This window comes from Apodemus sylvaticus, chromosome 6, assembly GCF_947179515.1.
Source record: "Apodemus sylvaticus chromosome 6, mApoSyl1.1, whole genome shotgun sequence".
Lineage (NCBI taxonomy): Eukaryota > Metazoa > Chordata > Mammalia > Rodentia > Muridae > Apodemus > Apodemus sylvaticus.
This window is the reverse complement of record NC_067477.1, coordinates 13,274,799-13,345,341: the sequence shown is the minus strand read 5'-3', so window position 1 is coordinate 13,345,341 and position 70,543 is coordinate 13,274,799. Positions and strand designations below refer to the sequence as shown.

At 51.8% G+C, this 70,543-nt stretch overlaps 1 protein-coding gene across 3 annotated transcripts; it reads left to right on the top strand.

The window, feature by feature from the left end:
• Positions 1-43,488: 43,488 nt before the first annotated feature.
• Dlk1 (delta like non-canonical Notch ligand 1) lies at positions 43,489-52,675 on the top strand. 3 transcript variants are annotated; one of them, XM_052185029.1, is made up of 6 exons: positions 43,489-43,747; positions 44,996-45,059; positions 45,510-45,640; positions 48,302-48,443; positions 49,859-50,138; positions 50,367-52,675. In XM_052185029.1, exons 1-6 carry the CDS (start codon positions 43,681-43,683, stop codon positions 50,607-50,609), a joined length of 927 nt encoding a protein of 308 aa, XP_052040989.1. In that variant the 5' UTR covers positions 43,489-43,680; the 3' UTR covers positions 50,610-52,675. The 3 variants fall into 3 exon arrangements, with proteins under 3 accessions (XP_052040989.1, XP_052040988.1, XP_052040987.1); XM_052185028.1 differs by having other exon boundaries at positions 50,361-52,675; XM_052185027.1 differs by having other exon boundaries at positions 49,859-52,675.
• Positions 52,676-70,543: the final 17,868 nt, after the last annotated feature.

The window sequence follows — 70,543 nt, the reverse complement described above, 5'->3', positions numbered from 1 at the left end:
CTGAGGATATCACCAGAGGCCTATCTGAAATCCAAGCACATCATGAAAGACAGGAAGGTACCTGACACGGGCAGCTATGGGAGAACTCTGGTAGTGGGGTAACAGCACGTGCAAAGGCCCTGACGTAGAGACAATGGGGAACGCCAATGTGCTCATTCCATGCTATCCACAGCAACACTCCTGAACTACTAAGGTAGTATTTGTTCCCGAGCCAATGTGTAGCAAGCAGGGCTGAGTGCTGCTTCCCCAACAGGGCCGCTTAGATATGCTACCAGCCTTCATCTCTTCATCACTGTCTGACTAAGCCAGTGACCATCTTGCTGTTGATGGACAGCAAAATCCTGCCTTTGACTGGAGGTTGTTATTTACCTTGCCTTCCCTGGTGAGGCCTTCCCAGGGTGGCCCAGAACCCCTGCTCCTGTCTGTCTGGATGGCTCAGACACCATGTAGGCTCTGAGGCGAACCTCTACAGAATTCCACGACAGGTTCTTGTGAGCCCCTCCTAGCCACCTCTCACCAACCACCTCAGCCTCCCTTGCTCCCTCCCTGGCATTCAGCCTGTCTGTCACGCAGCCTGGCTCAAGGCTCGGTCTGTCTGTCCTCCCAGCCCTCACCACCGGAGCTGTTCTAGGGCAGGAGACCCATTTAGAAAGCACAAGCAGTCCTCAGTTCACAGATGAACAGACAGGGACTGATCGGATGCCACTTGGTCACATCTGCTTCAGAAGGATCCTCACATGGGATTCAGTGAAAAACCACCACAATACCAGATAGGGAACATGAGGTCCAGACCCGAGGTACCCCCAGACCTGAGGTACGCCCAGGCGTTTGGAGATGCGAGGCTGCTGAAGGCCTACTGGCTGCTGCCCTGGGCCCTGGATACAGAGGTTTCCAGGCCAGACAGGATTAATAAGGCTGTTCTTTGAGCATCCCATCCATCACTCCCAGCTCTGCAGCGCCCACACCACTCCCTGTCTCACACCAGGCTAAGCGGGGAGCCGGCAGGCTGGGAGGGGGTTGGGCGAGTGGGCTAGGTGGGTGGGTAGGAGATTGAGGGAGTGGGAGGAGGCAGCCTTAGCCCCCATGATGAGGGAGAGCTGCCTGGCGCTTGCACAAGCGAATGAAGCCGAAGACCCTGGGCAGAAATCTTTGCACAGAGGCAGCCACCCAAGGAGCCAGCCACTTACCCTGTGGGGACCAGAGGGAATTGGGGTGGGGAGTTTCTGAAAAATCAAAACTGTAATTAGTAATATCGATGCATTGTTCTTTTATTAAAAATGCTATCTTTGTTCCTGATCATAAAAAGATGCTGTTGACAGAGTAAGCTGGAGTCAGCGGAAAGAAGAAAATTAAAACCCCTTCGGAGCCCCCCCTTCAGGACTCTAGGGGCGGCTGGCAGTCCCTCCCGGGGGTGGGGAGAACGCATATGCCGGGGCTGCTTTTATATTGTGGAGGTGGCTGACTGTATTTTAAAGATTTGTTTGTCAGTAAAGGAAGCATCCCAGGGGTGGGGGTGCCTGAGGATGCATGCATTTCATTAATTTGACCAGTAAATCCAATTTTTGAATTCCCTTTGTGGGGGTCGGCGAGGAGGGGGTGGGGATGGGAAATATCTCCCCTCACTTAAAATGGTGATTGACATACCCCCAAACCCCGCGCTGTGCAGCACCCCAAGGGGTGTGGGTGGAGCCTGGCTTCCTCGGTCCAGCTTGCAGCACCTCTGGGTGCTAGCTGATGGTATCCAGGGGCGGCGGGGGGGGGGACACATAGTAGGTAGAAAGACAAGCTCTTCTATTTGTCTGCAAAGGCTGCTCTGGAAAGGCATTCTGGGTACAACAGTGGGAGTCCCGAAAATGAAGAGGAACCAACAGGGGCCAGCAGTCAGCAGCTGGGGAGCCTGTCCTCAGAGAGAATAAGACTTCTTGCTGACCACTACCTGTCTGTGCTCTACGCTCAGGGCCATTTCTTCCAGGAAGCCTTCCGTGATTTCTCTGACTGGCTTAACTCCCCACTTTAGACAGAGCTCATGTCGTAGGATACCAGAATCAAGTGACATCTCTTTTTCTCTTTCCATCCACTAGTCTTTAAGCCCCTTGGGAGCAGAGCCATTTTGTTTAGTGTACATATATCTGGGTAACAGAGGTACTGGGTGCCTGGGTTACAGAAGGGCTGTGCTGAGTAGCAGGAGTACTGAGGTGCCGGGTGGCTGGCTTGCAGGAAGGCTTTGTCATTCTGCAAACCTGTTACTCTACTCTGCAGCTGGGGAAACTGAGGCACTAGCCCCTGAGCGCTTATCTGACTTCCTACACAATCCCCCTCACCCCCCCCAGCTCTGCCCCTCAGCTATTTAGTTTTAACATTCTTAGCCCTGGGAGGAAGAATAAGAAGACACAGACTTCTCGCTTCTTTTTTTCCCGGTGACCTTTCCATGTAATTAAAAAGCAGCTATTCCCGGAGACGAGGCAGCCGGAAGCAGAGCTGTGGCTCTCTGGGTACGTGTACGGAAATTGATTGTCTAGAGAACAGAACAGCGCTTAGGCTCTGGCGTCAAAAACACCCCCAGCTCACCCTGGGGTCCAGAGACGTCAGTCTTCCTGCGGTCCTACCGTGCATAGCATTTTCCTGTACCTCTCACCAACCCTACGCCAACACTGGGGAGGGTAGCAAGCAGGACTTCCAGGTCCCCTGAGCCTCTAAGCTACCATTAGAAGTACCTTTTACTGTCCCTAGATCAGGGCTGTGAGCTGAGGGGGCCAGCTTTTGAGAGGACATTTATAGCATCCCTGCCCAGAAGAACTGAGTTCAACCTAGGACCCCCAACATTGCTTGCCCAGGAAATGTGGGTGCACAGCCCCTGCTGGCACTTTGCTGTAGAGGCTTCTGGGAGATCCATGGCTGGCTCTTCCCTAAATGGTACCATGAACCAGATTTCCCAGATCCAGGCTGAATATCATGTTCTTGCTTGGCTGGAACAGTGGCTCTAGGCTTAGCACCCCCAAAAGCACTGGGCCCCAGGATGGAGGGTGGGGAAGCCCCAGCTAGGCCTCCGCCCTTTGGCTCTCTGCAGCCTGCAGCTGCAGAGGATAATGCATGTTCTGGCTAAGACCCAGCTCCCCTAAGCCACAGAGAATTGCAATTTAGCAAGTTTATCAAATCCGCCCGAGCTGGAGCCCAGAGGCGCATCTGTGCATGGAAGCGTCCTGGTGAATCAAGACTCCTCTGGCCAGCAAGGAAGCCCCCGCCCTGTGCTTCCCACAGGCCTGGATTAGCCCAGGCAGCTGGGCAGGGGTGGGGGCCGGGACAGCAGGGGACATTGGACTGAGGGCTGGGGACTGGGGCTTGGCTGTTCATGTGGACTTGGCTAAGACAGTGCCCTGTTCCTCAATAGATGTGGTCTTCTTGCCCATGTATGAAACCGGGGGCGGGGGGGGGGGGGGAAGAGGGTCTACCAAGCACCCAGTGCAGGAGAAGACAGGCCAGATGGCTTATTTATATGTACCCCTTAGACCGTAGGTGTTTGGGATTGTTTTGACAGCCTGGGCAGACCCTTGTGAATAGAGAGAGCATCTGGCTCTTCCAAGCACGAAAGCCGTGTGCAGGCCATAGATGTGGCCCCGAGGCTCCCTGTGGGAGTGTGGGCTGGTGGGTCTCCATCCACTAGCTAAATCAGGATGCGGGAAGGGCCCAGGTCTCCTCTGGCCGTGGGAAGCTTCCTCCTTCAGTCTCTGGTGTGTTCAGAATCCAAGAGAATGAGGTACTGCTAGGCTTGTCTGGTTCAGGCTGCTGAGAGCCCCAGACCTCACAGAGCTTGTGAAGTCATTTAGCCCTCCAGCGCACACCCGGGCTGCAGAGGCACCCACAGAACTCAAGTATTAGACTTAGTTAACTCCTTCTGGCACGAGGGAGCTCACTGACCACCTGGAAGCCCAGCCCTCTGAGGAGGCATGCTCTTACTAGGAAAACTGAATTTCGACCCCAGCATATCTAGAGCTGGTAATCATGGCTCCCCTAGCTTTTCTTCTCCAAAGTTTCAGGGTTTCTTGAAAGCATTGGTGTCCCCTTTGAGAGCTGTGTCTGAGTTGCCACCTACAGCTGACTCCTGCCACACACAGTGCTCCTCGCACCAGAGCACAGTGCTCCTCTTAACTGAACCCAAGACCACCGATAGTTTTTTTTTTTCCTTTCCTGAAGAAATGGTTGCACTGTTGAGCCCTAGCATTAGTGATCTTTCTGAAATAGGAAAAGATGCCTAATTTGGGGAAACAGGTTGAGGGGAGCTGGTAGTGTTCAGAGTCCTGCAAACGTTGATTGCTTCAGGGAGGAGTGGGCCTCTTCGACCCCTGCTAGCTCCCCATCTCCTCAGCACAATTCTTCCAGCTGGACGGCCAGGCACAGCTCCCCCCCCCCCTTCCCTCCACACTTCCTGAGAGTCTCTCTGCTAAGCCTGGAAGGCGGAGGGAGCCCGCAGCCCTCACATGGTCTTCATTACTGGCTAGGCTCACAGAACAAGGGGCCCTGAGCCCCAAGTATTGCTGCTCCAGAGATGCTCAAGGCCTGGCGTGGCCGACCTTCTTCTCTGGGGCTCTGGGGCTCTGGGGCTCTGGGGCTGTGCATTCCTTTCCACTGAGCGAGTGCAGCTGGGGAGGGTCTACGATGGGAATGGAAAACGTGTTGGGATACTTGAGAACACAGGTGGACACCACCTCCCCTGATGTAGGGAGGTAGTGGGGCCGTGAATCTGCCTTGCGCCTGGCCAGCAAGCAGTCCTTGGGCGTTGCTTCCATTGTCCTGAACACGTATCTTGGAAGCAGCAGACCTGGATTTGAACCCATGTCTGTGAGGATACGAACTAGGGCAGCCTCTTCCCCACACGGTAATGTGTTTTGGGAAACCCTACATGGGAAGCAGGGGAAGGGCGATGCCTGGTTGGAGGGTCCCTTCCTACCCTCTTCTGTTGCCAGAGGCCATGAGGGTGTACTCTGGGCGGGCTACTGCCACTGAACTACCACAACAGACTGGCCCTCAGCCCCTGACTTTCCAGCAGTGAATAAGTCTTAAATATCCAGTCTTGTTAGAAAGTGCACAGTGGCCTCAACAGCTTGGCCAGAAGCCTTGTGGGAAAGTAGAAGGCACTGAGGCTGAGCACAGAAGCTACTTCCTGTCTCTCTCCAGGATCCTTCTTAAGGTTCCAGACCTACCTAGCCATGGTCCCTCTGGTTCTCTGAGCAGAGATCTCCTCCCTTGAGAGAACCATAGATTCCCAGCTCCAGGAATGGTGTCTCCATTTTGCTCTTCTGCTCTATGGTTCCCAGCTCTCCTGGTGCTCCACACAGACTTTTGCATACGCTCTTGTTCCTTTCACCTAAATACCCTTCCAGTCCTTCCAGCACAGACTGGGAGAGACCCAGCTATCCTAGAAGGCTCCCGGAGATCGCAGGGGAAGTGACTTCATTTGGGAAGTAACATTACAGACTCCACCTGGGGCCTCAGAGGAAGTGACATTTTGATCCTCCATCCCTTACTGACTTGTTCTCCAAACTGGACTTGGGTGGTGAGAACTCCAAGTCTAGAGATGGTAATGAGGTCTCCCAAAGAGGTAAAAGGGAGCCGTTGAGGGTGGGTTGGAGATTAGAGGTTCTGATACCAAGAGTGATCAGATATGTGATGGGGTGGTAGGATGGGACAGTGATTGGGTGAAGGTTGTGTGGTAGAGTTTTCTAGAAGGTGGGGGCCACACAGCATCTCTAGCTTGGGTCCAATTCCAGGGTAGGGTATTGGATTATGGGCACAAGTTCATGGTTCTAGGTGCCCAGTGGTCATGCAGAGGGACAAGCCTATGGGAGAAAGTAGACAGCAAGAGGAAGGGCAGATTCTGGCCCTCAGCAGAGCAAAGGGGCAGAAGATTGGCTGCCTCTGGCCAGGATTCACTTGTGGAAGTCAGGGGCTCTGCAGGACCTGGAGGAGTAAGTGGGGGTTATCCAGAGACATTGCTGCCCCTACCAGTTAAGTGACATGGGCATCCTGCTCACAGCCATGAGTGTCTATCTCACTGTGAGCTTTGTTCTTTGTTATTAGGTCAATGTCATTAAAAACAAAAACAAAGAACAAAACAACAACAAAAACAGTATTGGGGGCCAGTGAGATGGACTGACAGATGAAGGTACTGTGGCCAAGCCTGGGGAGGTTCTCACCTGGGACCACGTGGGGAGGGAGAGAGAGAAAAAAAAGAGAGGGGGTAAGAGGAGAGATGGAGGGAGAGGGAAGAGAGGGGAGAGATGAGAAGGGAGAGGGAGAAGGAGAAGGAGAAGAATAGAGAGAGGAAGATCTTTCTGGAAGCTGTCTTCTAACTTCTATATATACACTGTGGTCCACAGAGCCTCCCCACATAAAAAGTGCATTAAAACAAACAAAACAAAAACCAGTACTTGGTAGTCAAGGCAGCATGATATTTTGGGCTCAACCCTGTGGCACCAAAAGACATCTCCGTGAGAGGAACCTGAGGCTCCAGGCAAGGAGCCACCAAGTCTGGTCTGGGAAAGGGGGTGCAGCGGGGGTTCTTTGAGACATGATCCTGGCTTAACAGGGCATGTGCCTCTTGACAGTGGCTATGCCACCGTAAGGTGGGGTTAGTCTTAGAAAGCTCTCTCTGTTGGCTTTTCCCTGGGAAATAGTATTCGTGAGACCCACAGTGATCCATTGCACCAAACAGGGACAATATAGGATGTTGCCCTCTGGCATTGTGTGGAGACTCATGAAAACACACAAGTGTTTCAGGTGGACCTGTCTCAACACAGATTCCAAGGGGGCTCCAAGGAAAGGACAGGTATGTGTGTAAGGTTTCAGTTATATGAGAGAACCTGCAGACCCAGGGAGATGCGGTAAGATCTGAGCTACATCTCACCTGGTATTTGAGTGAAGACCCAAGAGACCCTCATAGAGTCAATGTTGTGTGGGTGAAACCATGAGAGACTCAATGTTGGGTGAGACCTCCCCCCAAACCATGTTGATTGACACCCCAGGAGACTCAATGTTGAGTATGTGAGACCCTGAGAGACTCACTGTTGAATTAAATCTCAGAAGACTTGATTTTGTGTGAAGGTAGTTCCTAAGAGATTCAAGGAGGTCCATGTGCAACCTCAGGAAACCGGATGGGATATGAGACCCAACTAAGACCCTGGAACTCCTGTGTGGATGAGACCTCAAGACATTCAGTTCCGTGTGAGCAAGGCCCTCCACATTCAGTCACACCAGGTTAAGAATTCACAGGAAAGGAAGTATGATTCAAGCGTTGGTCTAGAACCTTCTATGGAGAAAGAAAATCTGACGACGATGACGACAATGAAGCCACATTCCCACTGTGTGCATCTCTACCCCCCCCCTCTCTCTCTCTCTCTCTCTCTTTCTCGGCACTTAGAATGAGCCAACATTCAGCTAGCAGAGAGCTGTCAGGGACAAGGCCTGTGCATGTGGGTGCATTGCACACCTGCAATTTCCCATAGCCAGTCAGTGAACTTGGCATGACAAGACTCAAAGGCAGGGAACAAATCCAGCTGTACCTGCAAGTGCTGTGGGCCGAAGGGCAGCTCAGTGAAAAGAACACAAAGCAGACGTGTCAGGCAGAGGGTCGCCCACCTAGCATCTCTTCCCTCCTGTCACGATGGGCTTAACCACTTGAAGCTCTCATCCCTGTCTCAAAGGCAAACCGAGGGAAAGCGTCACCCAGTCTGCGCTCAGACTTGTGGGTCTGGCTCAGGCTTTCCCTCTGCCAGGTGTTCTCTGATCCCTTCTAGGCCCTCCCTCCCAGAGCCTTGAGGGAACCAAACCCTCTGTCCCCTGCTCCACTTGAGCCTCTTTTCTAGGCCTGTCAAAATCCCGGCTAATGGCAAATAAAGGGAAGGAGGGGCCGTGAGTTTAAGGAGGGGCTGTCCCAGTGCTCCTTGGGGTCCTAGGGCTCCAAACTTACTGCCCCATGTTGGTGCCAGTACTGACCCCACTGCAACCCTTCCAAGTTGCAGAACCCAGAAGCGGAGATATTGCTGGGTTCTTCTTGCTAAATTAAGAGAACCTCCAGGTGGCAGCCATCTTCTCCTGGTCCTGAGGTCCAGACTGACTATTGTTCCTGTCTGACTATGACCTCCATGTCTTGGGTGGGCAAGTCATCATCCTGAGGCCTTGGGGGAAAACAGGACCCAAACTGCTGGAAAAGTCTTCTTCCTGGACCTGACCATTGGAAAGGAGGATGGATTAACCTTGAGGAAGAGCCGATTTTCTCTGTGTGCATAGCTCAGGGATAGACAGAAGGCAACCAGGCAGGAATAGCCCGCTTCTCGGCTCTCCCCACATCTCCAGCAATCCAGGAGAGGCCTACAAAGCAATGGGAGGAGAGCCGGGCGATCCAGTCAGTCCCGGGGTTTCTGCAACATTGTAAATATGGTCTCAGAGGACTTAGGTGACCCCCTACAGAATGGAAGGAGACCAAGGTATGTTAGGGCTGGGTGTGTTGGGGTTACAGTGAGGAGGGCGAGGTGCAGGTAGAGGATCCTGGAATCTGTCAGCTGCAGACAAGTCTAAGCCCCTTGTCGGCTTGAAGGAATGAGGAGCTTACACTGCCTCCTGGCCTTCTCCACACCCCAGAGGCAGGCGCCAGGCAGGTGAAGACATTTTCCACTGGCCCTCCTGTGACCTTACATAGCTGCTTCCCCGAATATCCCCAGGCACTCCCCAGATACCCCATCCTGGCTCCACATGCAGCCTTGGGGACATCTGGAGAGACGGGGCTGACCTCTCCCTCTGGTTCGTGCATTATTGCCTTTGTCCTCTGTCTCATCCCTGCTAAGGCCATGTCCTTGCCTCATAGGCCCCTTTTGCTCTGGTCCCCATGCCACAGTGACAATAAACCAGGAATGCCGCTTCCCTGGGAAACAACCCTGAGCTTCAGTCAAGCCCCCCCCCCTCCTTCCTGACAGTGCTGCCTGCATGCCCCTCCAGGGCCAGGCGGCCTCACATGGCCTGTTTTCTCTGGGTGCCCCTCATGTGGGAGCTGTCTCTCTCCACAAGACCCCACGTTCACCCATCTATGTCTAGGTGGGGCTCCACTGGGAGCCGCAGGGGGGAGGGATCTGCAAACGGCTGTGAGTGAATGAAGGGATGAAAGCACAGGAATCCAGGAAGGTGGGGACTATGGCGCCTCAAAGGGTGGAGGCTGCTCTCCCCTCTCCTCTTGGAGACAACACTGCTCTGTGTGTAATCTGCTTTCCAGACCCCTCTCCCCCTTCCGAGCAGAAGGCCAATGGGGCCTCCCTCCCCAATGTGCACCAAGGCCAAAGCTCTGGGCGTCTACCTTGCCTGCTGTCAGCGTGGGCATGACTTATGTGGCTGCTTGGCCCCTGCTCCTCCGGTATGGGGGGATTAATCACCCTGTCTCTGGAGAGGTGGGGGCAGATGCTTCTGGGCCAGAGAAACAAGGAGGGGGCCGCCTGTGTGCGTGGCGAGGCGCCGAGCAAACCTTGAAGCGGATGGAATGGCTGCAGGCAGGGGCCCTGGGCCCCCAGGAGGCCCCTCCGCCCCCTTGGCAGGCCAGACTGCATCAATATTCCACAAGCAGGGCTGCTGAGGCCCCTGACTGACTCACACAGGCTGACTAATCTGAAAGTAAGCTGTTTCTCTTGCAAGTGGGAAGCTTGGGGAATCTTAAAAACCAAGTGATGGAGCTCTGACTCTCCTTCTAGAATTTTCCTTCCGCTAGGAAGGCTTGCTCAGCCTCTGCTTGTGAGACGTCACCAGATTGCTCCCCTACCATGCATCCCTGGGGAAACTGTGGCCAAATTGGGACTTGGAGACTTGGGGGGGTGTGCAGGGGCCTGCTGGACCCCAGCAAATCAAATTCACAGAGTATTGGGGACAACAAGCCCAAAAGCATGACAGCCCCCAAAGGATGTTCCCACAAGTGACATCCAGTTGTGGGAGGCCTGGGAGACATGTCTGTGAGGCAGGATGGGCATGACTCCCCTCTAAGTGCAGTAAGGGGCAGGCACTGTTTCCCCTAGGTCAAGGGCTCACTGTGTAGAGGACAGGGCTAGCTCTCATGGTACAGATGGGTGATGGAGAGGCACAGAGAGGTGAGGTAATTCCCACAAGGCCACACAGCTGCTAAGGGTAGGTAGAATGGAGACTAGAATCCAGGGTTTTTGCAGTCGTCAGCCTCCCCAATCTAGCTTACTACCCCATATTAAAGAGGTGTGAAACAAGACCTCTCAGGCTTGAGCTGGTAGTGGTGTGTGTGTGTGTGTGTGTGTGTGTGTCTGTGTGTCTGTGTGCCCATGAATGTTCGTGTGCGTTTGAGTGCCTGTATGTTTTAGGGGAAGGTCAGAGGTCGAGCTCACTGTCTGTGAGGTGCTGTATGTCCACCCTGTGATCTAAGACAGGCATCTCCTACGCAGCCTGAAGACTTTCGTCAGACTTCGCTACGTGGCCGGTGAGCGTCGTCTCTTGAACACCGGAATGACAAGCATGCACCACTCGGCTTTTAAATAAAGATTTATTTATTTTCATGGTGTCTTGGGTAGCTCACTCAAGTGAAAGGTGCCGTGGGGGCCCTAAGGTGAGTTTCCCTCTACTCTTGGCCACAGAGAGAAGGCAGGGAAGGGAGGCTGAGCACAAGCTCTAAAGATTCAAGCCCCTAGGAGACCAGTGTCTTTCACCCACTGCCTATCTTTGGGAAACCAAGGTGTCCGTGCCTCAGTTTACCTCAGAACACGAGAATTCTAGTAACAGCAGATATTATTTTAAATTTTTATTGCTTCCTTTTCCAAAGATGTTCGTGAGGGTGTGTGCATGTGTGGAGCCCAGAGGCTGATGATGGGTGTCTTCCTTGATCGCTGTCTTTACTCAACGAGACACAGCCTCACACAGAATCTGGGGCTCACAGATTCCACTAGGCTGGCTGGCCCCTAGCTCAGGAGATGTCTCAGTCTCTGCCACTCCAGTGTTGGGGTCACATTCACGTGCATGGGTGTTGGGAATCTGACTTCAGATCCTCATAATAGCATGGGAGATATTTTACCCAGTGGGCTGTCCTTGCTGCTAATAGCATGTGCCTAAATGGGTCTTTGTATACATTATCACCATCCCCCCTTCTCTCTTTCTCTCTCTCTCCTATCATCTCCCCCATCTCTCTCTGTCTCTCTCTCTCTTTCCTATCATCTCTCCTCTCTCTCTGTCTCTCTCTCTTTCCTATCATCTCTCCTCTCTGTGTCTCTGTTTCTCTTTCTCTCTCTCTCTCTCTCTCTCTCTCTCTCTCTCTCTCTCTCTCTCTCTCTCTCTCTCTCTCTCTCTCTCTCTCTCTCTGAGACAAGATTGCCATGTAGCTCAGGCTGGCCTCCAGACTGCTACATAGCCATGAGCAACACTGACCTTTGGGATCCTTCCACCTCTACTTTTGGGTGCTGTGACAACAGACCTGCCCAGTCTGCACAGAGCTGGGTACTGAACCCTGCACCTACCAAGTGAGCTGCATCCCCAGCCTCACCAGCTCTCCAGTGCTCCCATGAGTACTCCTCCTCGAAGGTGAATGTGATGCACAAATGGACCAAGGTAAGTGAGGACTTGGAAGCGGCTTAGGGGAGGCACCTGAGGAAGACGACCATAACGGCTCTGTTCTTCCTGAGCTAGCTGTGTGTTTTGGGGCAGGCATCTCAGCCTCTCTGAGACCCAGCAGCTTCCAACAAAGGGGTGATATCACGCACCATGTTTCCTGGGAAACTTGGAAAGTCCTGATGAGGCTGCTCATCAAGGAAGCCTGGCACTTTTAAAGTGCCGATTAGCGTTTGCCTCAATGATCATGAGGGACTGGAACCTAGCCCGGACAGGCTCACCTGCCTTGAAGCCACAGCCTGCTCTAGGCCACTTCCATGTCCCTTAAGACGCTCCTTCTCTCTGACAGCAGATGATAGGCAGAAAATGGAAAAAGTTAGTCTTCGAAGTGTCTTCCTTCCCAGAGGCCCCTCCCTCCACTGCGCGAGGCAGAGATAATATTCTCCCAAATAGCTTTCATGGAGTCAACCCATTACAAGTGAAGATAGCAGCCGTCTGTGAGTTCTTAATATCCTGCCTGGCACGCGGGCAGAATGAGAGAAGAGCGGGGCGAGACAGACCAGCTGCAAACACTCTGTCCTGTCCCTGGCCATCCATCAGCCCGGGCAAGTGTCAGGCAGTATCACGGGCCCAGGGTTTGAGAAATATGGTCGCCACAGGGATGGGGGTCAAATGAACCCTTTCGAAATTAGAGCTGTTTAAAATGCATTATCTTCAACAACAGCAGTAGACGTGGCCATGAATTCCCTGGGCTGTGTAATCACACTCTACAGAGCTTTTCCACAGTGAGGGAAGCTAATGAAAGTCACTGGGTTTGGTGGGGAGACAGACACTGCCCCCATAACACGTAGCAAAAGGACCCAGACAGTAGTCAACCCTCTTGTTCTCTGGCTGGTTCTGACCTAGTTACTTCTCCATGTCTGTCTCTGCAGTGGGTCATTGACTACCCATGCTGGGCCAACCCACTGCCTGCCAGGCGCCAGGCTGGGGCCAAGGTGCAGAGAACCCAAGAAGTGGCCCTGCCTCAGAGAAGAGAGAGAGACAGGGACAGGCGCCTGGGGTCCCTTGTGGTGATCTCACCCTGAACATAGCTGTAAATTCTACTTGTGGCTGGCAAGCCCTAAATTTACATCTGTAGCCTGGACCTCCTCCTTGAGTTAGGCTCTCTCTCTAGCCGTGTTTCATGGTGTCGGCATAGCTATATCCCTGACTGTCTGAGACAGAGTCCTCAGGCCTCCCTGTGCCTGTTCCTGGTGTTGCCCAAGATGAGATCTTTGTGACCCCTCTTTCCCAGGCACCTCACGGCTATCTTGATGAAGAGCTCTCAGGATCCATCTCTTGAGAGCAGCTAGCCTCCAGCTGTAGCTCAGTCTCTGCAGATGCCGAGGAGATACCTACGGAGTCTGACGAGTTAGATACCCTTCTGCCTGGCCGCACCCCTAAATCCATCCAAGGCTCCCCCAGGCTACTCAGCTGAACTCAAGTCCTTGCCACACCTCTCAAGTGACTCCTGTCTTCATCCTCCCTGACCTTGTCTCCACCAACTCCATCACAGCGCTCACCCCGCCTCTCTGTAGGCCTCCTACTTACTCCAATACAACCAGGGCAAAATCCTGCCAAGGCATTTGCACCTCTTGGATTTATAGCTGAATGCTAAAACCCTGCCCCAAGTTGAGTGATAAAACTTCTCCCGAAGAGACATAACACACATCTACTTACCACAGATGGGGGCCTCGCCACAACAGACCAAAGTCCAACTTGTTGAACCAGTTAATTATATTGGGGTTACTTATAGGAATATGGGTGATGGGTTACTAAAAAACTGGGCACCTGGAGCACAGCTTGTAGGCAGCTCAACAGTTTGGAGAGTGTCCTTTCTAGGTGCCTCATGATCTAAACCTCTTCCAGGCAGCTCAGCTGGTTTCTGTTTCTTCCAGCCAGCTGGTCTGATCTCAGGGTCTTTGCTGTGGCTTTCTGGGTCTACTTCACAACTCAGCTTCCTTCCGTGTGAATGGACTCTTAGCTTTTATCCCTTACTCTGGCAGGGAGTGGCCTAGTGAATCTGGTCAGTTTCAGGGACTTCCTGAATTTATCTTGAGTTGTTACCTTCTTGCTCAAGATGGCTTCCTGCAGCATGAAGTGTTTCAATCTTGTAAGAAACTGTTACATAATATCCTCACAGAGCTGTGAGTTCCTGTCTGCAAGCAAAGCTGTCCTGGTGCTCTGAAAGTGTGGCTTGTACCAACACAGCCACTGCCCGGCTTACCCATACCTTAACTTGCCTTTTCATTTGGTGTGTCTCTATAAACAGAATGTAATTTCCTGTGTCAGTTGGCTTGCCCTGATTATGACAAGAATACAGAGGAGGAAAGGTTACTTGTGCTCATGGTTTCAGAGTTTCAGATCACAGTCACATGTTGTTGTTTCTGGTTCTGTGATGCAATGAAACAGAATACTCACTCGTGGTGGCCTGGAACTTGGGGAAGAGGTCACAGACATAATATGGACCCCAGGGACACATCCTGAAGGATCCACTACCTTCAGCTAGATACATGTTCTAAGTTTCTATTGTTCCACCAAATTAAGAGTCTCTCCACAGTGCCCTGTGGATAAGAGGAAATGCTTCATCATGCTGCCCACTCCCAAGATGCCACTTGTGAGTGATCAAGCCCCTAGCACAACATCTTGGGGGAACATTCCAGAGTCACACTGTGACAGGGTAGGAGTTGAATGCCAACAGACATTTAAGGCCTGGCAGCAAGGAAGCCAGGCCCACCCATGTGGACGGCAGTCTCTCAGCTCCCTTCAGACACCCAAGGCAGCAGCCTGTCCCTGGCCAGCTGGACCCTGAACCCCAAGCTACCTCCCCTGCCAGCTCATCCCTTCTTACCAGGAAAGTGGGCGTTTCCAAAGCCCTCTTTCCTTCTCTCTCTTCATCCCTCTTCCAAGCTTTCCCTCTGGAACTTTCCAACATTTCTCCTCCAACTACATCTCATTCTAGATACCCCACTGGCCATCTTGGGAAATGTCCACACACAATTAAAACCCTCTTAAACCCCATATTCTAGCCTCAGCCTCACGGGTAGTCTGGTGGAAAATCAGGCCCTTGGTACCCCCCCACACACACACACACACATACCCTCACTTCTTCTTCTGCAGCCCTGCCCCAACTACCCTAGGCTTCCCTGCAGCGTCCCAGGCCCTCCCATGCAGGCAGGGTGCCACCCCAAGTCCTCCTTGAGGGGTGATAGGCAGCAACCTGTATTCAAGTAGCACTTTTGCCTGCAATGAGCCTTGAAGGACAAGCTCTCTCCGGAAGCTTCTAGGCTGTGTGCCCTGTGCTCTCTGTGGACACAACTTGGTTTGATTCGTTTTACAAACATTTACCCAGCCCGAGCTGTGTGCAGAGCACTGCCAAGCCCTAGGGAGGCCTATGTCTGCCTCAATCCACCCCCTAACTCCATGATCCCCTCTTTTCCCCTCCTCCCCATCTCGTCTCTCCTCCTCCTCCTCTTCCCTCCCTCCTCTTCCCACCTCTCCTTCCCCCCTTTCCATTTTCTCAGTTCTCTTTCACTCACTCCTACATCTTCTCTCTTTTGCCACTTCTCTGCAATCCTCTCCTCCCTGGACTCCCACCCACAACCTAGGACCCTCACACCCACAACCCTGGGACCCTCACACCCAACCCTGGGACCCTCACACCCACAACCCTGAGGCCCTCACACCCACAACCCTGGGACCCTCACACCCACAACCCTGGGACCCTCATACCCACAACCCTGGGACCCTCACACCCACAACCCTGGGACCCTCATACCCACAACCCTGGGACCCTCATACCCACAACCCTGGGACCCTCACACCCACAACCCTGGGACCCTCACACCCACAACCCTTGGACACTCACACCCACAACCCTGGGGCCCTCATACCCACAACCCTGGGGCCCTCATACCCACAACCCTGGGACTCTCACACCCACAACCCTGGGACTCTCACACCCACAACCCTGGGACCCTCACACCCACATCCCAGGACCCTCATACCCACAACCCAAGGCCCTCCACCCACAGCCCTGGGGCCCTCTCACCCTTAGCCACAGGACACTCCAACTGCCCTGGTAGAGGAAGAGCAGTGTTCTAGGTATTTGCTATGCTGGTGATCCCCCAGGAAGGGGGACCTAGGCAGAGACAGTGGCCACAGTAAGGATAACCGAGACCCCCTCCCCCCAGTGACTCTCAGAAAGCAGCAACTGCCCAGCCATACACATAAGTAGCAACTCGATGGCTTTCTGAGACTGACTATTCGGACTACACAGGACCATGGAACCAGAGACATCCAAGCACACCATCATGGTACTTGGAGTACCAGGGCAGACCTCCTGGAGACAGGAGTGTGGCCTACTGTAGTGGAACCAGCTCAGAGTCAAGTCAAAAACATAGAGAGCCACCCTGGCCTCATGCCTGTTGTATGCCAAGCATTGGCTCAGTATGTTGACAGAGAGGAATTCCTGAACTCTCTCCTATGATAGGTAAGTAAAGGCACAGAGAGGTCTAGTAACTCGATTGAGGACACACAGCAGAGCAAGAATCTGCCAGGACAGACGGCTCATAATATTAACGAGTAAACAGACGGAAATTGTCACACAAGCCTCTTACACATGGGCAGGTAAGCGGAGCTGGGCTCTGGGCAGCAATGCAGTGGTGGTGACAGGAAGGCTCTCACTTGGGTCTGGCTGGTAGGATGAGGGGACTTTGCTTAGCTGCCTGGTTCATTCCTCTGTTCATTTGTTCTTCTGTCAAACACCGCCTTAGCAGCCACTCCCTGGGGACGGAGGGACCACTCAGATGTGGTTTCCTCTCTACCTGAATTTGCCATCCAGCCAGCAAGAAGACATCATAAAAAGCACTGCATCCTGGTGAAAGACGGAAGACACAGGCCGAGCCTGCCCACAGAGCTGCCTGCAGGCGCGCAGGCCTTGCTCCTGTGTTCTGCCAGCAGCTCCCCCTGCCAGAGGCCCCCTCGGGAGCAAACCTTGGCTGCCCTGAAGTACCCAGCACTGATCTTGCTCGCTCTCCCCTCGGCTCTCTCGCCCACTTCTAATTCATCTGGCGGCTCTGGTGTTCCTTCCTAAGCCCCGCTAAAGCCTGGCAGGACGAGATGAGAACGAAAGACATAAAGACTGTCAGCCATGGCGCCTGAGATGCTCGCTCGCTTGCGCGAGAGCCCTCCCTCCGGCAGGCACACCTGCCCAGAGGTGACTAGACAAATGCTGAGAATTTAATTGCTCCAAGACTTGAGTTTTTATTACAGCCAGGAGGCTCCAAGGCTGACCTCGTAACCCTTTCTCCGCGCCCCCCTCCTCCAAGCCAGACACAGAGTGCTCAGAGGGGGAAGGGTCCTCCCTCCCTACCTCCCTCCCACCCACGCCTCTGAGCAAGCTCCATCAATGCACATCCCCCGCTTGTGAGTCACGCATCATCGAACTGAGGAGTGACTTTGCTCTTGTGTTCTAAAGCACAGCCCTCTCCTTCCGGCCCCACTTCCTGCCTTCTCTCCTTGGAGAACATAGCCTCATGTAGTCCAGGCTGGCCTCACACTTGATATACAGATCAGAATGCCCTTGAATTTCTGATCGCTTTGCCCCTACTTCCCAAGTGTCCTGATTACAGGTCTGTCTCATCGTAGCCAGTTTTATGTGAGATAGGGGATGAACCCTAGGCGCTTCTGCATTCTACCAACAGAACTACATCCCCAGTTATCCCTCTCCTTTTCTGGAAGAAAAAAATAGCCACTTTACCACAGGTTAAGAGCCCTCTCTGCCCCTCTAAGCTCCCCCAGATTACATCTGGAGCAAGGGAGCAACAGTCAAGGGTTCTTCCCTCTACTTTCTAAATTTCCTATAAGGAGTGGGGGTCGATATAACCCATCACCATTCTTCCTGACAGAGGAGAGCACCATGGGGCAAGGATCCCCAAGAGCTGGGTGCGCAGACACAGGAAGAGCCAGGCCAGCGTGGGGGCTCCCTCCTAAATGGGAACAGCATCCTTTCGAGTCCATACCGCCTGTGCTTCCTCTGCTGGCTTGCCACATCCCTAGGCCCTTCCTTCTTATCCATCACTAGCCAACACATCTTTATGTACACTATGTCAGGGGACCGGAACCAAGAAACAAACCAAAGCGGGGGTGGGGGTGGAGGCGGAGAGCACGCAGCAAGACCCTCTCCTGTGCTGGCATTGACAGGGACAGGCTCAGCTGCAGAATGTTCAAGGCTTCACGCTAGCGCTGTGTCAACATCTTCTTTGGAGATATGAGGGACGGCCTTGAAGGCTTTGATCCTGGCCGTGCGTTGGCGCAGTTCTGTGCGGATGGACGCAAGGCCACTGGCTCCGTGGTAGAGCAAAAGCTTCAGATGCGGTCCTCTCTTGACCAGCCTGTCAATGTCACGGCCTTGGCTGCTGGGGATGGTTTTTACCAGTGGCAGCTTCGAATTTTTCTCAGTGGGAAAATGGCTTCACCCAAGCGCTGTGTTCGTTTTTTTTTGTTGTTGTTGTTGTTGTTGTTGTTTTTTGTTTTTTGTTTTTTGTTTTTTTTTTGCAAGAATGGAGTCCACTCTCTTGAGTCGGTGCTTAAGATCACCCTGGTCTATTTAGGCATCTGTGATGAGTCCTGTCTCTACTCCAAGTGCCAAGAAGAGAGCCTAGGGATGTGCCCAGTAAACTGCCTATCCTCCCCGGACCACACCACACAGGATGCACTCACCCAGCCTCCACTGGCATCTCAGGGGCGAAGAGAAATTCATGGAGGAACCAAGCATTCCAGTGCTGCATACCCCTCCCCTCCCCTCACCTAGTGTCCGGATAGTCTGGTCCCTGAAGGGGATCCTGTGCCCAGAGCAGTGGTTCTCCATCCTCCTAGACCCCAACAGCCACGAATGCAGCAGGTTCTGTCTCCAGAATTTTCCTCTTCTGGCCATTCTGTATAAATAGAATCAAAATTTGCAAACTCAATGCTTGGTTCCCTTCATGTCACCCAGTGCTGGGCCATTTCCTCCAGTTGTGGTCTGCTTTAGACTTGGTTTCCCTCTGTAGCTGAATAGTAGTTCACTGTGTGGCTGGAATGCAGTTTCTGTGTCTTTACTCAGAGGCCTGAGAACACTTGTGGGAGGCGCCTTCTGGTCCTTATGAAGAAAGGAGCTGTGGATGTGTGCACATGTCCCTGGGGCTACAGTTTGTCAGGGGTCTTAAGGATGCATTGGGGGCGGGGCTAGTTTGGGCATGAGGTTTTCTGCTAAAGAAGTGTGTCCAGCTGTGTGAACATGACCATCTTCGTCACACATCTCTGAGGTTTTAGCGCTACTGAGCTAACAATTCCACACCCCATTACTAACCTGTGGTCCTCATTGCTGGTTAAAGAATCAATTAAAACTAAGCACACATGTTTATGTGTTTAGGAGTATGCCTGTGTGGTTTATGTGTGTGCCTGTGTGGTGTGTGTGTGTGTTTGTGTGTTTGTTTGTAATAAAAATTATTAAAAGGGGGGATTAGAAGGGGAGAAACAAAGGGTAAATGGAAGGACTCAGGGGGTAGAAGGGGGAAAGAGAAAGATGCACTTACATTATAATCTCAAACAAGCATCAAAGTGCACTTTGAAAGATAAGCCTGGGGCTGGAGAGATGGCTCAGTGATAAAGAGGACTCGAGCTCCTGCAGAGGACCCAGGTTTGGTTCTTAGCGCCCACATGGTAGATCACGACCATCTGCAACGCCAATGCAGGGGATCCAAGACCCTCCTCCGGTCTCCTCGGGCAGCAGGCATGCATCAGTATATGCACACAAGTCCTGGCACTCAGACACACAGAATAAGTAAATCTCTAGAAAGAAAATAACGAAATAAAATCTGGGGCTGAGGATTATAATTTCAAGTCCCAACCCAGGCCACAGAGCTCACAAATATTCTAGTAAACTAGACTCTGTCTCAAAAGAAAAAAAGTCAAAAGAAAACAAAAAAAGAGAAGAAGGCTGGTGAACTAATGAAGTAGCTCATTGTGCAAAGGGACTCCAATCAAGTCTGATGGCCTGAGTTTGACCCCGAGACCAACTCGGTAGGAGGAGAGAAAAGACACCTGCATGTGTTCTGTCCTTCACATGTGTGTCCTGAGAGGTCATGCTTGCATCAATCAATCAATCAATCAATCAATCAATCAGTTAATCAATTAATCAGTTAACCAGTTAATTAAAGACAGGGAATGTAGCTCAGCTGTAAACATTTCCCTAGTTCCACATGCATACAACAACAATAATAAAATTAATAATAATAGCATATGTAAAGTAAGCCAGGGACAATATCCCCCTGGCAATGCCTCTGTGTTGCCCACACGTGTGTGGTAGGAACAGGGCTCGACCCGTGACTGGAGGTGCAGACTGCATGAAGCCCTGTCTTGGTAGCTGGAGCATATCACTGCTCTGACCCCCCTCATCACTCCTGAGTCCCCATGGCAGACTCTCCATGGCAGTGTGAGTGTTGGGGACAAGCTTGGCAGTAGTCTTCTGGATATAACTGGAGCTCAGCTGCACTCAGGTGTCTGTCCCGTCAGGGGGACAGGGGACATGACATCCCAGGTCTTCAGGCTCTTACCTTGGAGGTGAGCACTTAGCAGAAGAACCCTTGAGAAAGCAGTGCGTGCTACCTGGCAGGATGGTGGCCTCCTGCTTTGGGGCCTACTGGCAATTATCTCTTCCTTGGGAAACTGAGGCAGGAGATCTGTCATTAAGACGCATGCCCGGGAAAGGACAGCTTGGGTTTGAGGGAACCTGGTGCTTTGGAGAAGACCCATGTGGTTGAACAGCAAGATGACACAGGGGCCTTTTGGGGTGACATGAGCTGAGTGACACAGGGACAGGACAAGGAGCCAGGGTCACTCCAGCCAACGTGGGCTGGAGACAGGGGAGTGGTAATTCCACCTCACAGCTCATATCTAGCTCCAAGCCGCTCCAGTCTTCATACCATCCCTCTAGCTGTCACAAGGCACGGGTGGCACTGGCTCTACCAGGCCAGTTCCCCTCCCAGCATGCATGTTCATCCTGGGGATTAATTAACCTCAGTCTGCCTCCTTGGTCTTCCTTCAGGACTTTTTCAGTCTTTAGTATCCAAACTTGATTTTTTTTTTTTAAAAAAAAAAAAAGATAGCTTTATTGACAAAGTGTTTATAAACCATGAAGATTGCCCATTCAAAGCGTGTAATTCAATAGTGATGAGTAAATTCACAGAATTGTACAACCATTACCAGAATCTAATTCTATAACATTTGCTTTCGCAAAAAGAAAACCGTGAGGCCTGGTCCTCTGTTGGTGATCTGGGATTTCAACTGCCTGGAGCCCCTGTCCACTGTGCTCAGCTCTCTGCCAGCCCTACCCTCTGAGCTTTACAGGGTCTTACTTTCTCACGTGCCTGGGAAGTTCAGCTGTGTAGCCCTCAAGCTAATGGCAAATGTGGAAGTCACAGAGAACCCCAGATGCCAAGGTTGAGAGCCTGCTTATCAGCTCTGCCATGTATGTGAAGCAGAGAGCCTTCTGGTCCAACATGGAGGCGGGGTTCCTGGAGGTCATGTCTCTTTTCATCTAGGACCCCTCAGTGGTCTCTTCGCCTGTAATTTCCCTCACAAGTGTTCTTCATTAGACAGGTGACAGACATCAACCCTGTGACCACAGAGACAGAGACTGAAGTGAAGTGATCTCTTGGCAAGGACTGCAGAGGGTGGAGGGCATTGGATGTTGGAAGAGACAAAAAGCCTCTAATTTCAGACCCTTTGGAAGGAGCAAGTACTAGTGACCTCTTGATATTGGAATTCAAGGGAATACACCTCTGGAAGCCACCAACTTGTGGCCATTGGTTATAGAATCTCCACGGAAGTTACTGCTGATAAAAAAAAAGATTAGGGTTTGTGCCTATTGGTCCATCATGCCAGCCCCTAATGTCTGGCTTTCTAAGAAACCATCCCCCTGTTTTCAAAGTAAAATCTGGGGCTGGAGTGTGGTGGCTCACACCTTTAACCTCAGCTCTGAAGAGGCAGAAGAAGGCAGATCTCTGTGAGTTCCAGGCCAGCCTGGTCAATAGAGTGAGTTCCAGGCCAACTGGGGTTTCATAATGAAACCCTGTCTCAATAGATAGTTAGATAGATAGATAGATAGATAGATAGATAGATAGATAGATAGATAGACTCAATAGATAGGTGGAGGGAGGGAGGGAGGCAGAGAGGTGGATGAATGGGTGGGTGGGTGGATGGATAGACAGACAGACGGACAGACAGACAGACAGACAGACAGATAAAAAAATTTCTGAGTCAAATCTTGACTTATGGGTTTTGAACTTGCTCCCTATGTGATACAGAGTTGTGGGCAGCTATGTAGGGTGGGGAGATTACAGACTCTTATGGGGTCAGTTTGTTATTTTTGCCCACCCAACAGCCAAGTGACACAGTGGAACAGTAGAGTTCGACTCACGGCTTCAGAGATGTTAGTCTACAGTGCTAGGTTCTGTTGAGTCTGGGCCTTGGTGAGACAAAGCATCATGGTAGAAGGAGCCTGTGGAAAGAAGACAACTCTCCTCAGCCCCCTCTTTCAGCCAATCCCACCTCTTTGATTTTCAGAATCTTCCCAATAACCAGCTGAGGATCAGGTAGGTCCTCAGCATGTGGACCTTTCTATTCAAACGCTTTCTGTCCTGTGTGTGTGTGTACAATGCATTGTGTGTGTTTATGTGTGTGGTGTGTGTATTTGTATATATGTTGTGTGTATATGTGGGGTGTGTGTATGTGTGTGCATCCATATGTATGTATATGTATGTATATGGGTATGTGTATGTGTGCAGTGTGTGTATGTGTGTGGTGTGTGTACATGTGTATGTGTTTATGTGTGTTTATGTGTGTATGTGTATTTATGTGTATGTTTGGGTATGTGTATGCGTATGTATTTGTGTGTGTGGTGTGTGTACGTTTGTGCATGTTTGTGTATGTGTATATGGTATGTGTGTGGTGTGCATGTTTGTGGTATGTGTGCATGTATGTGTGTGTGTATGTGTGTGTGTGTTGGACTGCGGCAGCTTTTGTCACCCAGCAAGACAGGTCCCTAGGAAAGCTGAGAGGTAGAAGAACATAGCTGTGTTCCCTGAGCTGGTGGCTAGAGATTCAGACCTTGACGTGGTCCCCAAAGTTCTCCTCCATAGAGCATGAATACAGTATTTTTAGCTTGGAAATATTTGCAGGGGAGGAGCTGCCCAACACCTACATGGGCCATAAAATAATTTCCATAAGGCAGCTGAGAACACCTCTCATGGAACACTGCAAGCGCCTGTGTGCCCTCCAAGATCAACACAGCCCCAGCGCCCGCCAAGGCCCTGAACAAGGAGGGCTGCTATGTGGGCCGGGCAGGCGCACCGGCAGCCACGCACTGTCTCCCGGGAACAAGACTGGCAGTCTTCTTGCCCATCCATAGCGGCCTTCTCTCCTGAAGGGTCAGTGACAGGACCAGGTGTCTTGGAGGGGGCTGATAAAGGATGTCTGTGTCTCTCTTCTGGGGCCTGTGTTGACCCTGGCTGGATTTCAGTAGTCCCAGCAGAAGGAATCTGGTCTTCAATGCTTCTGCGTCACCCACAGAGGTGGAACTTCCACAGAGTGAGGCTGTCTCAGAACCTCACTCCCTATATCTCTCCATGCACTGGTGAGGAAGGCGGTGAGCTGCTCCTCACTTCGTGTGTGTGTGTGTGTGTGTGTGTGTGTGTGTGTGTGTGTGTGTAGGCCAGAAGACAATCTCAGGGATACCTTGTTTTCTGAGACAGGGCATCCCACTGGCCTGGAATTCATCAAGTGAGCTAGGCTGGTTGGGCTGTGAGCCCCGGGCATCCTTCTGTCTGACTGCCCAGTGCTGGGATGTCACTGATGGGAGGCTACCATGCCATACCAGTTTTTAAAAAAGATCATGTAGACACTGGGGATCAAACATGGGTCCTCATGGCTATTTTTTTTTTTTTGAAGCTTCTCATTTTTTCTCCCCGAGATGAGGTTTCTCTGTATAGCTGTCCTGGAACTCACTCTGTAGACCAGGCTGGCCTCGATCAGAAATCTACCTGCTTCTGCCTCCCAAGTGCTGGGATTAAAGGCATGCACCACCACTGCCCCATGCTTCTCAGTTCTTAGAGTTGAGGAATCTGTACTCAGAGAAACCAGCCAAGTCCTGAGGAAAGGCATCTACCTTCTCTGCTCAGTGTTCAGCTATGGGAAACCTATTGGCTTGTCTGAGTTGACTTACATGGTAGAGAAAGGATATGGTAGACCTCTGTGGAGACAGAGGTCACTACAGCTGGGGAGTGAACAGACTGAAGACCCCTGGAGATCCTATGCAGGTACTGGGGTCGAGATGGGCTTTTTTCTCTCCTAGGCAGATTCCTCTATACTTTATACCCCTAAAGCCGTGGGCTTTAACATGGGCTCGCCACCATAAGCTGTCCTGTGTGTCTACAAGACAGACCTTCAACCTCTCTGAGCCTCCCACAAATGAACCCAGCACAGGGATCCTGGGAGGTCAGGTAGTCTCAGAGGAGATGTAATGACAGGCCAGTCATTGGTCCAGGAGGACAAATCCAGCACCATGGCACTAACCCCAGATGAAGAACAGAAAAGCTATGGAGGACAAACAGGTTGGGTGGTGTCATGAAGCTGTTGGCCTGGCAGGGTTTAAATATCAGAACGACCTCCATCAGGGATCTTCTTCCACACAGTGGGAACCTGTAATGATGAGCTGAGCCTGTTTTCAAGGATAGCACAGAGTTTCTGGACTCCGGAGGTATGCTCCAGTCTCCTGGGGGTCCCTGAGACCTTCTCTAAAGGAGAGGAGGAGGTGGAGGCTGAGGCAGATGGAGACAGAGCCATCAGGGCCCTCAGGACTACAGGAAGGATTCAAAGAAAAGATAAAAGGTTGGTGACAGAATTGCTTTCTTTTTATGAAAGATGAGGCACCAGGAAATGACTCATAGTCAAGAGGGTCCTTCTACGCAAGCCTCCCACTGACAAAGAGAGACTGTTGTCAGGAAGTGCTAAGCAGGTGGATGGATAGATGCAGTGAGAGGAACATGGAGAGATGGCCTAAGAGGGTGAACTTGGCCAAGACATAAACAGCTTGAAGGGCCTCACATTTAGGAAAGAAAGCAAACACGTTGTGTGAGGGCCAGAGTTGTTGTGGCTGGAGGAGGGTCTGAGGAAGAATGGTGGCCAGGCTGCCAGGAGGAAGTGAGGTTGGACCAGAAGGACATAGTTAACAAGCCTGGCTTTGCGTGAGAGGAGGTGGGAGGCCAAGTGCAGGGTCGCCATGATCCTGGTAGGGGCTGCTACAAGCTCAGCTTGGCTAGGGACAGCATGGAAAGAGAGAATGTGAGGGATCCTGCACATGGTTTGAAAATAAAGCCCAGGGCTTCGCTGGGGAGTTGGATACTAACAAAGTGCAGGATGGCGACAGGGCGTCAGGATGCTCGAGAGGTGCGCCTTGGGTTAGGGACCAGCCTCTGGGCAGGTGCTGCCAGGGACAAAGCCTGGATGCAATCAGTTCCCTGAGTGATGGTGGCTCTCCTAGTCTTAGTCAGTCTTCCAGTTCCCCAACCAGGAGGCATCACCAGGCTGGGGAACATTGAAAGGCATCTCAGCTGAGGTGAAGAATGACAGGGTCCTCCCGAGGTGACATAGGTCCAAATCCACAGCCAGGTACAGTGTGCCATGTTTAGACTGGGGGCTCATGAAGTTTGAGATGCTACCTGCCAAGGGCTGTGAACACACACACACACACACACACACACACACACACACGACAAATCTGACTTTTGAAAAATTAGAGGATATGTCTGAAGTATGAAAAAAGCAACATTCAACAGAGAAGCCACAACAGGAATGCATTTTCTCATGACGGTTCAGGGACTTTGGGCTGGAGAGGGCCTGGGTTTGGTTCCCAGCACTGCAGGGCATTTCACAACTATCTATCTCAGCACCATCTTCTGGTCTCTTCAGATACCTGTACTCACATGCATACACTCATACACAGACACACTTATACACACAATTAGAAATAAAATAGATCTTAATTTTCATCTTTTGAGGCAGGGTCTTGATATATAGCTCAGGTTGGTGATGATTCTTGCCAATTTTCCTGGCTTAGCTTCTTTTGTTCTGTGACCACGGAGGTATGATGCTATACCTGCCTTTAAAAGTACAATTTGGGGGACTGGAAAGATGACTCTGTGGTTAAGAGCACTGACTGGTCTTCCAGAGGTCCAGAGTTCAATTCCCAGCAACCACATGGTGGCTCACAACCATCTCTAATGGAATCTCATGCTCTCTTCTGATGTGTCTAAGGGCAGTGTCAATGTACTCATATACATTAAATAAATAAATCTTTTTTTTAAAAGACCAAAAATATATATAATTTTAAGTCCCACATGTTTCAAATAAAAGGTAAACCTCAGTCTGGGCTCTGAGGTGGTCCACAGATGGGCTGGGGCATCTGGGAAATCACAGAGAAAGTCTTCCCAGAGAGCTGTGGGATTGCCCCAATGCCAGACTGCAGACAGTCCTCTGATCCCAGGGAGGCCAACCCGTGAGTGGTCTCAGTGCTGAGCTCCTGTGGAGGTCACTGTATGTGACTCTCTTGTCTCTCAGTTTTCTGCCCTCTCTGATTTTTCTTTAAATAGCACAACAGCAGCAAAGCCAACCGGTTACTTCTCATTTTAAATTCTCACTCTGGCTCCAAATCCCAGCTGAAAGACAAACCCTGTGGCCAAAGCACTCAGTCTCGAAGGCAGCCCCCAGCCTTCCCACACTCCCTTTTGCCCCTACTCTGGACCCAGAGGGCCAAGCAGGGGAAATAGATGGAATTGTCTGCAAGCTTTGTGGATATTCCTGAAGCAGTAGAGGACAGAGAGCAAGGTTCAGGATCTTTCTCTGTCCTGTTCTCCACAGCCACACCTGGCCCAGAGACCCCTCCTCAGATTCCCACAGGTCAGTTACTGGCCCAGGCCTCTGGGTGGCACTACCAGTCCTAGGCTGGAGCTGTCCCTGCCTTGCCCTGTCCCGCCCTTTCCACACCTCTCAGGACTCTTCTCATATATCCCCCTGGGGTGGCAGCCAGGGCCAGGCTTTCAGGAAGGGGAGAGCCTAAAATATCTCTTCTGTTCTGTTCAAAGTGGCCCCATGGCAGGCTGAGACCGCTGCACATCCCACGTTCCCTAATTGGGGGGCGGGGGGAGGTTGGATGGGAGAGAGGACCACTCTGGGAAAAGGCCCTTGTTTGTACAAGGAAGGGCCAAAGGTCTCAGATCCGTGTCACCACAAAGTCTGTGTGAAAGTGACGCTGGCCTTCAGAGAACCACATTAGGAAGAGCTTTATGTTTGTATAGGGAAGGCCAAAGGTCTGGGAACCATGTTACCACAACGGCTGAACAAACGAGAGACTGTCCTTCACGCGTTGGGGTGGGCAGCGTGGGTAAAGAAGCCATTGGAGGAAGCAGGGCCTCATTCTTTCTGTGTTCACACAGTAAACCAGCCCCTGCCTGGGCCTCTGTCCCCCTTCCGCCTCCTCATGCACCCCTGAATGGGCCTCTTCTGCATGCCCCTCCTGCTGAGGGGGTGTAGAAGACCTTCACCGCCCTGACACTAGGGAGCCATTTGGCTGAGCCTGGCTGTACGGATGGGAAACTGTATGGAACATGCCGTAGTCTGGACTATGTCTCACGCAGCTGTCTGTGCAGCTCCCATGAGGGGTGAGAGCATCCAGCCACCTGGCTGCGCTTGCTGGGAACGGACGGACGTCAGGAGCAGTAACTGGAAGGCAGGGGCCTAGCTGGGGGAGAGAAACTCTGCAGGCCTGAGGCACCTTCCACCCCATATGACCGCCCCAAAACCTTGCTTGGGAAGGACAAGGACCTCTCTCACATCACCCACTTTTTAGACAGTCCATAACCCCAGTTATAGATTCCTGGCTGTCTTTGGATCCCTTCTCCCCATACACAGTCCTCTGCCAGCTTCCTCTGCCTGGCCTCGACAATGCCAGCGGCTGACAGGGATGGGCAGCGGCTGACAGGGATGGGCAGCGGGGAGGAAGGAGCCCCCAGAACTCTGGTCAGAATGTCTGCACAATGAGCTGTGAACGTCGGTGTTTCCAAAAATCTGTTATCGGCCTTCCTCTTGGGCCTCCTGAGCAGCCTGTGTTGAGGAAGTTTGGGACAAGCAGTATGGTTCCTGGGACATGAGTTATGACAAGCCTGTGGCTTCGTGACTGGAAGGACTGAGGCCCTGGAGGAATTTATCACTCTGAAGAGAGCCTTCAGAGGGCTTCATTAGGCTGAAAACGATAATGGATAGCCTCCCCTTGCCTGCATTCATTCACAACTGGCTCGCCTCTTATCTTTTTGCTACAGGAGCCACTCTGAGGAAATGCAGACATCCCAGGGATGAACTGCTAACTGCTGCAGAGTAGGCGCCTTCCAGTGCTCTTCCTCCTCCACGTTGGCCAGGGAAGGCCAGAAGACCCGCCGGCAGGGGGCGCAGCCAGCTCGCCAAGAGCAGGGGCGCTAGGCGGGGCAGGTGTGCTGCCCGGGGAGCCAGCGGGGCCCAGGGTGGTAGAAAAGTTGAGGCACAAGAAGGGGGAGTAGGGGGAGCCCTCTGGGGCCTTCAGGCCCGCACTGCCTTCCAGATAACCATATCCGGCCATGCATGGATACAAGCCAGATGCCGCCATCTCCCCCACTCTGTTTCTTTTTATTTTAGAAGTGGTTTAAAGAGTAACATTGACTCTTAGGCACAGCACTTTAAATGCGAAGTGAGTCCTTCTTCCAACCCAGTCCTCCCCGCCCCTCACTCAGCAGAAGTGAATGCTAGTAACAGTTTCTTGTGGGATCTTCCTGAAACATCTATGTATGTGTAAACATAAAAATAGAAAAAGTGGATCTGGTACGTTCCTTTTCGCACTACATAAATGAGTTCATTGTATACACGCTGTTCTGGAGCATTTTTTTCTTTCTTTTTTCTTTTTTCTTAAATCTTACTACTACCCATCTTGGAGATATTTGAATGTATTTACCTCTTTGTTAAACCAAACGGAAGACGGAGTGGGAGGGGCATTTGCTAAGGGGGAGCTCTGCCTTTAAACTTCGAATTCTGTGTCTCCTCTAGCTTCACCACTCCAGCCACACCTCACAGCACCCCCACGCCTCCCCCTCTACCCCGTTTCTGTTCCCAGGCCTTTCACTGTCACCATGCTCTTCTTCCACTATGGCTGCCACAGTGACCGCTGGGGCTGCAGACGGCGCTGACCTTGGTGTAGCCTCACTCCTTGGAACCTGCCTGAGCTTTTCCTGTGGCAATGCCCAGTAAGGTCATGTTGGGGACCCTCCAAGCTTCACCTCCTTAGGGACAGCTGCTCCCCTCACTCTTCTGAGACTCAGCTCTCAAAATAGTCAGGCGCCCGGGTGCCCTGGCTGGGCCTCCTGTTGCCGGGAAGGCCTCCCCTCCCCTGAATTGGCACACTCCTTTGAACCTATCAAGGCCTATCCCTACCTCCACTGGGATGTCATCCAAAGGCCCTGCTGGGGCCCTGTGGCACTCATGCTGCCCAGCTAGAGGATAGCTCATACAGTCTGACCTGACCTGCGTGCTCGGTCCGCCCGCCTTGGACTTTTGCGCAGGGCTGGGGACTCTGCTTCAGCAATCGTGGCCTGTTCTTCCCTGTATACATGTTCCTTCCACTAGGCATGTAGCAGAGTGGAACACGTTACAAGGTCTGCTCCACGTTGCTCCCACTTCAAAGGCCCAGTGACAAGGTTAGAGAGGGGCCAAGAAGGGTGTCCAGTGCCCTGGTGTCTGTCTGTCTGTGCTTCCTTAGCTATAAGACATGAACATTTAGATACGACCCTCTTTTCAAAACTCTAGTTTCTTCCTCCAATATGGGAGCTGAAGTCCACACTCACTATCCGTTCAGACACTCTTTAGAACCTTCCAGATTTGCCAGTGGCATTCCCGGTGCTGACTGGTGGCTTCACCAGCAAGCATGCTGTGTGACTTCTATTTTCCACTAGACTCTGCATAAATGGCCAAGCCTGAACTTGTTGGGGCCTTTTGTCCGGGCCAGACTCTACAGGACGCACTTGTGTTCTGACAAGTGGCAGAAGCGACCAAGTAAACAACGGGATTGAACTCTGGGGCAGAGGCAAGTGGCCACATGAGACATGGGCCTCTCAGTGTCTGGGACAGCATAGGAGGAAGACCCCAGGGTAGACATGTCCTTGAGCAGACAAGAAGGGACAAAGGGACATCTGGCCTTGCCTTAGTGGACAGCAGCTTACAGTGGGCTTTGGGTTTTATTTTAACTGTATCCAAGGTCAAAGGAGATATTAAGGCCCGGGCGGGGAATGCAGGATTGTGTGCCCAGCCCAGCAATGGGCTCCACAAGCTCATTCTGCACTAGTCCATAGACTCCCATGGCCAGTTCCCAGGTTGAAATTCCTGGACCGTCAGTGGAGCCTCTTTTGATTTGTTCCACAGACTACACTGTTGATCCCACGGTCAGATCTGTCCTCCGTGCTGTTCCCCAGCCTTGCTAGCTAGGCGTATAGAAAGCGTCTCAGCCTCCTTTCTGAGAAACAGCCACCGCAGATGTTCCTACAAAGTCAGGGCCAGGGAACACACGAGTGCCCCCATCCGTGTCTGCAAAGCCCTCCCCTCCCCGTCTGCTTCTGTCTCGACAAGTGGGGGCTGGGGGCAGGGGTGGGAGGCTGGGGGAGGGGAAGACAGGCAGATGTGGAACCTGGGAACACGGCCAGGGCTTTGTTTCGGACAGTGTTCTCTATCACAAGCAGAACTAAGGAGCGTACAAGAGCAGAGAAGCTCCGAGATAATTTGGGGCTCCAGGGTCCCCACAGGCGGCCCACTGGCCAATCATTGTCAGGATATCCTGAGCAGGTGGCCTGGCTGCCCCCACCCTTGAGAAGAGGCTCCTCCGTCACCCTGAGGCTCAGTGGGTACATTCCATGGTTGTAATAAGGACAATTTGGGCAGGTGGTGGTAACACACTCCCTTGTCCTTCTGCTTCAGGCTCTCCCTGTGGCCCACCCGCCCCCAACCCTTTTGAGAGGGTTTTGAGATCAGCATATAGTGGTTTCTTAGCCTCCTCTTTCAGATATAATGTGGTGGAGATCCATGGAATATGTGACAACTGTTCAACAAAGACCTCGAAACAGGGTGCCGATGTCCCTGACTACAGATGGGAAGCCAAGTGGCTGTGGGATCCTTGGAGTGGGAGGCAGACAGTTGTGGCACCCTTCAAATCACATGTAAAGGGTGACCACCTCCTTCAGTTTCCTGGCAACCCAATCCTGCCTGTGGAAGACTAGCATTTAAACACCCACGGTTGTTCTCTGGGCCAATCTATAGCTTTACTTTGGAAACTTCTCCAATGAAGGAGAGGGTCTCGTTGTCCCTAAGGAGCATACAAAACAGCCAAAGTTGTGTCCATAGCCTTGGCAGGATGAGGTCAGGGAGGTGACAGATCCTGGCTAGACCTGGCCATGATGGTAGAGGATCTGTCAATAGAAAGTTGTGCCCTTCCAGGCAGTGGTGGCACATACCTTTAATCCTAGCACTTGAGAAGCAGAGGCAGGCAGATTTCTGAGCTTGAGGCCAGCCTGGTCTACAGAGTTCCAGGACAGCCAGAGCTATGCAGAGAAACACTGTCTCTAAAAACCAAAAAGAAAAAAAAAAAAAGAAAGTTGTGCCCCTCACTCTTCTTAGATGAGAGGAGAATAGAGCCATTGCTTCTGCTAGTTATTCAACCCAGATAGAAGGATAGGGATGGATAGACAGACTGTCTCCCTGAGGTCTGCCATATGCCCTTGGTAAAGGGTTGGGGAAGAACAAGGGTCTTGTGGGTCTAGGAGATGGAAGGCATGACCAAGCAGGTGGTAATTAAAGGCAGAGGGAGAGACAGGGCAGTCCCTGCAGGGTCCCCAATGTGTGGCAGAGCCAAGCACATAGGGAGGGGGTCCTCTGGAGGGCCTGGCAGAGGGGTCTGAGAGGAAGTTGAGCCTCAGAAAGGCAGGACAGGCAGGTCTCTAATACAGCTGCCAGGGGCTATGAAGTTCCTGGTTCCCCTGCCCTGCCACTCAGCTGTCCCAACTCTGCAGTTTCAGTGGCCCTGGGAAGCACAGGCCTTTCCTGGCTCAGAACCAGTCACGAGAGGTTTTTCTCTTTAGAGCAGTGTTGTAGTTAGTTGAATCCCTTAACTGTCGGTTACTGCTCCCCACACAGACAGTTTATTAAAAACTGGGCCAAGTTAAAAATACTGGCATCGAGGAAGTGCAGGCACCCCAAACTACCAAAAAGCCGCAACTCCTCCCAGGGGAATCCCTGCCCACGGCCTGTGTGTAGCCCAACTGGCAGGCAGCCCGTTAACTGTGTGGAAAGGGACAGAACAGCCCCTCCCAGCAGCTCCAGCTCCTTTCTGCCTGAACTGAACACCAGCCTGTGACCAGGCCCAGTACCCCCGGGTGCTAAAGAGGTCTGGATTGGGGTCACAGGGAACCCCTCCCCACCTTGAAGTAAAGGCAGGGTTAAACACATTCACATATCCCTCTACCACCCAGTCCTTAGCACTGAGATCCAAGGAGCATCATGACTTTATAGAGGAGTCCCAAGGAGGGGGTCCTGTCTGGCATGGAAGGGACTGAGGGGTGGGTGGCTACCAGGTGAGAATCTCTGGTAGTCCAAACAAGACCCCTGTGATGGTCACGACAAGAGAGATACACCTTCCCTGTATTCTACCTGGCTCTCTGCCCATCCATCACACATTAAGTCAACAAACGCTCTCCGGGCCCCAACGGTGTGTCCAGGATACAGACAAGAACCCTGGCACCAGCCAGGCCTTTCAGAGGCTCTTGATACTTCCCAGGGCACAAAGTGGCTCACTAGCCTCTGAGGCGGAGCGTGACCAATGTGCCAGGTTCTGTGTAAATAAAATCAATGTGAAACCACTTTGAAAGTTAAAAGCACAATTAACGCCCAAGTGTGCCTACTACAAGGCCAGTGGCGGAGAGCATCCACCAGGCTGGGCTCCCCAGCACGGCTGTTCCCTTTGCCAGTGGCACTAGAGGCGCAGATGAAAGGGGCTCATGGCACATTGACTCACTGCCTCGTGCCGCGCCCCCCCAACCCCCTCCTCGCCCCTGCGAATGCTGCAGACTCAGTTAAAGAGCTCGTGGAAGGTTCAGATCCTCGTCTCCCTAACAGACCAGAGACTCACAGAGGAGCTGGATTTGCCTCATTCAATTAATCATTTAGGTGCTGGATCATCATCTGCAGCCTCTTCAGCCCACAAACACCCTTGGGTCCCTCTGATGTTAAGTGAAGGCTTAGGCTCCCACACACGCATGCACACGCACGCGCGCGCACACATGCAAATACTCAACTGTGCGTATTCTCTCCAGCCCGGAGCCCTTGGATACCTATCTCATCTTTCCCTTTCCCCCCCCCCCCGTGGCCACAGTTGGTCCTCCCCAGTTCTGCATCGCCCACTCTCCAAGACCCTACACTCCCAGAGGCATCCACCCAATCTCACAGTGCCTTCATATTCTTTTCTTTATTTTTAAAGATTTTATTTACTTATGGTATGTATATGAGTACACTGTAGCTGTACAAATGGTTGTGAGCCACCATGTAGTTGCTAGGATTTGAACTCAGGACCTTCAGAAGAGCAGTCAGTGCTTTTAACTGCTGATCCATCTTTCTAGCTCCCATGTCTTAATTTTCTTAATCGATGTCCCTACAACATTGGGGACCTACGTACGGGGAGTAGGTCTCTCTCTGGGTATCTGGAGTCCCATTGATTGTTGTTTGTTTTGTTTTTTCATGAAAAGGATTGAAGAACGGTGCTTACGGACATCAGGCAAGAGGCCAGTCCTATGAACAGCTGACACGGGGCCAGGATTGGGGACTGGAGCACAGTCGTTAAAAGCACTTGTTGCTACATGCGCACGTGTGGGGATAACACTAAACTCGGGGGAGTCCTGAGGGCTTCTTTAACTTACAGAACGCCCACCCCTGGCCCTTTGTGTCTAGACCTGGTGAACCCCTGGGCCATCCCCTGGGATGGAGATCAGATCTCTTGTGAACTGGAGCTTCCTCCACTGAAGTACATAGCTTCTCTACTAGCTTTTAGTTTACAGCCCAGGTACTGATACCCCCAGGCCTGTGGGGTAACTGGGCCTGCTGTCATCTGTTTTTTTTTTCCACCTCACCCACTTTGCTGTAAATAGTCCCTCTAATAAGCTCTCTCTGATCGCACCATCTTGCGCGAACCATCTGTCTTGTGCTGAGCCCGCCTGGGAAGCCCTGATTCACACAGACCTCCCCAGCTTTGCCTGTTAGCTCACAGGGTCTGTTAACTCTTGCTGTCAAGCAGGGAGATGAGGCCCGGATCTCCAGAAGTGGATCCTGGCGGTGGAGTCCATCTGAGATCATAGGTGCTGGTTCTAGAGGCCTTGGGTCCGGGTCTCTCAGGGCATATGGAAGCCGGCTGGTGGGCTGCTGACTAGATTTGTTATCAGACTTTCCACAGTGCTTTCTCACCCTGCCAGCAGCAGAGCATCTTGTTGGAGGCCAGACTCTTTTTAAAAAGTGCTCATCATAGGCCGGGGGCTTCACCCTCACTGGATAGCCACCCCTCCATCTCCCCACCCCCATCCCATGACCTCCACACCCCTGTATCAAATCTTAAAGATGCTGTCAACAAGAAAACAAACCGAGAGAACCCAAGACTTGGTGTGGAGATGGGGTGCTGGGGCTGCCCACATGCCACACCAGGATGGGGGAGGGGGGTCAGGGGTCGGGTCTTGCTGCTGTCCCTCAGGCCTGGGGTCAGAATGAAGTAAAAGACAGTTGGAAATCATTGGCCCATTACAGAGGTTGATGGAGAGTATTGAAGAGAAACTTGCGGAGGAATCAATGTAAGGCTGAAGGCAACTAACTCTTCCTAGTGAAGAGAAGCTCACTTGCTTCGAGGACAACTTCTGAGGGGCCCCGGCTCCCCAAGCAAGCCCAGGACGTCCCTGTTGATTCCTTCATAAGACGCTACAATTCGATTCCGCACCAACTTAACGAGAACCCACTGTGCACTAAATTCATAGCTTGGAGCCCTGAGAAAGCTAATTTTCCTCCCAAGTCCAGCTCATTTGTGGGAGAGTGGAGGGAGATTCCACTGCTCTGTGGAAAAACCTCTCTGATCCCTCCCGCTATCATGGTTGGTTGGTGAAAGGGGCTTGGGCCAGGCAGGTCGTGGCCAGAATGGGGTTAGTATCTGGGATGCCAGTAGGGCTCAGACTTGGGACAGGCTTTGGATAATTAGGGGTGTGGGTGGGGAATCAAAGCTGAATTCCAGGGCAGAAAAAAAGAGAGAAAGGAAATGAGGCATGGTGTGTGTGTGTATGTGTGTAGTGTGTGTGTATATGTGTGTATGTATGCATATATGTGTACGTGTGTGTATGTGTGTATATGCATGTATATGTGTGTAGTGCAAGTTTGTGTGTGTATGTGTGTGTGTATTTAGTGTGTGTGTATGTGTGTGTGTAGTGTGTGTGTGGTATGTGTGTGTAGTGTGTGTGTGTGTATGTGTGTGTGGTGTGTGTATGTGGTGTGTGTGTGTGTGTGTGGTGTGTGTGTCTGTAGTGTGTGTGTGTGTATGTGTGGTGTGTGTGTGTGTGTGTGTGGTGTGTGTGTGTGTGTGGGGGGGGTCAACCCAGAACCTGATACTGAAGTAATAATAGGGGATGGACTACTCAATCCCAACTCTGGTCCTTCTCCTTGTTTCTAGTCTGGGCTTGTTACTATACATTGGGGGGTCTTTGTGCATGTGTGGGGGACCCCTTGCATGAGTAAGTTACATCCTTACACCATCTGTGTCTCTGAAGTTGAACTCAGGTATTCAGACTTGGCAGCAATCAATCACCCTTACTCACTGAACCATGTCGCCAGCCCCTCTGAGCTTTTTGATCAGTTTTAGCTTGTTTGTTTTCAATTTTTGTGGTTTAGACAGTCTCATTATGTAGCCCAGACTAGCCTCAAACTCTGTCTCCTGTGCTAGGGTTAAAACTGTATGCAACCACGCCCTGCTTTTCTTTTCTTTTCTTTTTTTTTTCTTCTTCTTATTTTTTAAAAACAAAACCTTACTTCCTTGAGGGTTCCTGGAGGACTCTGAAATAAGCCTCTACAGTCTTTCTAACAGGGCTTCACTTCCCAACATTCTAGTCCTACTCTGTCCGGTCCTTGCTGTGTGACCAGTAGAAAATCACTTGCCCTCTCTGAGCTGTGTTTCTATTGTGTGACTAGGTGGGGAATGGCAGAGCTGGAAGCTAAGAGGGAGAGACATTTCTACACCTGGATCACATTAAAGATCATCAAAAGTTTGGGTTTGGGTTCTAAGCCACCCAGTGTGTGCATGAGGTAGGGGGGTGGGTCAGCTCAGGCTAGCACCCCCTTGTCCCCCTTGTCCTGTCACTGGCTGGAGCCTGACTGCAGACTTGCTAGGTAGGGCCTCCAGGAGGTACAGAGCGTCACCATAGGAACGGTTCCCTCGCTTGCTCGCAGGGAGAGCGGTTCAGAGGAGGAACCAGGCGCTTGGTGGAGGGAGGCAGTGGGGGGCTCTGGATGTGGTCTGACGCAACTGCCACCCACATCCCCAGTACAAGATCTGGGTTGTGACTGAACTAAGTGGGAACAGTGGTGCAACCTAGGGGACCCTCCTGGAAGGCTGCTTGGGGCGGTCAGCCGCCCCTGGGAAGGAGCGGGCTGCTGTCGGAGAGGGACCTGCTGCTGGGGCCAGTTGCTAGGACACGGGCTCATTCTGAGGGGCCCATGGTAACCCTCAGAGAACACGATGCGCCTCATTCATTTATTCATTAATTCACTTAATCCGCAACCAGCTCACGGGCAGGGCTGCAGGCCACCAGCCGCGAGGTACAAGGAGGAACAAGATGTCTCTGGTCCTGCTGAGGTCAGACACATGTGCACAGTCCATTAACACCGGAGCGAGAAGATGTGTTCTGGCCAGTGATGAGGCCACAGGCAGGCTCGCTACCGGGCCAGAGAACTGTAGGAGACGGGGCGGGCGGCGCGGCGGCGCGGCACCGCTAGTGGGCAAGCTGGCTAAAGCTTCTCTCGCTTTTCTTGGGGACCGGGTGATAGCCTTCTCCATTCGAGAGATTCTCACGTCCGTCCTGTACCCCAAAAGCACATTGAAAACAGTTTTTTGAATACAATCGAATGAAAGTGGAAATGTTTCCTTACAAAACTGAAAGAGAAAGAAATAATCTTCGATTCCTCGAGAGCAGTGTTTTCACAGTCTTAAACTTGACAGAACTTCCTGCCAAGAGCTGGGGGGTCGGGGGGAACGGGACCAAACCACCACACATCACTGTCTTTTACAGACAGTGCAGAGCCATCGAGACTTCTGCTCCCACCCCCGCGTCCCCCCCCCACCCTAAGAACTGATCTGGGGCCAGGAGGAGGGTCCTCTTTGCCCAGGTTCCTGGAGTGAAAGGAGGACCTTCTGGCGACTAAGAGCAGTCTCTGATCTGGTGGTCTTGGCCTTTGCTGTCTCTCACTCTCCCCAAACCAAGCTGGGTGGCTCCTCACTGGACCGGTAGGACATCTTGGCTTTGTTTCCAAGACTTCTGATCAAGTCTGGGCAAGATGCCCCTGCCACTACAGCCTGTACCAACGCCATTGCTGGAGCCGTGGTCAAACGACTCTGGGACAAGGCAGATTCTGATTCTGAAGCCGTTGTTTGCCGAATTAGGACAGATTTTAGTTCCAAATATTGAAGCTTTTGCGTTGTGCTCCAGCCTCGCGATTTTGTTTGTTTGTTTGTTTGGGGTTTTTTGTTTTGTTTTTCCCCCCATTTTAATCCTGTGGGACAAGCTAACTAAACCTCTATTCTTTGTCTATCAGTTTAAAAGAGTGCTCCACCCACTTCTCCAGCCTGTGCCCCTTTCCCTTCCTGGGCACACAGTAGGGTTTTTGCTGATTCTGAATAGACGAATATTGCTTTGAAGGAGGAGAGCCACTCGCTGTTTTATGGGAAATTAACTTCTAAGAGAATTTGTGATACATGGAGAATGATTGCAGTCTTGGCCAACGCTTATAATGTAATGGCAGCTACAGGGGTGGATGGCTCACACCTTTAATCCCAGCACGTGGGAGGCAGAGGCAGGTAGATTTCTTTCTGAGTTCAAGGCCAGCCTGGTCTACAAGAGTGAGTTCCGAGAGAGAGAGAGAGAGAGAGAGAGAGAGAGAGAGAGAGAGAGAGAGATGAAGAGAGAGAGGAAGAAAGAAAGGAAAAAAGAAGGAAAGAGAGAGAGAGAAAGAAAGAAAGAAAGAAAGAAAGAAAGAAAGAAAGAAAGAAAGAAAGAAAGAAAGAAAGAAAAGACCCCTTATTCTTCTGCATGCCCTTCCTCCTTGAAGGGCAAACCTCGGAGGGTGAATTTACCTTGGGAGTAAAAGATTGTGAAGGGTCACTTAACACTCGTAGAGACCCCCAGAACGTCTCCCTGCTGCAATGACTCAGGGGAGCCCTTTAAGAAGATAAATTTGGTCGGTGCAAATGACATGAACTTAATATTCATGGAGACTGTGCTGTTGAAGAAATGGAGAGGTCTAGTTTTTTAATCCTCTCGATGATAGAGGAAAAACTAGTGTCTGGGGAAAGGAGAGAGCCTGCCCTAACCAGGGCTACATGTGGAACCCAGACCAGTGTGATTCCGTGTCTCAAGCTTGCCAAACCTGCATCAGAGCCTGTCTCCCACAGTGTAGGCAGACCTACATGAGAACTCAGGACTATGCAGGGTTTGTGCTCCAGCTGACTTCAGAAGGCCTTACTGTGGCCACGATGCACCTCCCCGGCCCCACACATCAGACTGGCCAAAGGCTTGCATTTCTGAGGTCACAGTCCACATTCCCACCTCTCTCCCTGTAAAGCCACTTGAGACTGAAGAGCCTTTTCTCTGACTGAACCTGAAACAGAACCGTCATGGTCTCAGGCCTAAATGTACTCCTGTGTGTCTCTCATTTCCCTGGTCTTCTGCCTCTGCTCTGCCCCTCTGTGGCAGAGAGAAGGGATGAGGGGATTTCTTCTCCAGTCCCGTGGCTTGGATGGCAGAGACTCGCATCTCAGCATCCATTTCCGGTTCCGGTGTTTGCCTGAAGAATCTTGCAGCACTCAAGAGTGCTGAGTCACCCCGGCTCCCCCAAGAAAGAAAGCAGGGCTTTGGAGGTACATTGAGGCGGCCCCGTTGGCCCTCTGAGCAGAGAGCTGGGACTCGGATAGCCCTAGGCCAGCTTTGCTGTTCTGTTGTCATCTACAAAACCCTCAAGCCCCCCGGAGCTCAGATCTGAAATAGGCCCCACAGCTCCAGGCTCCCAGGAAGCTCTGGTGAACCTGAAACCCATGTTACTAGAACAGAAATAAGGAGATCTTGGGCAGTAAAAAGAGGCCGTTGTGCGCAGCAAGTGGTGAGGCCGGCGCTCCAGGCCGGGCATGTGCCCCTGTCTCTGAGCTCTTAGTTAGACCCGGTCTAGGGGGGAAAAAAGCGGAAGAAAGGGAGGGGGAGGGGGGCAGTGTCGTTGCACAAATGGAAGATGGAGAACGTCAGCTTTAGAGAGAGCAATAAAAGCACTGCCTCCCCCGCCCCCCCTCACCCCAACCCTGAGAACCTCATCGGGCCTCAGTTTACTTATCCGTAGACTTTCCCAGGACTAATCAGCAGAGAATCCTCAGACACCTCCCCAACCCACAGTCCAGCCTAGGCAGAAACAAAGCTTCAAGGCTCAGAGAATCTCAATGGGGGTGTGGAGCAAGATGACAACCTGGGGTTAACCCCCTCCCCCCCCCCCGGCCTCCACCCATCCACCTCCTCCCCCCTCCCCCCTCCCCGGCCAGCTGGCCTAGCCCCCCTTGTACAGACCAAGGCCGGCTTGTCTGAGAGGCCCATCAGCTCCACCCCATTGAGTTTCCCTGACCAGCAATTCTGTATTTAATCAAGGGCCAAGCGGTCTGCCTAGGGCTGGAGGCAATGATAGGGTCTGGGGAGGGAGGGAGAGGGAGCCGGGTACTGGAAATGGGCCAGAGACAGCATTTTTTGGATTCTTTCAGAAAACTTTGACCCATAGCCAGGGCATCTCTTTTGCAAGACAGAATCCCTTTGCTTTCCTCTCCTGCCTGCCCGGAAAGCCTGGAAGTTATCGAGTCCTTGGTTTGGCCAAAGAGAAGCAGCCTAGTTCCGAGGCAGCCTAGACTTTTCCTGCCACCCCCCCCACCCCCATAAAGAGCCGATTCAGGATTCAGTCTCTGCTACGTGCATAGGCCCCCTGCTACCGCCCCGCCACGGTGACAGTTGGGCGGTGCTTTTGCCATAGGGGGCTGCCGCCCTCACCCCTGTGAGACCAGGGGTCTGAATGCAGACGCCAGAGAAGAGGAGGGGCCGGCCGAGGAGGGGGGATGCTCCGATAGAGGAGGGGGGCGTGACTCCCAGCCCCCAAGATCTGCTTGGCAAACGGCAGACTGTGCCGACTTCTCCCCAAGGGATTGGATTGGCGTTTTCATGCGTTCTGTGCAGCCTCTGAGCCTGTGACAGTCTCCAACCTCCCCTCCCTCCTGCTCCTGCCTCACTCATTTGTTCTCGGCGTATGCTCATTACAGGACATCTTCAGCAGGCAGCATTAACAAACGCTTTATTGAGACCAGAGCAAACCCTCATAAAACTCCTGGGCTTGTGAGTCCTGAAGGAGGAAACTCCCCACCCGAAGCCTCCCTGTAGAGGCTCCAAAAGAGGACTCTGTCTGCTTCCCTCCAGATCCCTCTAGCTTTCTGACGCTGAAGTCCAGCCCAGGCTGTTGCTGGACCTTTTAGGCTCTGAGTTTCCTGCTTACAAAATCCTGAGGTCTTTTCAGGGACAGGTGTGTGATCCCTGCTTATAGAAATGGAAACATGGTTCAGAGAAGGGGGTGGCGGGCCAGCACCCTCTCTGCAGGCAGGGCATGGATCTGGGATTAGAAAGCAAGTTCTCATCAGCCAAGAGAGTGCCCTTTAGTTTAAGCCCATGACATTTAGGCACCTAGGCTGTGCCTGTGACTCGTTTTCAGCCCTGGGGAGGGCAGGGTGGAGAGGGGGCTTAGGAAGGGGATAGGTGAGGGGCTCACCTCACTAATCTGGGGCTTCTTGTACTCTGTGTACCCCACTTTTTCCTGCTTGGGCAGGAGCCCTTATCCCAGGGCCCCAGCCCCAAGATCCTCCGATCTCCTTAGCTCTGGCTGAGAACCCAGCCCTTTCAGTCCTCCAGCCACATGGCACTGCTCCGGATAATTTGGGAGGCTGAGGTCAGGGGATTTGGAAGGAAGGGAGGGATGCAGGAGAGCCAAGGAGACCTCAGTGATCACCGAGGAGGGGAGGGTGGCACCTGTCGGCGTCTCTCAATTTAACCAAGGACTTTGGGGGGGGTGGTGGACCCAAACAACAGCTCCCCAAACCCAAATAATTGCTATATTAGCCTCAGTTTGTTGACTGAAGACAAGGGGAGCCTAAGGGAGCCCCACCAATTCAGGAACCTGCTTGGGCAAGGTCAGATATCCCCCCTTGGGCTGAAGATTTCCACCACCCCCCCAGCCCCAGATTCAAAGAGTTAACATTGCTTGCCTAACCACCCTATCTCCTCTGGGGAAAAGGGAGCCATGGCTAGGGAAACACAAGCTCACAGCCTCTGAGAGCTACATGACGATTAATAGATGCAAATTGAGAATACTGGATGACAATTAATGTATGCAAATTAAGAACACCTGGACAACCCGTCTTAAAAAATCCCAACATCTTTTCTCAGAGGTTTAAAAGACTTTATTTTATTTATTTATTTTTTTTACACTTTATTTCTTTTAATTTGAACATTTATATATGCGTATGCTACATGTGTGTCTGGTGCTCTTGAAACTGCTTTTACAATCAATGGTGAGCTGCCATATAGGTATTGGGAACTGAACCTGTGTCTCCTGGAAAAACAATAAATGATCATTACTGCGGAGTCGTCTATTCAACCTCCACATTAAAAAAAAAACATTTATTTATTTACATTTTACTTTATTATTTTAAAACATTTATTTGATTTTTATTTTTTACACTTTTATTTTTTACATATATAGACAAAGGTGTGTGTGTGTGTGTGTGTGTGTGAGAGAGAGAGAGAGAGAGAGAGAGAGAGAGAGAGAGAGAGGGAGAGGGAGAGGGAGGGAGGGCAGGGGTGTGGGGGGGGAGAGTCATGTACTGGCCTGACAAGAAAGACAACAGTTCTCAGTCTCTCCTTCCGCCATGTGGGGTCTGGAGATTAAGTTCAAGCTGCAGTGTCAGGCTTGGTGGCAAGCACCTTGACAGTTTACCAGATTCCAGCTATGTCAATGACTCTATTTACATTTTATTTAAGGGGGGGTTCTGTGGGGATCAAAGGACAACTACAGGAGTCAAGGATCAAACTCAAGTTTGGCTGCAACCACCTTCTACCCAGCAAGCCACCTCCCTGGCCCAGTAAATCTATCAGTTCACTGGGCTCCTCCTCCTCCTTTTGAAACTCAGAATGGGAAATGGGGGGCTTCCCAGCTGAGTAAAATGCTTTCAGCCCTTGCTGGGGGGACTAGCAGGAAAAAGGGATTGCCCCAATACCCCCCCCCCACTCCCATCCTCTAAACCACCCCTGGTTGGAAACCACTAAGTGAAGATGTGTGTGTGTGTGTGTGTGTGTGTGTGTGTCTGTCTGTCCTTCTGCATTTGATGGTGAACAAATTGGCAAGACTGTCAACATGTGTCACTGTGAACAAAGATAGGCTGGATTGTGTGTGCTTTGGTGTAATTTGTGTGTTGGAAGAATCCTCAAATCTGAGACAGATTTGGGGACTAGATATAGGTGTTGCTATCAGGTGTGAAGCTGTATATGTTGGAAAAAATCAGTGCTTTTATGTTTCAGCATGATAAGGAAGGCCCAGACTGTGATTGTGGTACCTGTGAGAGGAGGAGGGGTAGGGGGTGACGCATGATGTCGTCGGTGTTTACCAGTGGTCTCCTGTGTTTACAGGCGGGCTGCGTGGAGGGGCGGCATAGGCAGGAGGACTCTCTGTCTTTCATAGCTGGCGCTTCCCCTGCTTGGAACAGATCGGACAGTGTTCCTGCTGCCCTGGTCTGTGACCTGTGCCCCAGGGACAGGCATTAAGGTTTGCCTTGCTGAAAGGTGTGTTTGGGTTGGGGGTCCGTGGGACAAGTGCGTCTGCACCTTCCCCAAACTCCACAATGGCAAGGCTAGCCGGGGGGCTTCGGCTTTTCGTGGTGGTTTTCGTGTGTGCATCTGTGATCATGTGCATCTTCCACATCTTTGTGGTGTGCGTTTGGGTCCTCCTGGGCTTCTGACCCGCGCCATGTGTGCGCGGGACTCCAGCCCTAAGTGTCTTACAGTGTCTGCGAGCGTTTTTTGTATTCTGAGTGCGTGCAAGGGCTTTCTCTCGCCTGGCTTGGTTCCTGAGACTTGTGCTAAGCGGGCCTGTGCAAGAGCCGCCGCCTCCGCCTCCAGCCGCGTGCTGTCCTGTGTGAGGACCGCGTGCCCATCGTGCGCAGGTACCCGTCTAGCCAAAGAGTGGGGCCGCGTGCGCGAGCCGCTTCCGGGCGCCGCGGAGCTGGGGGGGCGGCCCCGCCAGGGGGTGGGTCACCGGGACTGGCCGGCGCCTGCCCCGTGAGCGCGAGGCGTGGGCGGGGGCGGGGGCCGGGGGGGGGGGGGACCGACAGTACGAAAAGGCGGCGCGCGGGCCGCAGCGGCAGCTCCTCGCCAGCCGCACTTTGCAGCGTGCGCCCCAGTGCAACCCTGGCTTTCTTCCCGCTGGACACCGGTGCCCCCTTCGTGGTCCGCAACCAGAAGCCCAGCGCAGCCCCCGGAGCACCCCCTGCACCGCCTCCACTCCCCGGACCGCGACCCAGGCCACCCCGAGATGATCGCGACCGGAGCCCTCCTGCGCGTCCTCTTGCTCCTGCTGGCTTTCGGCCATAGCACCTATGGTGAGACCCCCTGGCGGCTTGGCTTGCGCCCCCTCTGGGGAAGCCTGCGATGCCCCGCCGACCACCCCACCCACCACCCCATTCTCCCTGTCCCGTGCGCCCCATGTCCCGCCCGTCCCACCTAACCCTAAGCCCCGCACTGTGCCCGCCTCAATCTCCCTGCGCCACTCTTGCGTGTTTAGCCCAATCCGGGGGTCCCAGGGTTTGTGGGAGGTGGAGGGTCCCAGCCCCTTCTAGCCCCGCAGAAGTGGCGTTCAAGAGGGGTGTCGTTGCGCGGATTGAGGAGGTATGAAAAAAGGAGACTACACTGGGAGGTATTCTATTAAAGGGGGAAAAAACGCTCTAAGGTGCAACTTTGGGGGTGTCTGTCGCGGCCTATGTGCTTAGGAACAGGTCTTGGGGGCTTTGGGAGTGACTTTGCAGTCGTAGCCCCCAATTTCCAACAGGAGCACAGCTGGAACCCCTCTTGGTGGCCTGTTTCTTTAGGTGAGGGGCTGCGACACTTCTCTCTGCAGAGGCCATCTGTCTCTGGCAGGAGAGTTGGCCCCTTCCCGCAGCGACCCCAGCCCTCAGTGCACCAATAGTTGTGAGTGGGGGTCGGGGGCTGTCTGAGAAGCCTGAAAACTGGTTGAATAAATGCATACAGTAGGTGTCTATTAAAGTGTCACACTCCCTTAAGAGCGTCAGAATCTCACAGGCCCTGCAGAGCTGTTGCGCAGTTCTTTTAGCATGACCAGCGTGGGCGAGGAGAGACAAGGGAGATAGGATTCAGCTGCCTGGTTTAACTAGGGTTAATCCTGGGGTAAAATCTAGACACTCCACCTGTGAGCTAGGCAGGTGGGCTTGTGTGGGCTTCTCCAGAGACCTCAAAATCTCCCCTTTAGCTCACTTTGCAAATGGGAGGATTGACAGCATGACCAGGGGTCAAAGGCTGCCTCTTCATTGTCTCGCATTCCTACTTTTAGGGGTCTGGGGGCTTTTATTTTCTTTGGGGAGAAAGGTGTCTGCTTTGCACTTGGACAATCAGGGGTGTGCTGTGCTTAACCCATGGCTAGGAGCAGGCAAGATTGTTTTTCTGGGTAGGTATGCACAGATAAGAAATGCCCACTGTGTACCAGGCTAGTAGGACCTAAGAGGGTCTTTGGGCCCCCTGCTGAGGGGCAGCAGGCCATTTGAGAGGAAATGGATTTTGTAGTGTTCTTTAGGCCTTGTGGGGTGAATTGTGTGTCCCTTTTTTCTCTTTCTCAGGGGCTGAATGTGACCCACCCTGCGACCCCCAGTACGGATTCTGCGAGGCTGACAATGTGTGCAGGTAATGGAGGAAGCTATTTGGGGGGGCCATGGGGTCCTGTGGCGTCTTGAAGCCAGGCTGAAAGGAGGGGGGGGTGCCTTGCTAAATAAACTGCGTCACAGCTTTCTTGCTTCTGAAGAAAACTGGTGGGGGGGGGGGTGGAGAGAGAAGGAGGGGGTGGAGGAGAGAGGGGGATCAGAAGAATGTCTTGCAGGGGGGAGGGAAGCCACTGTACATCACTGCACCAAATGTGGTTCTTGTGAGGGGTCTGGAAGACCCTTGTCTTTCTGCCCCTGAGCACCTTCTCTGAGTTTTCCATTCAGGTGGGCTGCTGTTTTTTTCCAGGGAGCCTCTGGCTTAGGACTCTACCAAGACCACCAAGTATTCTCCATTCAGCAGAAGACAAGTGGAGAACCCCTCTGGACCCCTGGTCCCCTCATGTGTCCTGTTTTCTCCCCTTTGTCCACACAGATGCCATGTTGGCTGGGAGGGCCCCCAGTGTGACAAGTGCGTCACCTCTCCTGGCTGTGTTAATGGCGTCTGCAAGGAACCATGGCAGTGCATCTGCAAGGACGGCTGGGACGGGAGGTTCTGCGAAATAGGTGGGCACCAACCTTAGCCTACCCTCACCCCTTCTCCTTGCCCTCCCTCCCTCACCCCTACCTCGGGCTATATCCCAGAACCCCTAAGGCTCTGCATCTGTGGCGTGTGATCTATAGTGTCTACGCACTTCCTGCTGGGCCTCAAATGTATAGACTGTTTTTTTGGGTTTTTTTCTTTTCTTTTCTTTTTTTTTTTTTTTTTTTTGTTTTTTTTATCTCATCACTGCGGGTTCTGGAACTTGGGGGTGGGAGGGGGTCGGGAGTGGGGTCGCAGGGAAACTGCCTGTTGAATAAAGATTGACAAAAACAACAATAACAACAAACAAAACAAAACAAAAAAACCCCACCATGCTTAGGGTGGCCGGACCATGGACTGGGGGTTCTTGCACAGGTTGCTCGAGTTGGGGGATTGGGGAGTTCTGTGTGTGCTGCGGGGGAGGGGATTCAGCAGGAGGAGGCTCAGACATCAAGAAAAGGGGACCAACAAACAAAAAGGGGAGGGGTGGGCTGAGTGTAACCACAAGGGAGGACGGGGTGGGGGGGGTGGGGGGGTGGGGGGGTGGGGGGTGGGAGGGTAGGAGGGTGGGGGGTGGGGGGAGTGACTCAGGTGTCTCAGGGGGCTGGGTGTAAGGAGAGGCTGAGAAAGGGTTAAGGTGCAGGTTGGTGTAATCTGTTGACTTCATTAATTTATATGATCATTGTAGATTGGCAGCTGCATTGTCTCAGGGCCGTTTCTCATTTACTAAACCTATCCACAGAGTCCAGACAAACTGAAGTCCTGGGGAATAAGGGTTTATGTGCCCCCCCCCAGGCGATACCCCAGCAGGAAGGCAGATGGCTAGATGCCCCAAGGAACTGTCTCCTCAACACTGGCAATGACAAATAGGGAAACCAAAGACCAAAGAAGCAAAGGGTACCCCAAATTGTCTGTAGTCTCCCTCTCCCCAGTGCTGGTCTGGCTGGTGGAGGAAGGGTTTTGCTGCAGCTGACTCATGGTCCAGCCATGGCTCTGCGGCCCCTTGCAGCAGCAGCAGCAGCAGCAGCAGCAGCAGCTTGTTTGGGGGTGCTAGGAAAAACCACTGACTAGGGTAGGCTTTTAGTCTGGATCCTTCCATTCTAAAAACCTGAACCCCAAAGAGCTTTCCAGACAGAATTCTTCCTCACAGATCCTTCCGCCTGCACCTCTCCACCAGATTCATGGTTGTCTGTGTGGAAATGGCCCGGGGGGGGGGGGGGGAGGGTGGTCAAGGGTTGTCCCAAGGGGGAAATAGCCCCTGGGTAATTTGCTGCCTCTCTCCCTGACTGGCTGCATGGTCACAGCTGTAGTTCAAGCAGAGAATCCCCTTGGACCTCTTCATGCAGCAGCTGATTTAACCATCCCTCACCCCACCCCACCCCACCCCCACCCCGTCTTTGGGGTGGGAGGCTTTAGAGAGTTGGTATTTAGAGGGGGTGAGCAGGCATAGTCTCGGGGTGGTGGTCACCAGATCTTTATCTTAAATTCAAGACCCCGGTCGGCGGGCTTGCAGGGCAGAGAAGCCAAGCCGCGGCAGAGACTCTTTGCACTAACGTTTTGCTGTCGCTATCCCGGAAAGATAAATCCTCTTTATGTTTTCTTGCACCACACAGGGCTCCTGCAGGTTTTTCTGTTGATTGACAGTGGTCTCCCCTCAGTCAGGGTGCAAGGCCCTTTGAAAAAGGAGAGGGGAAAAAAACATCTTCATGTGTAGCCTTAACACCAGGAAACCCTTCCTGGGGGCTGTCTTCACTGGCTAGCCCTGGCTTTCTACAGCTCAAAATTAAAGAAAACCCCTAGAGATTAGCAAAGAGAGCTCTCCCCCCCCCTTTATATGGAGGGAAACTGAGGCAGAGCAGGAAGGAACTGAACTCTGTGGAACAGCAGGTTGGAGAGCCACAAAGGCTCCTTTGCTAGCCCTGCTGAGGAGCTGGGGTCTCTCTCCTCAGTCAGAGAACTCTTGCCCCAAGTCCCTTTGTTCAGCCCCTTCTGGCTCGCCGAGCCTGAATAATGAAGTGGTCCTGACAGGGGGTATTAAACCACAGCCGATGCAGCAGTGCTCCTGGAAACCCGTGTGGACAGGAGAGCGCTCAATAGTTCTAATTTTTCTGCCTTCAAAAGATGTAGCCTTTTTATCCCTGGACCCCCTTAGTTCAGAACCTGAGAACAGAAGGACCACGGGTTGGGGACGGCAGCACTGGTGCTAAATTAGACTTCTTGTTTCCCAATGGGGGACTTGGTTGGGAATGTGTGAAGAGCCGGTGGGGGCTTTTCCCTTCCCCTGAAATGTCAACCCTTACTGGCTCCCCAGCCTAGAGACCCTTTCTCTAAATGTAAGAGGGGAGACAGGCCTCAAGGCATCTTAGCTGCTTCCCTGTTGTGAGGAGAAACAGGCTTCAGAGGTGAAGGTTGTGTTGCGGCACTACAAGGGTGACAGCAAAGGGTCTAGCTGCTTCTCTGGCCTTGGCAGTCTCACTAGCGACCTTCCTAACCCTCAGCCCTTCAGTTCTTTCCATAGAATCATTGCATCCTCCCGCTATGAGCCCCCCCCCCCCGAAATCACTAGCCGAGCCACTTAGGGGTCCTGTCTTAGGTGTCTGGCCAGGAAAGCTAAGCACTAGGTTATTTTCCCCCCCATTTCGCAGACATTCGGGCTTGCACCTCAGCACCCTGCGCCAACAACGGAACTTGCGTGGACCTCGACAAAGGCCAGTACGAATGCTCCTGCACCCCCGGGTTTGCTGGAAAGGACTGCCAGCACAAGGCTGGGCCCTGCGTGATCAATGGGTAAATATTCTAACCTCACTCTAGGAGACTTGCCTCCCCCACCCCCATCCCCACCCCCACCCCCAGGGCCCTTTCAGCGGAACCCATAACCTGATGAAAGACGTGCTCCTGCAATCTGTGCCCCCTCCAATTCACTCTGACTGGGTGGGGGGCTTTAGGTAGGAATGTGTCATTTCCATAATTTTTCTTTTAATGGTCCTGAAGGCGATCTCATAGTCCCCTGACGCCCCCCAGGCTCCGATGCTGGTGATTGACAGCTGATTAAAATGGGGAAGGAGATGCTAAGCTGGATAATTTTCTAAAGGCAACATAATAAAAGATCAGAGTTCAGCAGGGCCAGGCCGTGAAACCCTCTTACCATATTGTAGGGAGCAGTTTAGGGCATTTCAATTGGATTTCCTGGGATGTCTAAGGAGATTGGAGGAGATGGGGCGGGGGAGGCACAAGTGTAAGCTAGCCTTAGTGAGAAAGAGGCTCTGGGGGAGGGGGGAAATGTTCAAGATCCAGGAATCTGCTGAAGCTTTGAACAGTCAGGAACATAGGGGGGGTCTAATGATCTGTATTTAGAAGGGACATAGAAGGTAGTGACCATTGAACTGCACTGCTGTTTACTGGAAAAGGGAAAACAAGGAGCAAGACCTTTCAACTTGTTTTGTTCTAACAGACTTGAACTAGTCTGTCAAAATAGAGCCCAGGGGCCCTTAGGATGTTTTCAGAGCCCAGTTACTCTGCAGCCCTTGGCCCAAAGCTGCAATGCTTATTCCTTGTGTATTGGGGGGGGGGGGGGCTTCCTTTCCCGGAGTTTTGGCATTTATCAGATGACAAAGGGCTAGCTCGTTTAAAAGCACTTACATTAAATGCTCCGTGTGCTCCGCTTTGAGCAAACAGCTTCAGTTTGCACGCTGCACTTGGGTGAATAGACCACTATTAAACAGCCTGCCACAGACACCACTCCCGCCAGCATAGATACAACCAGTATTTCTTTCACTGAGAGTCCCCCAAGGGTTTCTCTCACAATAGCTGACTGGGTCCACTCCACTAGAAATTAAAAAAAAAAAAAAAAAAAAAAAAGGTCAGGGGTGTGGTGTGGTGGGGGAATGCAGACTAGACCCCCTAGGTAACAGTAGACCTCCCCTGGAGAACCCAGGAACTGTACCCCTTACCCTCTCATCTGAGGGGTAAGCCTATTGAAAGAACTAACTCTCCAAACTGTTACAATTTCTGTCTCTCCCAGCCTCAGTTTCCCCATCTGACTAGTGATTTACAATCTGTGCTCTGACCTCAGAGACTAAGAGGTGGGAGAGGACAGGAGATAGGGCATGGGAAGTCGGTCGGTTCTGTTCCTACTGCTCTGTCCTAGCCCAGACCCCCAACCCGCCCCCAGGAGGGCTCTTTACCGTGTCTTTGTTTTACAGTTCTCCCTGCCAGCACGGAGGTGCCTGCGTGGATGATGAGGGCCAGGCCTCGTATGCTTCCTGCCTGTGCCCCCCTGGCTTCTCAGGCAACTTCTGTGAGATCGTAGCCAACAGCTGCACCCCTAACCCTTGCGAGAACGATGGCGTCTGCACCGACATCGGGGGTGACTTCCGTTGCCGCTGCCCAGCTGGATTCGTCGACAAGACCTGCAGCCGCCCGGTGAGCAACTGCGCCAGTGGTCCGTGCCTGAACGGGGGTACCTGCCTCCAGCACACCCAGGTGAGCTTCGAGTGTCTGTGCAAGCCCCCGTTCATGGGTCCCACATGCGCGAAGAAGCGGGTGGCTACTACCCCCGTGCAGGTGACCCACCTGCCCAGCAACTACGGGCTCACCTACCGCGTGACCCCCGGGGTGCACGAGCTGCCTATCCAGCAGCCCGAGCAGCACATCCTGAAGGTATCCATGAAAGAGCTCAACAAGAGTGCCCCTCTCCTCACCGAGGGACAGGCCATCTGCTTCACCATCCTGGGTGTGCTCACCAGCCTGGTGGTGCTGGGCACCGTGACCATCGTCTTTATCAACAAGTGCGAGACCTGGGTGACCAACCTGCGCTACAATCACATGCTACGTAAGAAGAAGAACCTGCTGCTGCAGTACAACAGCGGCGAGGAGCTGGCGGTCAACATCATCTTCCCCGAGAAGATCGACATGACCACCTTCAACAAGGAGGCTGGTGATGAGGAGATCTAAGCAGCGCTCCCCACCCCATCCCATCCCACCCCACCCCACCCCACCCCCAGGCCCTCCTCTATTATCGGGGTTCATTAGAGCTCGCTATACGCGGTCTGCGCTGCTTCTCTTTGTGGTGGAGTTTGCGCTTTTGTGTGGAATCTAGTGAACGCTCTGCTTACATATATTGTCTTGTGTTGCTGTGTGACCTGCTGCCACGCTCTCTAAGAACCCCCTTGCTCCCTATTAATGCATGATAATGAATAATAATAATAAGAATTTCATCTCTAAATGAGTTAAAGATAAGTATGTTATTCTAAACTCTTTCAAATATCAAATATAAAATATCAAAAAGACAAAAAAAAAACATGGTAACAGAACCAGGACCGGGTGCTGAGGTCTCTCTCCCGGGGGATGTCAGCCACCAGGTCCTCGTGAAACCATAAGAATCCTGTGCTTGACCACACACTGTGAAAAGGGCTAAACTCTTTCGTTCGTTAATTCTCACACACACTCACATCAAGTCTCACACCGCAACCCTTAGATCTTTCCGATTGATTGTGACTTTGCAGTGTGTAGTGGCTGTGTGCCAGGCAGAGAGAGACCCCAGGTTGGCAGAGAGGTCAGGACCTAGTCCCAACCCTGCTGCTCACTCGCCGTGTGACCCTTGGCGAGACCCCCACCTCCAACCCTGGGCCACTTCCCCACCCCTCCCCATAAGGGAGGGGTGCAAACACTCAAACACCGAAGAAGTCCTCTCTAGCTCCCAAATTCAGAATTAGGAACGAGGGATATATACCAAAACACTTCTTGACCCCAAAAGTAGGATCTGATGGAGACTTGGTCTCATCCTGGGATCCGAAAGGTTTTGGCCTATCCTGACTGTACACTTGATATTGAAGTCGATCCCAATAGCGTTTCTCAAAATGGCGGGCCTCCTGGCTCATGTCCAGTTTGGGAAAAATTGGCCCCGTTAGGTCGAGATGTGCCATTTGGTGTTACCTCTTGAGCAGCCCACTCCCCACCCCAGCCCAAGACTCCACCTCATGGCCCACAGACCCCACCCCATACCTGCCCAGCACCCTTTAGACTAGAGATGTGCTTTCAGACTTAAGTGTACCTTAGACCACAAGTGCCCCCCCTGGCAAAATCTGAGCGAGTGAGCAATGCAGCCCCCGCCAAGGTTTTCACAGGCTTTAGTGCAAACTATTGCTTGTGGGGTGTTTTCTTGTTCTGTGGCAAAAGTGGGAAAGCAGTTCTCCACAGCCATGGATGTACCTTTGTGTAGCTGAGGTTAGGACCCTCAGGAGATCCCAAAAACACCTAGCCAGCTTCTTAAGTAGAATTTTGACTTATTTTTTAAAAAGAGCATATATCTTTTTTTGCAAAACAAAAACCAAAAAAAAAAAAAAATAGAAAGAAATGGGAGAGAGTCCTGTGTAGCTTCCCAGCCCCTGTTTGGGGTCCGGCTGCTCCACAGTCCTTGAGTCCCCGCTAGAAATATTTTGCTTCTTGGATTATTTGGGTAGGGTAGGAACCTATGGCCTGAGCTTTAAGTGTGAGCCGTGTTTACCTTGCTCTGAGTATTCGCTTGCATTGTCCCCCGTTGTTGCTCAAGTCACGATCACAGCACACACCTCATGGTCATCAACCATTGGTCATACGCGTCTCCGTTGTCACACATCATCGACCCAGTCACCCCTCCGACCTCTACCCCAGGTTCATTTCACTCAAAGCCCTGACTCAAAAGAATCTCTCCCCAACCATTCATTGGTCATTCATTACCTTCAGTCCAAGCCCGGTCCAGTCCCACCCTGAAATCCCTCCCCATTTGCTCCCCACCCTTATCCTCATGAGGGTGTATCCCAGCTCCCCAAATTCCCACCACCTCCCAATCCCTGCTCCTAGTGCCTGCTCTCCCTCGAGGCCCCTCCCTCCCTCCCTCCAGGCCCCTCTCCTGCCTCCAATCAGCCCCGCCCTGAGGCAAGCCAATCACGAGTCACAATCTCTAGTCACAATCACGAGTCATCTCATTTCATTTTGAGTTCGTTATAAGAAATAAAATCTAAAAAAAAAAAAAAAAATAACTATTGGCAAATGCCAGGCGGGTTTCTGATACCCTTCCTGGCCTCTCAGCGTGAGACCTTGACTGGGTCTGCTAATGATTCTGTTCCTCAGTTTCCCCAATTTGAAATTCTACAATTGGACAAAAACGCCTATTTCTCCACTCCATTTTTTTTTATCTCCACGTTGTGGAGAGCAGCCGTGTCTCTGTGTCTCTCGTGACAAAAGGGGGCCCGGCTGTTCTCCTAGCAACTCCTCATCCATCCAAAAGATTCATCATCCACCATTCATCCAGTCAGGGAGTGTTTCCAAGCACCTGCAGTGTGTAAGGCAGTGGGTGTTTTGGAGCTGTGGGATGTGCAGGCTGAGGGGCATAGTGTGGGAGGGAGTAGGCATGCGTGTGCCCCCAGGAAGCCTAGCACAGTGCAGGTTAAAAAAACAACCCAAAACACCGTGGAAGCCGGGTGGTCCAGAGCAGGTGCCTCCCTCGAGTGCCACCATCTCACCTTCCGACGTGACAAAAGATCAAGAAACCAACATCGATGAGGCCCGCCCCGTCAAAATTCCACTGCGGCATCCAACCACGCAACAGGAGCAGCGTTGGCAGTCTCACCATGGTCTTCACGTCCGCAGAACCGGTCCATCCGTGACCCCCACGATAATCTGCTGAGAGCATCGAATCTCTGACTACACATTCACATCTCGTGTGTGTGTCTGGTGTAGTGCAGTGTAAGCAACGGGCGGTGAAGCTAAGAGATGGCTGCCTGGGACATTTTCAACTAATCTGATCCCAAATTAAAAGTGGTGATAATTCTGCAACCAAAAACGTTAATGAAATGTCCACCAGGGCGCTTTTTCTAGCTTCCCCCATTTCTGATCGGCAAGTCCAGACGCAATGCAAAGAAAAAACAACAACCTTGTTTTGCGTTTAATAAAGGAACAAGGGCTCTTACTTGTGTTTGCTATTTACTTATGACGCGCCAGTTACCCCGGCCCCACCCATGACGGCCTTAAACACAGGCCAGGAAGAGTGGTGCTCTGCTGAGTTCCAGCTCTCACTGTGGCCTAGTGCCACAGGGTTCAGGGTTAAGGGTGGGGGGACTTGAAACCTCAGCATTTCCTAACCACAGGAGGCCCGAGACCACCAGGACTTGGCAGGGAAGACCTTGTCCATATCTTGCTCCCTCAGTGTGGCTGCTCTTGGGAGGTGTGGATGGATCTGGAGCATGAGAGGGACATGAACAGGGGCCCCAGGGATCCACACAGGAGCAACACGGTCTTCCTGCACACCAAGTTTGGGCCCAGAGCTCTGTGGGCTCTTCCATGGCCTTTCTGGGGGTTCTTAGAGGGTTGTTGCTAAGGTGAGAGGGAACATGGGTTGGTGGGTACCCAACAAGGGCTACTTGGAGCATGGCGGGTATGCAGGCACCTTTCTTGCTCCTAGCTCAGTCTCTGTGTGTGTCCTGGAAGTGCCTACTCCTCTATCCCAGGGCAGCAGCAGCCATGGATCAAATCAGCGATACAACCTCTGGATACCCGACTCAGGAGGCCCAGATGATACCCGTGGCCTTAGGAGCCTCAGTCTAGCTCCTGCCGGTCCAAGAAGTGCCCCGCACTCTAATAGCCCATCTCCAGCCTCTCCCATGACCTGTGGGCACCCAGCTGCCCGGGTCCAGAACCTGGTGTCTTTAAGGGATCACCTCCTTCCTCTGCCCACTCTCCTGAGTCCTCTCACCTCTTTTTGGCTTCATTCTTTGCCCCTTAGAGTCCCAGGCCTATTTTCCCTCTATGAATCTCCTGTGTCTGCTGTGGCCTGTTTCCCTCTGTGCACATATAAAGCAGAGTACACAGGAGAGACTAGAAGAGGACATAAGATCTTGTACCTGGACAGTGTCCTAAAAGCTATAGGAAACTAGCACAGTCATGTGGAGGAAACACAGAAGCATCTACATGGAGAATACATTTTCTATCAAAACATTAACCCTCAAATTCCCCCAACATAATCAGTGGGAATGCGGGAGACAGCCAGTGACAGAAGTCAACCTGACCCAGGAACTCCAGCACCCAACGCTCTGAAGGAATAAAAAATGTCCAGGTTAGGGACACGGGTCCAGTGAAACGGGTCATAGAGTAGGAGCACCCAGTTTTGAAACTGGGGAACAAAGAGAAGTGACCTTTATAGCCGATGAGTAGAGAAACAGACCCCAGGTCAAGGTCAAGAGCATTTTCTGGGAAAGCAATTCTAACCAAATGTGAGATGGAAAAACTAGTGACCTTAGAGGAGGCAGTGGGGCGGGTAGCTGGGTGGGTGGGGTCTGGGTCAAGAGGAATGTGAGAGGCATCCTGAGCAGCCACAGCCGTGGAAAATATCCATCCCAGGGCTACAGTTACTCCCGAGGGCTTTGTGCTACAGGCTGGGCCCTACTGGCTCTGCTGGGAGGAGGTGGAGCTTTTAAGAGGTGAGGCCAAGGTGTGTGTGTGGGGGGGGTCTTTAGGTCAGGCCTTGTGCCCTTCAAGAGGATTTGGGGCCTCAGCCCCTTCCTCTTTTTTCTCTATTTGCTTTCTACCTATGAAGTAGAAGGAATGAACTCCCCTCCAGGATATACCCCGACAAGCCCAAAGCGTTGGGGCCAACGATATCCTCAAACACAGAGAGCCAAAACTAAACCTTTGCTCCTCAAGCCATTATCCTAGGTGTTTGTTATAGTTATGCAAAGCCTCCTCACACCTGGGCAGGTACATGGGGGCTGCAGAAAAGGAGTCAGGACAGAGAGAATTGTGGAAACTGGCCTTATGGTCAGGAGGCAGTCCAGGTCCCCAGCACAGCCAGCCAGCCCAGCTCTAGTCCAGGGACACCTGTGAAGCGATACAGTATGTATCCTGCTTGACTTCTTAACTGTCTTACACTACTGAGGAAAGTCCCTGTCACCCCAGAAAAGACACCCTGCTCAGCGGAGACCCTTAGCTCCTTCCCAGAGGGAGGAAGAAACCGGGGCCCACATCAGCTGAGAAGAGGGAGACTATGCAAACCCAGCTCATGGAAGGCGTCTGAGCTCTGCATGTCGCTTCACCATGCCCGTGGAAAAACAATGAAAACACAGGAGGTTAACTAAATTGCAACCCAGGAACTCTTGAGGAGGAGGAAAAAGGTCTCAGAGAGCTAGAAGTCCCTTACGTCATAAACAGCTTGTCCTAAGTCATTCTGCGTCTTACTGGTCAGCGTGACTTGCGGGCTCCAAACCCAGGCCTATGCAGTGGGTGATGGGTTCACATCTGGATGTGGCTCTGCGGCTTGGGTCGGGATCCCAGGCCTATGCAGTGGGTGATGGGTTAACATCTGGATGTGGCTCTGCGGCTTGGGTCGGGATCCCAGGCCTATGCAGTGGGTGATGGGTCCACATCTGGATGTGGCTCTGCGGCTTGGGTCGGGATCCCAGGCCTATGCAGTGGGTGATGGGCTCACATCTGGATGTGGCTCTGCGGCTTGGGTCGGGATCCCAGGCCTATGCAGTGGGTGATGGGTCCACATCTGGATGTGGCTCTGCGGCTTGGGTCGGGATCCCAGGCCTATGCAGTGGGTGATGGGTCCACATCTGGATGTGGCTCTGCGGCTTGGGTTGGGATCCCAGGCCTATGCAGTGGGTGATGGGTCCACATCTGGATGTGGCTCTGCGGCTTGGGTCGGGATCCCAGGCCTATGCAGTGGGTGATGGGCTCACATCTGGATGTGGCTCTGCGGCTTGGGTCGGGATCCCAGGCCTATGCAGTGGGTGATGGGCTCACATCTGGATGTGGCTCTGCGGCTTGGGTCGGGATCCCAGGCCTATGCAGTGGGTGATGGGTCCACATCTGGATGTGGCTCTGCGGCTTGGGTCGGGATCCCAGGCCTATGCAGTGGGTGATGGGTTCACATCTGGATGTGGCTCTGCGGCTTGGGTCAGGATCCCAGGCCTATGCAGTGGGTGATGGGTCCACATCTGGATGTGGCTCTGCGGCTTGGGTCGGGATCCCAGGCCTATGCAGTGGGTGATGGGTCCACATCTGGATGTGGCTCTGCGGCTTGGGTCGGGATCCCAGGCCTATGCAGTGGGTGATGGGTTCACATCTGGATGTGGCTCTGCGGCTTGGGTCGGGATCCCAGGCCTATGCAGTGGGTGATGGGTTCACATCTGGATGTGGCTCTGCGGCTTGGGTCGGGATCCCAGGCCTATGCAGTGGGTGATGGGTTCACATCTGGATGTGGCTCTGCGGCTTGGGTCGGGATCCCAGGCCTATGCAGTGGGTGATGGGTCCACATCTGGATGTGGCTCTGCGGCTTGGGTCGGGATCCCAGGCCTATGCAGTGGGTGATGGGTTCACATCTGGATGTGGCTCTGCGGCTTGGGTCGGGATCCCAGGCCTATGCAGTGGGTGATGGGTTCACATCTGGATGTGGCTCTGCGGCTTGGGTTGGGATCCGAGGCCTATGCAGTGGGTGATGGGTTCACATCTGGATGTGGCTCTGCGGCTTGGGTCGGCTGACATTTTCATGCTGCCTTCCCTCCTGTGAAAGAGACAGTGAGGCTGGCACTGCACTCTGTCACAGTTGTTCTAGCCAGCACACAAGACAAGACAAGGCAAATCAGCATGTAGGTGGTTCACGGACACACATGTAGGCAAAACATCTATACACACAAAATAAAATCAATAAATCCCCAAAGGAAAAGAAAACAGGGAGACATGCCTGTCACCAAGGAGATTAAATGGCTATCCTCTCCAAAGACCAAAACCTTCAAAACAGCTAGAAGAAGGAAGCCAGGGATGGGCTAGGGACATAGTTTACTTGGTAGAGAACTTGTCCAGCATGAACCATGTCCTAGGTTTCACTCTCAGCCCTGCATAAAGTGAGCATGGTTGTGATGTCACTGAGGTAGTGGAGGCAGGAGGATCAATAGTTCAAGGTCACCCTTGGTACATTGTGAGTTATAGCCTGCCTGGGATATGTGAAACCCTGTCTCAACAACAACAGCAACAACAACAACAACAACAACAACAACTCAGAAATAGCCCAGGAAGTCAGTAAGAAGGAAAACATATCTATTGATAAAGCCAATAATTCGAAGCCAGGCAGTTGTGCACACCTCTAAAGAGTGAGAGGGGCAGGCAGATCTCTGTGAGTTTGAGGCCAGCCTGGTCTACACAGTGAGTTAAGAAAAACCAGGGTTCAACCATCTGTAATGAGATCTGACGCCCTCTTCTGGTGTGTCTGAAGACAGCTACAGTGTACTTACATATAACAATAAATAAATCTTTGGGGCAGAGAGAGCAGAAGTCCTGTGTTCAATTCCCAGCAACCACATGATGGCTCACAGCCATCTGTACAGGTACAGTGTACTCATATACATAAAATAAATCAATAAATCTTTAAAAAGAAAAGAAAAGAAAAGAAAAGAAAATCCAGGGCTACACTGAGAAACCAGGCCTGGGGCGGGGGGGGCGGGGGGGGAAGCAAAACCAAATAAACAAACCCGATAATTTGAGTATTTTAAATTAAAACTTTCTACAGGAATAGAAAATCTCTAATTAACCCCTGAATTAATTTAGGCATTTAATACTATCAACTTATAGTAGAGACCCGAGACTCTCTCACTCTGAATTTTAGCTGAGAGGATAATGAAAGCGAGTAAGAAGCTCTCAAGTCAAACAGAAAAGTCATGGGGAGAGTGTAGCTGGGTGTGGCGGTTCGTCCTTTTAATCCCAGCACCCTGGAAACAACAGGCCCAAATCTGTCAGTCTGCAGGCCAATTTGGTTCCCATAATTAATTCTAGGTCAGGCAGGGTTACATAGTAAGTCCCAGGATATATATATGATATATGATATATATATGTGTATATATATATATATATGTATACATATCATATGTATCAGGACTGGCAGGTGTTTTTCTGCATGACGGGAACACACAACTGAAGCATGAAGCAGAACTTTTAAAGAAATGTCAGTCCCTCATGCCCATGCACTTTATCACAAATATGGGGAGACTGAAAGCATGGCTAGGTAATGCATCTCAACGAGAAGATAATTAGCAGTGTCTGGTGGCATTCGTCATTGTCAAAGCTGGATGGGTGGTACTGAAACCTACTGGGTAGAAGCCAGAGACGCTGGTGTACAGCCCACACGGCACAGGGTAGCAGAGGAGATCCTGTCCCCGGTGCTGATACACGTGGGAGACTCCAGGCCATAGGTCAGGACTGGCGCGTTGAGGAAGGGCACACCCTCATGTCAAGCGTTGAGTGTCATTTAACTAGCAACCTATGGAGCAGGTACCGGTTTGCAGCTTCTAGTGTTAACAGATGACAACTTTGGATCTTAAAGAAATAAGCACCCACATCTGCTGGTAGCACTCAGCTCCCAAGTATTCTTGTGTACTCATGGGTACCATTTGCTTTCCGCCTGATTGTCTTAACTTCATTGCTCCATTGGCAGTGGTGGCGCACGCCTGTAATCCCAGCACTTGGGAGGCAGAGGCAGGCGGATTTCTGGGTTTGAGGCCAGCCTGGTCTACAGAGTGAGTTCCAGGACAGCCAGGGCTACACAGAGAAACCCTGTCTCAAAAAAACAAACAAACAAAAAACAAACAAAAAGAACTGTTTCAGGGGGCTGGAGAGATGGCTCAGTGGCTAAGAGCACCAGCTGCTCTCCCAGAGGTCTTGAGTTCAATTCCCAGCACCCTCCTGGTGGCCCACAACCATCCATCTGTCATGCAATCTGATTCCCTCTTCTGGTATCCGGCTGTTTCCCTCCTAGCAGGTCACTGATAAACAGAATCCAGTGAGCTTCCATCTTGGTCATCTCAGGGCATGTGTCCCCTGCCCCCTGAGTACACCCTTGTGTAACAAGCTATGGTACCTCTCAGACCCCCTGCCCCTGGCCAGGACATAGTGCACCTAACATGTCTCTGTCAAGCTGAGGATGATGATGGAACCAGGGGCAGTTACTCTCGAGCTCAACTGTCCTAGCAGCTGCTATCCTCTTCAATGGGACAGAACTGCAATGAGTGTTTCATGTGTATCTTATGGGCGATTCCAGAGGCCCATGAGGGAATCTTATATCTGGATATACAAAGCAATACTGTGCTCTCAAGTCAAAATGGGGACCTTGCAGGTCAAGCTTTCAATGGAACTGTCTCCCAAGGGTCCCAGTGGTTCCCTGACTGCACCTAGGGTTATCTTCTTGACTCAGGTGGTCAACGTCTTAACATGATGAATTCCTATTCATCGTTGGCATTATGAATTCAGTATCTGCGGCCCTCTTTCAGAATACTTGATTTGTGGAGTGTAGGTTCCTGTGGTAAGAAGGTGCCAAGCTACTAGAATTGTCTGTTAGTGAAGATGGTGTGTCAGAAGCAAGACCTTGTCGATGGAGATTGTGTCACGATTCAGACGCAGGGTGATGTGACGTAGCCTTGAAGAGAGATGGTGACAACCTGAATAGGTTCCCTTGTCCGATGCTGTGCCACCACCTACAAAACTATCAACTGAACAGATTGTGGCCACAGGAGCTTGGCCTCTTGGTTTCTAAAAGTGAGTTAAATAGACCTTGTGTGTCTGTGTGTGTGTGTTCATCCATGTGCAGGTTTACATATGCATATGTGCACGAAGAGCTATCCATCTTGTGTTTTGAGAGGGTCTCTTGCTCAGATATGGGGTTCGTTGAATAGGCTAGATCAACTGGCCAGTTGCACCCTGGAGATCCGCCTATGTCCACCTCCCTAGCACTGTGAATGCTAGCACTCGGGTCTTTGTGTTTATAGGACAAGCCTTTTACCACCTAAGCTCACTAGCCGGCCTCTCTTTTCTTGACAAGTTCCATAGCCCCAGGTGGGTTTCAATGGGAATATAAAATAGCTAGTATTGCTAGGATTGTGGGCTTGGAAGATGGAAGGATGGTAATTACTAAGATGGTCTACTTTTGTCCAATCGCCTATTTAGCCCGAGAAGAAAACAGATAGATCTTGGGGAACAACAATGAATTATTTAAAAATCAAATTTGTGGCTGTTGTTCCTGATGTGATTCCATTGTCAAAGCCTGTCCACACAGGAACTCCCCAGCATACGGCTCTGCTCTGGTGAGAGCTATTCCCTTTCTGTCTGTTAGCAGAGACCATCAGAGTGAGTTCATTTCCCAACCATATTGGCAAAGCCAGAGGCCCATCATCCCTGCTGGACTTCAGGGTACAGCGTGGGGGGTGGATCGTTTCTCCCAGCACCATGCTGTAGTCTGCTCCCCAGGACCCTGATTGTCTCTCACTTACACTCTGCATCCTGCTGCTTTCTCACACACATTTCCTCAGCTGCCTATCCCTGGGCGCAGGACGTGCGTGGCTCAGACACTTGCAGGCCAGAGAGTGAGAAAGAAATTCCCCTTCCACTGTGAAAACCTGAGCAGTCCTGGGGCTTGGGGACATGTCCGAATAGTCTCTCCAGGGCAAGAATTCCACGTAGGACCTCCTACTCATAAGGAAGAAATGTGTGTGTGTGTGTGTGTGTGTGTGTGTGTGTGTGTGTGTGTGTGCATTTGTGTGTGTGTTTGTATGTGTGCCTTTATGTGTGTGTGCATGTTTGTATACATGTGCATGGGTTTGTGTGTGTGTGTATGTGTGTGTGTGTGTGTGTGTGCATTTGTGTGTGCATAGGGGGAGGTCACAGGCCTGTCATGTTTGCTACCTAGAGAGCTGAAATCAAGGGCATTGCCAAACCCAAGGCTAGCCTGGGTTATGGAGCAAGTTCAAGGCTACCCTAAAAAACAAGACAAAACAAAACAAAACACGGAGAGCGATTCTCCAAATAAAAAAGAAAAATAAAAAGTCTAGAGATCCAGATTACTGATAGAATGTATGGATGCATTAGGTTCAATCCAGAGCTGGAGACGGACAGAGGGACACAGAGGAGAAGGGAGAGGGGTGAGGAAGGGATGAAAGGACAAAGGAAGGGAGGAGAAGAGAGGGGAGTAGAGGGAAGAGAGGAAGGAATGAGGGAGGGGAGGGAGGGAGGGAGAGAGAGGAGGAGAGCCAGAGAGAAAGGAAGGGAGGAAAGAAGGAAAGAGGAAGGGAGGGAGGAAGGGAGGGAGGAAGGGAAAGAGGGAGGGAGGAAGGGAGGGTGGAAGGGAGGGAGGAAGGGAGGGAGGGAGGGAGGGAGGGAGGGAGGAAGTGCTGACATTAGAAGCTCCTCCTACTGACCATCATCAGGGCCACCTGACCCCCCTCTCCATGACCCACTTGAAAATTCAGTTCTGAGCCCGGTGTGGTGGCACATGCCTGCAATCCCAGCACTTGGGAGGCAGAAGCAGGTGGATTTCTGAGTTCGAGGCCAGCCTGGTCTACAGAGTGAGTTCCGGGACAGCCAGGGCTACACAGAGAAACCCTGTCTCCAACCCCCCACCAAAAAGAAAAAAGAAAAAGAAAATTCAGTTATGAGTGGGACCCAGAATCAGGGGAGGGAAACTTCAAAGCAGCTGTGCCCTGCTCACACATTTTCCCAGTTGAGCCACATGACCCAGCGTATTTCAGGGTGTGTGAAGAGCTGTGCAGAGGTTGCAATATAGTGACCTCAGAGGTTAACCCACCAGATGACTGGCTCTTCTTAGGAGGTATATAACACCCCTGGTTGGCCACTGTGCCCCCCCCCCCGCCGGGCCCTCACACTCCGGACCATGGGCCCCAAGCTGTCAGGTGGCCTGAGATGCTCACTTCATCTGGGCCTGCAATCTCTCGCCACATGAGGCTGTGCACCAAACCACAGCCCTACCCGGTCTAGGTAGTTGTGAATTGTTTGAGAAGGAGGTGACCCAGATAGAGCTCCCATTCTTTAATGCACCACTTTCTCTCCATCTGCCTGTAATCACGGCTTCATGGGGAGGTTCCCCGGGTGGCACTCAGCAAGAAAGAAAAAACATTTAAACCTACTTTTCAGACAGTCCTGCATAATGGAGAGGTCCCATCCAAGAGCGAGCAGCAGGGGTGGACTTGGAGGCCAGGGTGTGGCCAGGGTGGGGGCTACCAAGAAGCAGAGTGTAGGCTGTTCACTTCATCTAGGGGGGGGAAGGCCGTGGCTGTAGGTCACTGTTGCATAACGACTCGGGAGAGTCTCCAGGAAAGAGTCAAGAGTCCCACTAAAACCTTAGTGGTAACATCAGAGGGACCAGCAGGTAGACTGAGACCTCCAAACTGCACAGCAGGCTGATGGGTGCCCCTCGGACTTGTCAGTCAAACTGAACAAAGGGTGAGCACCACAGAAGATGAAGCAGTCATCCAGGTGGTCAGGCTGGCTGGTGTGGATCCCAGAACCTCATCCTCTTGTCTTTGATACACTGTTTCATGAACAAAGTATCCCTTTGGGAATGAGGGGGTAACACAGACTGGTAACATTGATGCCTCCATAGAGGGTATCACTCTGGTACATTATTGAGCAGCTAAAATGTCAATGGCAGAGACCCACACTGGGTCCCCCTGGGAAGCACTATCTAGTGGATGAGTCAAGTACTGGAGGCTGATTGAGTGTCTTGGCCAAGGGGGCACTGTGCTGAGGAATGGTAGAGCTATAGGTTACTCTGCATGTGAGCTTTCCTTCCTACCTCTGATACTTCTGTGGATGTGAGTTTCCACGGGGTCTCTGAGTGTCTTTGTTGCCCTCAGATGGCTGTACCACCTTTTAACTCCATGTAAAGACTGTCATCAGACCATGGAATCGACCACATGTAGGCTTCTTTGTGTCTGGGACAGGTGATCCTGATCTGTCCTGAGCTCGAGGATTTGAGTTGCTACCGTGTACCAAGAGTTGTACCGAGAGTCAGGGGAAGACATCTGAAATGCAGAAACATCTAGAGTTTTACTTATTACTCCCATGTCCTGTGATTAAAAACAGTCATATTTTTCTGACTGAGTTAAAAGTTAAGAAGCTTGGAATACCCAAGACACAATTCACAAATCACATGGAGCTCAAGAAGAAGGAAGAAAAGTATGGATACTCTGGTCCTTCTTAGAAGGGGGAACAAAATACTCACAGAAGGAGATACACAGAGAAAGTATGGAGCAGAGTCTGAGGGAAAGACCATTCACAGACTGCCCCACCTAGGGATCCATCCCATATGCAGTTACAAAACCCAGACACTATTGTAGATGCCCACAAGTGCTTGCTGACCAGAGCCTGATATAGCTGACACCTGGGAGGCTCTACTAGTGCATGATAAATACAGAGGGGGACACTCTCAGTCAATGAACTGAGCACAGGGTCCCCAGTGGAGGAGCTAGAAAAGCAACCCAAGGATCTGAAGGGGTTTATAGCACCATAGGAGGAACAACAATATGAGCCACCCAGTACCCCCAGAGCTCCCAGGTACTAAATCGTCAACCAAAGAGTACATATGGAGTTACCATGGCTCCAGACACATAGGCAGCAGAGTATGGCCTTGTTGGACATCAAAGGGAGGAGAGGCCCTTGGTCCTGAGAAGGCTGGATGCCCCATTGTAGGGGAATGCCAGGTCAGGGAATTGGGAGTGGGTTGATTGGGGAACAGGGGGAGGGGAGATGGGTTATGGGATTTTTTTTGGGGGGGGAACCAGGAAAGGGGACATTTGAAATGTAAATAAAGAATACATCTAATTAAAAAAATAAAAAAGAAGAAGATTAGGGACAGAGGCAATGGCAGAGTGCTTCTCTAGCCTGTAGGGGACTCCAGGGCTCACCCTTAATACTTCCAAAACAAACAAACAAACAAACAAACACATTAACCTGGTTTAAGTGGGGCCCTTGGTGGTTCAAGATCTTCCTGGGTAAGTGCTGGGACAACTCCTTAAAGCAAAGAGGAAGCCAGGGATAGCTGGAGTGTCACTCAGGTTCAGGGGATATGAGATGGCTACCAGAAGAACGTAGCTATCAGATCAGTCATGGCTGAAGAGATAGCTCAGTGGTTAAGAGGATCTTAAAGAGGATCTGGACCATAAGATGGCCCACAGCTTTTCCGTAACTCCAGTTTCAGGGGATCCAGCTCCCTCTTTGGACCTCTTCTGGCATCCAACACACATGGGGCAGGGGCCTACATGTAAGCAAAGCACTCTTACACACAAAATAAATTAAGTAAATCTAAAAGCAAACCCCTAAACTGGTGGACTTGAAAAGGAGGGCTGACTTGTGGAGCTGCCAGTTTGGTGAGAGCTGTGGGTGTGAGATGCCTCTGTTTTCTTCATCTCGCATCCCTCTCCCACCCACGGAAACTGCCATCATCACTGTTAATGTTCAGTCTCAGTGTTGAAGCTACAAGACCTAAAAGAGTGGCGTGTGAAGGAGAGATGGAAGAATCCAGAGGCAGAGCACAGGGGCCTTCCTTTCCTCTAGGAGAAGGGTCAGGGTGTTTTTGACTGTGTAGAGCTTGTGTGGACACTTGTCCTAGGGAGACACTTATCTATCTATGTAGAAGATAGATAGATGATAGATAGAGAAGGGTAGAGAGATAGAGAGAGAGATATAGATGATAAAGATATAGATATAATATAAAATTTGGACAGTAAGTGTTGGATCACTGCACCAGATGAATATGGGTACCATATTGACAAGAGGGGCCTTGAGGCTCTGTCATGAGTCACCTCTGCTCAGTTTACTGTTACTCAGAATTCCCACTCCTTGGGAATCTTGAGTGCACAAGATGTAGGCCTTGGGATAATCTAGAGTGTGAAGGGAGCCATGGCCTGTCAGCAACTCTCCAGTGGGTAATGGCTCTGAGCTCAACAGCTTCCCAAGTAGGATATCAACAGCTCTCAGCCCACCCACCCCTCACTTCCCTGGCTCCTCCCCTTTGTATCCCAAGGAGATGTTGTGTTCAGCTTTGTGATGGAAGCCTCTGAATTCTACAGGATGGCCACACCACCCAAGCAAGAGGAAACAGCTGACCAAGGTTTGTCTGTCTTCGAGCACACACACCGGCCACCCGCACCACTCTTGATGTCCCCCCTGTACACATGCACGTCCTTCTTTCTCACAGTCGTGCCTTGTGCTCTTTGAACTCCAGTGGTAACAGAGGGGAAGACAGTTGCAGAGCCTGGGACCAGCCCCTGTGGTGGTGTGTTAGGTCAAGTTCCTGGAACAAATGGTTCACTTACCACTTGCCCTGCCTCTTGGGGCAGCTTGGCTCATGTGCTATGATTCCCAGCCAATGCTGCTCCCAACCACTGTGCAGTTCAGGCCGGCCATCGGAGTGTCAGAGCAGATCAAGCACTCAGCACATTCGTTCCCTCAGGAAATACATCCTTGCTCCCACTCCCCCGCACCCCCCAAGCTGGGAACCGGGCCCAGGCTGATGCTGAAGGCCTGTCATCCCACTCACCATCAGAGGCTGTGTTCAGGAGTTATTGTCACACTCCAGAGTAATGCTTTTCACGTCGTAGATGCTATTCTTGAAACGCGTTTAATTATCCTTTCATAAAACAGTCGCCCTCAACTTAAACATCTGTCCGTTGTCGCTTTGGGGGTTTTGTTCTGGGCCGCTCTCTTCTTTGCTGGCTGCCAGAATAGGGAGGGTGGATGGAGTCGAGGTAATTGTTGGACCCGATGTGTATGATCACATCGGATGAGTGAAGACAGTGTTGTTGCAGGTTTGGGGCCCCCCTTGGCAGAACATTCTGAGTCGAGAGTTCTGCACAAGAAGTTGTCCAAAGGATACTGTTCATTCCGATACCCCTGTAGGGGGTCCAGTGATCTGGAGGGGAGCCCCTAATGAGTTACTTTGTCATACAGTTCCAACAGATATGAACGATCCCAAGAAACGTTGAGGCTACGTGACTTCTCTGGGCTGTCATGTCCTGGAGGTAGGGTTTAAGCCTTTTTAAAGGACACATGCCTCTGTCGTGGAGCATAGATGAGGGTCTTGTCCCAGCCAGGAGATTGTCTTCAGACAAAAGTCCTGGTACCAGGAGACAGGCTTGCTAGGAAATACATCTGTTTCTAACAGTGGAGACTTCCTGAACAGTGTTCAGTTCTTCCTGACCAACCTGATCTCAAGCACTGATCCCAGAGTCACTCCCTGGCTCCTAGCAGCCCCTTTCCTGTAGGAACTCACAGGAGGAGGACCGTTAGTGGGATGCCCCCAAACTTGCTACAGTCACCTCATCCTGAAGGTTCTCTTCCTTATGTTGTATCTAGAATGGTCCAGGCTGCTTGTCTGGAAAGGTGGTTCAGACCCTTGTCCCCTCTCCAAATGCTGCTTAGGTCAGGCTTGTGACATTTGCTTATGACATTTGTTTATCCGTAGCTTCATTGAGGAAAGGTCTACCAAGAAGTGCCCTTAAACCAATCCAGGTGCTCTTCTACGCCTTCTGCCATCTCACGCAGCAGGAGCTCACCCCTCCCTGGAAGCCCCCTGATTTCTCCCAGCAAAGGCTCCTCCCCTTGGCTTTTGGCCTTTTGATGAGAAGAGTTCACACACCAATAATCGAGGCTAAGGTTTGATGAGCAGCCAGGTGGAAGACAGACCTTGGCAACTCTTGACTCTAGGAACGCCATGATAAAACTATACCAAACTGTCAGAACCCTGGAAAGCCACCAAAGCCTGTAACACATCAAACGACTCAATAAGAGCCTCCCAACTTGGTTGGCGATGGCAGGGCCCGCTCTGTTTCCATTTGAGCTGTCGCTGTCCACTTCTCCTGGAACTGTGCCACACAGTAACCAAGAGCTGTAAGTCATGCGGCTACCTGGGGGATGGGGAGAAGCCAATCTAATTTGTCTGGTCCAAAACACCACGTCTGGGGACATTGTCAAAAGCACTTGCCATTGGTGTAACAGTTAAGGAAAGCTGATGTCACAGAGGCCTCAAGTGGTGTGACTCTGACTAGAGAAACAGCAACCAGATACACCATTGAAAGACAGACAGTGGAGGTGCGATGACCTTAGTGGGGGATGACCACACAGTTCTGGGGATCTTGAAAGCTGCGAGTATCCAGAGATTCAGGAGATACAGGAGGACAAGGCCCAGTGCTGGGGCTAGCAAGCAGAAAGCAAAAAAACCGCACCATAGCTGCAGAGTGTGGAACGCTGAGCATACACCTCACACAGAGCATGTAGAGCTTGCAGCACTGGGTACTGAAGCCAATCTGAGCCTTATCGGCTGACGACAAGCCGTGCTTACCCAGGGTCAAGCTAAAGGGTGCAACACTTATTTTATCTTACTAGTTATTTTAAGACTTTTGTTGCATTTTTAGGTGAAACACACACACACACACACACACAGGCCAGAGGACAACTTGTGAGAGTCAGTTCTCTCCTTCTACCATATGGGCTGTGGACTAGAACTCAAGTTATCAGGCTCTCAGACTTGGCAGAGAACATTTTTACCTCCTGAGCCATCTCGTTATGTTTAAAACTGAAGGGAACAACATTTTTGCAAAAAGTAGATACAAATTTCAGAGTTTCCACACTGGAGAGGAAGCAGATTCTACACAACTCATCTACCTCCCTGAACATGCTGATACACACCTATAATTGTAGCATGTGGGGAACTGAGGCAGGGGGATCTTCACTTCGAGGTCAAGCTTGGGCTAATGGTGAGATTCTGCCTCAGAGAAACAGAAGAAAGTGAAGCAAAGCAACTAAAAGCGCAAAAGCACACACCACCTATCCAGGCAAGCCACCAAAGACAGCAAGTCCCCAGGGACGGCAGATTGAGCGGAATCTGGATTAGCTATCACCGGTATCTGAAATGCTCATCTCCCCCAGAGTTACATGAAACATATAAAGAAATAGGAAAGTGTAGCCACATGTGGAACAGTGAGTGGAAACCACCCCAGGCGATCCCAGGTACTGGCCTTGGCAGATGCAGACTCAGGATTAGACGTTAAAGACTAGCAGAATGTCCTGTTTAAAGAATTAAAGGGGCTGGGAGCTGGCTCAGTGGCTGGGAGCACTGGCTGCTCTTCCAAGGGACTTGAGTTGGATTCTGAGCAGCCACATGGAAGCTAGTGACTGCCAGGAACTCCAGTTTCAGGGGGTCTGAAGCCCTTTTCTGGCATCCACAGACATGCACACAGATGGTACACACACACACACACACAATGCACAATCACACACATGCACGCTCATGCACACATGCACATACAAACACATAAAAAGAGAAACAGAGACAGAGGCAAACATCCATACACATAAAAATATTTTTTGGATTTGGGTTTTTGGAGACAGGGTTTCTCTGTGTAGCCCTAGCTGTCCTGAAACTCACTCTGTAGACCAGGCTGGCCTCAAACTCCGAAATCCGCTTGCCTCTGCCTCCCAAGTGCTGGGTTACAGGCGTGTGCCACCACCGACCGGCAAAAATATTTTTTAAAGTATTGAAGAAGCACCTGGGATACAGCTTAGGTGACAGCTGCCCTGGTAAGGTGACTGACACTTGTGGTCTCAGCTCTGGAGAGATGGGGACAGAAGGAGCAGACGTTTAAGGTCATTTCCAGCTACATAAGGATTTTTAGGCTAGCCTGGGCTACATGAGACCTTCTTTCTAAAAATCCATCCATACATACATGCATGCATGCATACATACATGCATGCATATATACAACATGCATACATGCACACATATATACATACATACATGCATGCATGCATACATATAAATATGATGTCAGCGAGTTAAATAGACACTGTAGACAGGACATTGAGCCTGACGAGAGCTTGAGAGAAACCCAGGAATTGAACCATGCACCAACTGTATGCTGAGGGACTCAACAGTGCTCCATGGAAGAAGGCAGATCTAACAAAGTCAGGGCCTAAGGAGGAGCAGACGGAGTGAGAGCTGGAAAATCTCCCCAGCCTGAGGAAGGCCTTGAGGAAGAGCACACAGTAGGCCTAGCAAACACCTTCTCCCTTCCTTTTCACTTCTTCCTCCCACTCCTCCCACTCTCCTTCCTTCCTCCCATCCCTCCTCCCACTCTCCTTCCTCCTTCCTTTTTTCTTCCCTTCTCTCCCCTCTCCTTTCCTCTTCTTCCCCTTTCCCTTCTGTCTCCCTTACTTCCTCCTTCCTCTCTCCCTCTTTCCCTCATTTCCATCATCTTTCCTTCTTTCCCCTTGTTCTCCTCCTTTTTGTTTTCTTCCTTCCTCCTACCCTTCCCACTCCTTCCCCTTCCCTTTCCTCTACCTTAGATCTTCCTTTCTTTTCTCCTGTCTTCTGTCTTACCCCACTCCTTCCTTCCTTCTGCCCTTTTCCTTCCTCCTTCTCCACATCCTCCTTCCTTCCTCCTTCTCCACACCCTCCTTCCTTCCTCCTTCTCCACACCCTCCTTCCTTCTTCCTTCTCCACACCCTCCTTCCTTCCTCCTTCTCCACACCCTCCTTCCTTCCTCCTTCTCCACACCCTCCTTCCTTCCTCCTTCTCCACACCCTCCCTCCTTCCTCCTTCTCCACACCCTCCTTCCTTCCTCCTTCTCCACACCCTCCTTCCTTCCTCTTTCTCCACACCCTCCTTCCTTCCTCTTTCTCCACACCCTCCTTCCTTCCTCCTTCTCCACATCCTCCTTCCTTCCTCCTTCTCCACATCCTCCTTCCTTCCTCCTTCTCCACATCCTCCTTCCTTCCTCTTTCTCCACACCCTCCTTCCTTCCTCTTTCTCCACACCCTCCTTCCTTCCTCCTTCTCCACATCTTCCTTCCTTCCTCCTTCTCCACACCCTCCTTCTTTCCTCCTTCTCCACACCCTCCTTCCTTCCTCCTTCTCCACACCCTCCTTCTTTCCTCCTTCTCCACACCCTCCTTCCTTCCTCTTTCTCCACACCCTCCTTCCTTCCTCCTTCTCCATACCCTCCTTCCTTCCTCCTTCTCCACATCTTCCTTCCTTCCTCCTCCTCCACACCCTCCTTCCTTCCTCCTTCTCCACAT

What these genes read in the sequence shown, in the direction of transcription:
- Dlk1 (XM_052185027.1), top strand. Translation starts at nt 43,681, where the DNA reads ATGATCGCGACCGGAGCCCTCCTGCGCGTCCTCTTGCTCCTGCTGGCT. An exon ending in GAGGCTGACAATGTGTGCAG is followed by an intron (nt 45,060 to 45,509) that starts GTAATGGAGGAA and finishes TTGTCCACACAG; the next exon opens with ATGCCATGTTGGCTGGGAGG. An exon ending in GGGCCCTGCGTGATCAATGG is followed by an intron (nt 48,444 to 49,858) that starts GTAAATATTCTA and finishes TTTGTTTTACAG; the next exon opens with TTCTCCCTGCCAGCACGGAG.